Raw genomic sequence first — 72089 nt, forward strand, 5'->3', positions numbered from 1 at the left:
TGGCAGCTCAAGTTCCGCCTCTCGGCTTCAGTGTGTAAGCGCGTGGCCTGCCATCAGCAAACATCTTGTGAAGTGTGGCAAGGATCCTGCTGTCCGTCACATGTCTTGGTGAATATCCACCACTGAGCCCCTCACTCTGCTTCTTGTTCATAAGCCCCCGCTGTCTTTGCTGTATTCGGAGTCGAGCCCCGTTTCTCTCCCCTACTGTAATACCCCGATTGCAACAGTCTTGAATAAAGCTTTCCTTGTGTTTGCACAGCATGAGAATAATCTTTTCTTTAACAGTCTGACTCCTACACAACCCTCACTGTAGCGGCTGGCCCTGTTTGACATATGACCTGACTTCGAAGTGTCGAGTGACTGCAGGGCCTGACCACACTCCCTCTGCCCCAAAGCAGCCCAGGGAACTTGGGCCCACCCAGGGCCCCTCCGACACAGCTTCCGCAGAGGAGCGGACCACGTCGGGATCCCGCAGGGGGCGCTCCCTGTCCGTCGGGCGAGGTCCGGGTCGAATTCCTCCGCCTTTGGATCCCCACTGCCAGGAAGGACCCTAGGCCCTGAGCAGTTCGGGGCAGCGCGGGCGAGGACCTCCGAACACGCTGTGTGGGTCAGGCTGTGCCAACCCGCTACCCGACTCTCCACAAGAGACGCAGCTGGCTGTCCGCTGCCTGATCTCTAATTTCAGAGTCACATTTTGTTTATTCTGGGTCAAGTAAACCATCCCACAAACAAAAATGAGCAGTCACTTCGCCAAGCAGTTGCAGGCGGCGGCAGGCGGGGGAGGCCGGCGCCACCCGCGAGGAAGCCAGCAATACCGCCAACCGCCAGGAGAAGGGCGCACCGCTCCCACTGGCCCGGAAGGGGTTCAGGTGCTGGCTGCCCTTTGGGCTCGGGGCAGAGGCCAAGCGTCCTCGCGAGCGCGGGCAAACCGCAGCGCCTTGACCCCGCCGCCGCCTTGCGCCCCTGCGAGTTCCTGCCGCGCGCGCTTGCACTCGGCCATGGGCGCCGCAGGCTCGTCGGTGCTGGCCCGCTTCCGCCTCCCCGCGCAGTCCCGGCCCGGGTGGCTCGGGGTCGCCGCCCTGGGACTGGCCGCAGTGGCGCTGGGGGCCGTGGCCTGGCGCCGCGCGCGGCCCAGGCGGCGCCGGCGCCTGCAGCAGGTGGGCACCGTGGCGCAGCTCTGGATCTACCCGGTCAAGTCCTGCAAGGGGGTGCCGGTGAGCACGGCGGAGTGCACGGCCATGGGGCTGCGCAGCGGCCACCTGCGGGACAGGTACGGAAGGGCCCCGTTGCGGCACAGCGCTAACTCCGCTTGGGCAGCTTGGAAGACGTGCGGAGTCCGCCAACAGGTCTTCCTGCGGTTCAGAGAAACTGGGAGCAGAGTGGGACAAGGAAAAAGGGAAACGGTGGTCCTACCCCTTCCCCCCTCCCCGGCAGGCCCCGGGGGCTCTGGAGTGGCTCCGAGTGTTTCCAACTCTGGTTCTTTAGCGTCGTGCGCTCCTGAGAGGTGTGGAATTCGTGTCTGCCAGTCGGCACGCGAATTTATGATTCTCCGTGCACCTGGGTGGCGAGCTCCAAGGCCTCAGTTTATTTTATTTGCAGTGTTTTATTTGTAGTGCCTGTTCCTGGAGATCTTGAGGGAAAGTTGGAGCGGCAGAGCCCAGCCCTCCACGAGCGCGCAGAGGGGAGCACGTGTAACCAGCGCAGCTGAATCTCTCTCAGAGCCTGGAGCGCTATTGCTGATTTTTTTTTAATGTATTTTATTTAGGCTATACAAGTTTCATATATTTCCTTTATACCATCTAGTGAAGCCCTCTTTTGTGGATAAAGTAACTGAGGTCCCAGCTGGATGGGGGGGAGGGGGCTCTTCCTTTTTGTTTTTCGATTTTTTTTTTTTTTTTTTTTTTTTTTTAGCACACCGGGCCTTTGCAAATGGTGATTTCATTATTGCCCAGTCTGGGTGGTGAGAAGCTGTGTGTGGATTCCTGGGACTCAGACCCGGGAGCCAGCAGGTGGTTGTTCTGTTTGGGATCAGAGCTCAGGCCAGCTCGATTCTCTGTGTAAGGCTGCCTCCTCTCCAGAGCAGCCCCCTGTCTTCAGCGAGTAGCACAGCTCTGACCAGGCTCCCAGAGAGCAGTTCATGACTTAAGTGAAAGGTGAGCTATGCTCCTGTGCTTTGGGAAGGGAGCCAGGAATTGTAACTATCCATGGTTTGGACAAGAGACTCTCAAACTTGGTTGGTTGAGCTTGTTTCTGTAGCTCCTAGGGGACAAAGGCCTTGTGATTTTACAATGTTGATCCCAAAAGCATTTGTTGCATTCATTTGACAATTGCTGTCTCTAAGAGCTGGTGTTTGTACCAGGCCCTATGGTCAGTTTTTTATACTCTCAGAAAGTGTGACGAAGAGAAGTCGACATAGGCTTGGGGTCCTAGGTGGTAACTTACCCAGCAGAGGTTGTGACAAGAGCTGGAGAGCAGGCAGGAGCAGTGGAAGCTGGCAGGGACAACTAAGAGAGGAAGTAGCAGCTTGCACTGAAAATTGGACAATGAGCGTAAACTTTCCAGGCAAGAAATTTGGAAGAAGAACATTCTAGATAGAGGGAATAAACTGGGCACAGACACCCAGAGAGGACAGGGTGTGCTGGGGGAAAAGCTAGCATATGCTCAGGTGTTCAGTAAAAGGAGTTGTAAAGAAGGGTTTGCCTCGGATGTCCGTTGCAGCATCGTTCACGATTGTCAAAAGGTGGAAGCAACTCCAGTGGTCTTTGATGAGTGAGCCGAGAAACAAAATACACACGTGATGGAGTATTCAGCCATGAAAGGGGTACAGTTTGGATATGTGCTCTAATGTGAATGGCTCTTGAAACATAATATTGATTGAAATAAGCCATTTGCAAGAAGGCAAGTGTTGTATGATTCCATACAACAGGACAGGAAGTGTGTTAGAGGTTACCAGGGCCTGGAGGGTGACTGACTGGGGACATGGTGGTTCTTACTTAACAGGTTCAGAGTTTCTGATTGGAATGATGAAAAGGTCTTTGGAAATAGTGATGATGGTTGCAAAACCGTGTGTGTACACTCAGCGCCACTGAGTTGTGCCCCTCAAAATGGTTAATCATATTTAAAAATGAACATTCTTTGTTGATAGACATTTGTGTTGTTTCTGCTTTTTGCCATTGTAACACAGCAGTGAACATTGATAAAGCAGTAGCTCGTAGAATCCTGTTTTCAATTCTTTTGGATCTATACCTAGGAGTATACCAGATATTTTATGTTATACAAGGGTACTTCAAAAGGTTTGTGGAAAATCTGAATTAAAAAAATAAGTTATTAAAAGATATTTTGGTGATAAAAATGTTTTGAAACTCATGCATAGCTTGTTCATAATATGCATTTTCCATGAACTTTTTGAAGAGCCCATGGATGCCTATGTTTCAGATGTTTTGTGTGCGAAAGCACAAGGAGGTAAGAGTGCCTGGAAATGCAGCCGGATCATGAAAGGCCCCACCTGTCTAGCTTGAGTTACCATTTGGTGGCAAGTGTTGTGAAGCAGTCCTCACTGGGAAGCCTGAATCCTGTATCCGACTGCTGGTTCTTGTCCCAGCTACTCTGCTTCCAATCTAGCATTCCTGCTATTGCACCTTGGAGGCAGCACCTGATGGCCCAAGTACTTGGGTTCCTGCCACCCAAGTGGGAGACCCAAGCGGAGTTCCTGGTGGCTTCAGCCTTGCCCAGCATGCCTGTTGTGGACATGGGGGGAACTGAACCAGTGGAAGATCTCTGTCTCATTCCTCATCCCTCCCTCCCCCTCCATATTACTCTGACTTTCAAATACATACAAAAACACAAATAAGTAAAACTTCTAAAATGAGTTTTATCCTCAAGCAGGAACCATGCAGGGATTTTCGGATGAGGAGATCACAAGATCAGATTTGCATTTTACAAAGATCAGAGGGCCATTATTACCAGGAAGAATTACTAGAAAGAATACTCATTTTCTGGTACCAAAGATTTGGGATAGGGCAGGCAGGGCTCTGTCTGTAGAAGAAGAAGGGTTGATGAAAGGATAGTTAGGAAAAGAATTTATACCAGCATATTTTCTTGTGTAGCTGAATAGCTCAGCCAAGATAACCTGCTAGAAGTGATGCAGGAAATATCTTTAATGACCTAAAATATCCTCCAGATCTTTTCTTATGTATGGGAATCCCAAAAGCAAAAACTCAGTTGTATGCTTGTAATCATTCCATCAGTGTGCGCTGAAATGATCAAAATGCTAATAAATTTCCTCTCTTTGGTACTGAGAGGTAACCTTTATAACCATGTTCTTTTTCTAGAAATGGTTCTTTGTGTTTTTTTATTTCTCCATTCATCTTTTTTCTAGAAAGTACCTCTAGAACAGGAGTACTGGGTCAGAAAAGAAGATATTGTCCATAATAACAACAGATCTCTTAGCAAATTGCAGAATTCACAGCACTGGGTATTGAAGCATTGTTGTAAGTGTTGGGGGGGTGGAATTGATAAGGTGAAAGTGGCACCGTGTGCTGCCCAACTGAACTCTGTGTTCTGTGACAGTGCGAGCATTGGTGCTGCTATTTCCTTCTACAAGAGGCCACTGCCTGCTGGGTGACAGACACGGTGCTTCCTTGTGCCCCTAAACTCTCCCTGGGGTATGTTTAATGGAAATGGCCCAGCTTTCTGGCCATTGAGATGAAGATAGAATCAATGTCTTTGATTTTGGTGCCATCAACAAGCTCAAAATGTTCTGAAGGTATTATAGTCAGATGCTTGCATGGTTAAGAAACTTGGAGTTGATGGACTCAGCTGAGCTGATGTTTAGCACAGATGGGCATGACTGAGGCTCCCGCAAAACTGGCTGCCTGTCCTTACATATCCTGGGTTTTCAACATGGCAGGTTTTGGCTTGTGGTCAACGAAGAGGGCAACATGGTTACCGCTCGCCAGGAACCTCGCCTGGTTCTGATTTCCCTGACCTGTGACAGTGACACCCTGACTCTCAGCGCAGCGTACACAAAGGACCTGGTGCTGCCCATCAGAACACCCACCACCAATGCAGTGCGCCAGTGCAGGTAAGGCAAGGGCAGGTCTTACCCTTGCATCAATAAAGATTCATGCAACTTTGAAAAAAATGTGGCAAATATAGCATATGCAGGATCGAGTCTTTAGCATGGGAAAGAAACCAACAAGCAACTTCTGCAGCTTCTGCTGTGAAAGCCCTATGTAGAAAACCATGGGACAAAAGCATGTCTAACACGTCAGCAAGAGAACACCACCACCACCTAAGGGTGAAGGGCAAAGACTGAGTGGCCGTGCTGAGGAGCCCATCCTAGAACCAGGGAGATTAGATCTCTGTGTTATATACCTAAGACCCTCTAGGCTGTGTTTGGAAACTGGGTGCCTTCCAAATCGGAGTTAGGGGAGGCGTGGCTGTGTTGACTCTGATAGTGAGTTCTAAAGAGAGGAAGTTCAAATAAAGGAAAGAGCTGCAATCAGAAGAGTGCTCCTACTTGCACCTGCCCCTGGGGGTGGGGGCGGAGTTCAGAGTGGGGTGGAGGTTCAGCTGGGCAGGGCGCTGTTGCAGAAGTCAATATCAATATCAGAAGCTCAGTATCAGAGGGCTGTGAGGAAGCAGTCTAGGAAAACCACCTTTGCCCCTGGGAAACCTTGTGTAGGATTAATGTTTCATCCCACTGTGGGGACATTAAAGTTTGGTCCAATTTTGCTCTTGTTACATTTTCTGTATTTTGAATTAAAATGTGAATGCTACATGTAGTCCCTAGCTTATCATAGGAAGTAACATCATCACATCAGAGAACAGTGATCTGAAAGATGTCTGAAGACTCAGAAATGTTTATAAAATGTAATACTGATATGATTTCTATATCTTAGAGTTTTAAACATAAATGCTTTTATTTTAATTTGGTGGTTTTTCTGATTATAAAATTAATACATTGTTAAAAAATTTGAAAATGGTCCCCAAAAAGGAGGAAAGCAAAAACCATCTGTAATAACTATAATTAATATTTTGACACATGTGTATTTCTGTCTGTCTCTATGGCTACTATTTTGCTTGCTTCTGAAATTAATTTACTTGAAAAGCAGAGTGACAGACACACAGAGAGAGCAAGAGAGAGTGAGAGAGAGTACCCCCATCTTCCAGTTTACTCCCTACCTTGGCCTGCAACGGCCAAGCCTAAAGCTAGGAGCCCAGAACTGAACCTGGGTCTTCCACAGGGGCGGCAGGAACCCAAGTACTTGGGGCTTCATCTGCTGCTTCTCATAGTACTTTCTTATAGCTAAGGTTTTTTTAATTAATTTTTAATTCATTTGGAATTATGTGCAAACTTTTTGGCTTATCCTCCAAAGACTACACAAGGGAGTGTCTGAAATTGCCAAATGAGAAGGCCAAGACACACTGCAGTAGTGGGCACACTCTTAGTGCAAGGATCCCATGCAACATCTGGGCTTGGGTTTCCTTCCCCTGTGAAGGACTTGTAACCTCAGCTTGACGTTCCCTAAAGGTTTCTGATGAGTTGTTGGAGTCCTGGGATCACCTTCAAAAACTCATGTTTTCACGGTTCAGGTTGCTACTTGCCTGCCACTTAATAGGATGAGGGAGTAGGCTCTTCAGGTGGCTTAGTCAGTATCAGCATCAAAGCCTGCCTTGTGATCTTTATCACAGGTATTAGAAGCTAGAAGCCTCTGGATTTTTTTTTTTTTTTTCTGGGACTCTGTATAGTGTGCAGGTGGAATGCTGGGCCCAACACCACAGCTGAGGTTGCTGGGAACTCAGGGCAAATGTGGGTAGAGCAGGAATAAGAGAACAAATTTTGCTCACTGAATAGCCTCAACTTCTGAACCCAGGACCTACACATTGAGATGCATGGGAAATAAATGTCCGGTAATTGGAAATGTTAGCAATGGTAGTGATCGCCAATGGAAGCCCTGAGGAGTCTCAGCAACCTACTGTCTGCGTCCTCTGCCCTGCCCTCTGCCGTCTGTAAATGCGGCCAAGGAGAGCGCCGGGCTGCTGATGGATGGGACAGAGAGGGGCCTGTGGTGCGCTGAAAGGGCCAGTCTCTTAGCAAAGAGGGCTGACTTTTTTGCACAGTCACCCGCAAAGATGCATCTACTTAAGATGGCTTTTGAGGCCATCTGTAAACACAGATTTTGGTAATACTGCCTTTGGCCAAGATGCTTCTGAAATGAACATTTTAGATATTAAACTGTGCCTGTGCCTGCACGCGTGTGCACACACACATACACACACACACCATCCCACAGAGGCTAACCCTCTTACACATAGGCAGTTCTGGAAATCTTTTTTCCTCGTGCAGTGAATTTGATTTTTGGAAAAAGTAAGAAAGTATTTGGGACTTAGTGCAGTGAATAAGGAGGTGATCAAACTATGTTGAACTGTATTTTGTTTTTAAAAGGAGGCCAAGATGGGCATTTGCACAAAGGTTAAGATGCTGCTTAGGATGCCCTATCCTACAATGGAGTGCCTCATTTGAGTGCCACGTCTGATTCTGATTCCAGCTTCCTGCTAATGCACACCTTGGGAAGCAACAGGGGTTGCCTCGAGTACCTGGGTTTCTGATACCCATGTGGAAGACCCAGATTGAATTCCAGGCTCCTGACATGACTGTGTGTCCCCAAATCCTACATAGTTACTAACCAGCAACCAAATCCAATTGGATTATCATTTTCTATAACATTTTAGGGTTTATAGAATGTTTTCACATATGTTTCATATCTAGTTTTATTATTACACTGACAAAGTATAACCAGGCCTATTAATAATGATTTCTGACTGCTGTTCTGTGAACAGATTCACATTTTAAGGTAATTATGAGTTTGCTTTATCCTGATAGATTAGTTTTCTTCTGTAGAATTCAGTACATCTTCAAATATATTATCTTGTTGCATCTTCCCTGCATTCCTCTAGGTGGGGAGACATAGGCATTAATCAGTTTAAAAAATGGGGAAAGCAGAGCAGGTGTCTGGCGGAGCAGTGAAGACATGGCGTGTGACACTGACTCCCGCATTCCAGTGCCTGGGTTTGATTTCAGCCCTGCTTCCAATTCAGCTTCCTGCTAAGGCACATCCTGAGTGGCAGCAAGTGATGGCTCAAGTGACTGAGTCCCTGCCACATGTGTGGGAGACCTGGATTGAGTTCCTGGCTCCTTACTTCAGCCTGGCTGTTGATGGCATTCTGGGAGTAAACCAGCAGGTGGGAACACTCTCTGTCTCTGTCCTTCGAATAAATAAGTTTTTTTTTTTTTTTTTTAATGAGGAAAGCAAGGCTTCAAGTGGTGGTGCAGGGCTGGACGTGGATGATGTCTTCCGGTCATGAAGGGATGCCTGCAGCATCCCAGCCGGGTGCAGCTTTTCTAGGAAGTCTGGGATATGTTAGGTGGCCAGATGTTCAAAGCCACTGTCTCCCCCTGCAGAGTGCATGGCCTGGATGTCCCGGGCAGGGACTGTGGTGAAGCAGCGGCACAGTGGATCACCAGTTTCCTCAAGTCGCAGCCCTACCGCCTGGTGCACTCCGAGCCCCAGATGTGCCCAAGGAAGTCTCACCAGCTCAAGCATGTCTTCCGGCCCTCGGACGAGGTGAGAGACACTGCTTCCTCCCAGCCCACATCCCTGCCGAACCCGGTGCCCTCATCTTGCCCCTCTTGCTCAGGCAGCTGAGACCAAGGGCAGCAGCAGCAGCAAGCAAGCCCTTCCCTGGGGAGCAGTCATCCTGCTTCTTGACTTGGAAATGCTTGCGTTTCTGCCCATATGCATTTCCCCCCTGTGTGTAAGCAGCGTGGTGTCCGCAGGGATTCAGAGCTGTTCGACACGACTTTCACTCCACTCTGGAACTGCACGTGGAGTTCCAGATTTTCAGTTTGCTCTTTTGTGCCAGGTGACAGTTGTGTAATTTGGTGAGGCTGTGGAGTTCCACAGACTTCAGACGACCAGACTGGTTCTAAAAAGGGGTGAGGCTCTGATGATTCACCGTGAGAGTAACTTTTTTGGCCTACTCGGCTCGGTATGGATCTAGATTTCCCTTTCTCCTTTAGATAGAGTCCTCACTCTCCTATGCATTTCTCTCACTAAATAAAAAGCTTAATTTTTTTTTTTTTTAAATAGAGCCAACCTATGTTCTTGACATTAATTTGGCAGGGTTTATAAAATATAAGTGTCCCTGGGATTAGTGACCATTTTAATCAAACATAATGAGATCATTAAACCCAGCGTCCTTATTAAACATTGGAGAAGTTGGAGGCTTACCAAAGGATGTTCCCAAGGACACATCCTGGTAGCAACTCTCAGTCCCCGAGGCCATGCTCTCCTCATGCCACTGCACGACTGCTGTCATCTGCCAGTCTACTTAGGGCTTCTAAATCGCTGTGACTTTTCTGTATAAAAGGACATGAGAAACACCTAGGAGAACTGTGTGTGTGGAAGGAGGGTATGTCCAGGAGCTGGACATAGGTGACCTCTGAGCAGTTTCTGTCCTAGTTTTAACAGTTTCTGTTTCCTTGTCAGGTTGCGTACTCAGATGTCAGCCCGTTCCTGATCCTCTCCGAGGCATCCTTGGCAGATCTCAACTCCAGGCTACAGAACAGAGTTAAGGCAGCTAACTTCAGACCCAATATTGTCGTATCAGGATGTGGTGTGTATGCAGAGGTAGCACTTTCTTTGCCTCTTTTCTTGAACTTGACTTTTTTTTTTTTTAAGATAGGAGGGGAGTCTTTGACATTGGATTAGATTATTCTGAAGGGTGTGTTATGATTTATTGATTTTATACCTCATGACTCAACTCGTAGATTTGTTGAGCACATAGTAAGTGCAGAGTTCCCTGTGGGGCATGCAAATATGGGTGAGGCCGAGATGCTGACCCTCCAGGAGGCAGTTCAGAATCTGAGGCTTTTAGGTAAAACTTGAGAGGGGAGATTCATTTCTGAGACATATTTTCTCAGCATAGAATATGGGATCTGCATGGACTGTGGAACAAATCAACTGTGTGCTTATGTCTTGTGAAAACCAGGCTTCCTGGCTAGTAGGTGACTCCCTTGGGGAAGACCAGTATTACCAGCAGGGCTGCCCGGTGAGGGCTGCAGGGTGTTAGCGCTAAGCTTGATGGCACTGCCCTGAACCTTCAGTGCCACCTTCAGATGTCTGTATTGCAACTTGGCATGAAGAGTCTTGATGCCTGGTTGCCAGTGTTCCATGTGATTGGCTGCAGATCCCCTTTGTCCTTGGCTTTGGATGGTTAATGTGATTCTCTAGTCTACTGCAAAGTCAGTATTGGTAGAATAGAGGCTTGGTGAGTGGTCATCAGCTGTGGAGGTACAGCAGGGGCCCTAGCCCTCAGATGGGCATTCAGGAGTTCTGGTTGTGCCATACCCTGCTGCCCCTTTCCTTGGGACCCACAAAAAAGAAATCCAAGCAATTGAGTTCCAACACCTTTTACTCAGGGGAACCTATTCTGTTGTTCAGCTTTGTTGTGTGGAGGCAACAGGGTGTGCCGAAAGGGAAGCCATCTAGGAATTCCCACATTCTAACCAGAGAGGATCCTTTTTTAAAAAAAAAATATTTATTTATTTGAAAGACAGAATTACAGAGAGACAGGGAGGGAGAGAGGGAGGGAGGGAGGGAGGGAGAAAAAGAGAGAGAGAGAGAGAGAGAGAGAGAGAGAGAGAGAAGGAGGGAGAGAGGGAGATCCTCCATCTGCTGGTTGATTCCCCATGTGGCCTTAACAGCCAGGGCTGGGCCAGACCAAAGCCAGGAGCCCAGAGCTTCTTCCAGGTCTTACATGTGGGTGCAGGGGCCCAAGCACTTGGGCCATCTTCTGCTGCTTTCCCAGGCACATTAGCAGGGAGCTGGATTGGAAGTGGAGTAGCCAGGACAAGAACTAGCACCCATATGAGATGCTGTGTCACAGGTGGCAGTTTAACCCACTAAGCCACATTCGCCACCCCCATACCAGAGGATCTGAAGTCTGGTTTCAGCTTCCTCACTGACTTCTATGTGAGCTTGTGCAGTTCCCTCACTCTTCCTTATCTCATCTGGAAAATGGGTCACCTTATAGTGTGGACTCATCAGCTGGGGTAAGGAGGTTTATGAAATATGTAAATATAACACCAATTGAAGGATAATAAAAGAACCCCAAATACACCTATGATGCTTTATAGAAGAAACACAGGTGCTTCTCCCAGGGCATCAAAGAGAGACAACAGGGCCAGCCCAGTGAGACGAGACCAGGAAGATGGTGCCTGGCCAGCCACGGGACACTGTATACACAGACAGGGAGGTGTGAGCTCAAGTCAAGGCTGGAGCTCCCAGGGCTCAGCCTGGGTCCTTTTTCACCTGCCCACACATGTGCTTCTAATCTATGTTTTTCACAAAACCCTTTCTACACTGAGGACCCCCCGACTTACATCCCTACACCAGGACTCTCCCATGGCTCTCTCCACACCTGCACCAGGGTGGCTTCATTCACTCTCCCGGTGTTCAGGCTGGAAGGTGGTCTTTCTGCCCAGCTAACCATCACGATAGGTGGCAGCTCTGACTTTCAGTGGCTTGGACCCCAAACTTGGAGCTGCCCCTTGTTTTCCCCTTTCTTTCACAGCTCACATTCACACGATGGAAAAATCTTGGTGGCTGTGCCCTCTGCTCCTCCTCCCTCCCTGGGCCAAGGCTTGGCCACCTCTCTTCTCTTAGGTGCAACAGCCTCTGCTCAGTGGTCTCCTGCTTGTCTCCTTAACCCACCCCTACCCCAATATGTGCTTAGAAGCTCGGTCAAAATCATCCTGTAAATGTGAGTTGTATCATATTCTGCTCATAACCTTTCAGGGTTCTCCATCTTTCAAGTGAGAGTTGGCAGACTTATGACAATGGCCATCAAGGCCTCATATGATCCTGCCGGCTCCAGGGCCTCATCTCTGTCCCTTCAACGAGGCCTCTGCTGCCTGCATGCCCTGTCCGTACAGGGCTGCGTCCTCCTGCCCCATCACATCATGTTTGCTCATGTGTTTGGTTGTTGTCTGTTTCCTCCACACAAACCCTTAGAAGACAGGCCCTGCCATATCTCCAGCTACTAGAAGAGCCCCTAGCACATCATAAATGCCCCTAATTATATGTGTTAAATGAATGAATGAGTAGAGACTGGCCAGGAGGAGAAGAAAGAAGCAACAAAAGACAGAGAACACATCCAGGCCCAATATGCTGTCCTCTTGCAGCAGTGGGGTGCAGGAGAGGCAGGGAGATGGGAGGAAGGGTACCTGAAGCCAAATTTTGCTGGGAGGGGTCTAGAAAGAATTTTAGGCTGGGCTGTAACAGGATGTGATTTGCATTGGTACGCATTTGCTTAGGCAGAGGTCTAGAGAAGATTATAGAAGGTGGGGTCAGGGTGCGGCTGGGGAGAGCAGGGTAGCACAGCCAGCCAGGAGGGAGGCCAAACTGCACAGAAGCTTCTGGAAACTGAACTCTTGCATCATCTCGGAACCTACCCCACCCAGTAACTGCGGTCCTTCTCTGTATCTCTTTGTGTCTGTCACCTGCACTCTTTTTTTTTTTTCTTAAAAAAAAAAAGGATTTATTTTATTTATTTGAAAGAGTTACAAAGAGAGGTAGAGCCAGAGAGAGAGAGAGAGAGAAAGGTGTTTTATCCCCTGGTTCATTCCCCAAATGGCTGCAAGGGCCAGAGCTGAGCTGATCTGAAGCCAGGAGCCAGGAGCTTCTTCTGACTCTCCCACGTGGATGCAGGGGCCCAAGAACTTGGGCCATTTTCTGCTGCTTTCCCAGGCTATAGCAGAGAGCTGGATGGGAAGTAGAGCAGCTAGGACTTGAACCGGTGCCCATATGGGATGCTGGCGCTCTAAGCCAAGGCTTTAACCTGCTGTGCCACTGTGCTGGCCCCAACACCTGCTCTCTTGACCCTCACTCCTGAGTGCCACGGCAGGGAAATGCTGGCCACCCCTGGACCCTATTCTGTGACCTTTTCATCACCCTGCCTTTGAGCCTGTGGTGCCGCTTCCAGGAACTGTTGGCTGCACTGCCTGTGCTTCTGTGCTGTTTTCCTTTTACTCCTGGCTCAAGCCAGGGGCTTCCTAAAGGTCTGACCTTGACCCCTTTTCCTCTTCCTACTTTTCCTTGGTGCTCACCCCTTTGGCCTGCCACGTCACCATGCTGCCACCAATATGAGGGCTCCCTCCTGGACCTTGCCACGGCCAAGGTCCACAAAGTGCAGTGTCTTCTCTTCCGCTCTCCACTGCTGTGACAAGTCATCAGTGTTTTGCTTTGCTTAGAAGTCTTTGAAAGGCCTAGGCTTCGATTTTATCCTAACTTCCTCTACAATGTTGCCACTGTTTGCTTTCTCAGCCTTTATGTGCGATATAAGCTCCAACTCCAAGCTAGACCTAGAACTTAATATACATTCCCCTGTCTCTTGCCATCTAGAATCTTGCCCCCTGCTCCTTGACTTTCTTTTAAAACTACCTCCTGGAAGAGGTGTTTTGCCTAGAATGTAAGATGCCTGCATTATGAATAGGAGTGTCTAAGCTTTATTCTTGGCTCTGACTCCTGATTCCAGCTTCCTGCTAATGCAGAAACTGGGAGGCAACAGCGATGGTTCAAATAATTGGGTTCCTACCACCCACGCAAGAGACCTGATTTGAGCTCTCTCCATGTGTCTCTTCATCTGTCTGTTCTCTGCCACTGAAATCGAAAAATAAAGCAAATAACTACAAATCACCCTCCCTGTGAAGTCTGCTGTGATGGCCAGACTCAGGCCACTGTGCACGCCTGTGCCTCCCCCATTGCCCGGATTTGCCCTGTATAGACAGATTGCCTCCAGATGGCATGTCCTAATGGAAAGATTCTCTTGAGGTCTTCTGCAGGGTTCCGTGCAGTTCTGGGCTCACAGTGAGAGTCCAGAAGAGTTATTTTCATTTTTCCTTCCTCTTTGCCAAGTAGACTTTTCCTTATGGTGAAATGTTACCCTACTTGTCCATGAATCCATTCCCATGAGGTTTTCTTGCACTTAGAAGGGACTTTGGAAATATTTCTCTAATTAATAAATACATTCCCTAAACCCTCCTTTCTCTGCATTGAGTATCTTTTTTGGTGTTTTTATGACCACAGTGCCCCCTGGTGGAAAGATGCTCACAGGATAGGCTGTGACTCGCATCTGCTGGGCCCCGGGTTTTGAAAAACACAAGATTAAGAGACCTGTTTTATGATCTAAAACAAAATGAGACAGAACTGTGCGATGCATATCTCAAGAGTAATTCACACTATGGGAAGTAAAGTGCCGAGTTTGGAGCTCTGTCTTGGGGCAGAAACCCTTCATTCTCACGGCTCTGCCTTCTGCCTCACCTTGCTCGGCTGCCTCTTCCCCCCGAGGTCAGAAGTGAGGGCTGCACTCAGGGAGCCGTGGTGCCTGTTCTTCTCCATGCCGGCCCCTCTTCCTGGAGCCCCTCTGCCTTCTGCCCTTTTAGGCTTGGTTCTCATCGCCCTTGTGCCATAAAACTGCCCCCCACCAGGCCCTCCCACTGGTCCGTCCTGCAAGACACCCAGGCCGGTTACTGCCTGCACAGTTAAACACACACACACTGTGCTGCCTCAGAGTGCTGCATCTCGGATGTTCTGAAGTTTTTCAAAAGGACATTGATCTTTCCCGTTTCCTATGTGAGTGTCCTATCTCGGTTGCCAGGATGCAGGGGCTTGACTCACTAATTTGGTTTGTCCTGCAAAGCAGGATCCCCTGAAACAGCACATGGGAAGAGAACTGAGGCTGCCAGTCCTGCTGTTGATTTGTTCTGGCCTGCCTGGGTGGGGAGATGCCAGATACACGTGTGCAGTGCTCTGGGATTTTAATCCATACAACCTTAGGCAGGCACAAAGGATCTGGCATGACCCAGTGGGACAAGAAGCCCCCCTCTTCCTCTCTCCCACCATCCCCATCAGCAGGCACTCAGGGAGCTCCCCTGAAGAGGTGCGTGCTCACAGGCGAGAGAGAACATTCCCTGCAAGCGAATGCACTGACATCAGAGGCGTGGGGAGAGGGAACCGAGGCTGCGAGGCTATCAGGCGGCCACATGGGACCTAGGGGAACGGTGACCATCTTTGGTGCCAGCTCCCGTGGGGCCCCTACTCAGATGTGCTCACAAGGGATCTGTGCTTTGTCCCCTAGGATTCTTGGGATGAGCTGCTTATTGGCGACGTGGAACTGAAACGGGTGATGGCTTGTTCCAGGTAAGGCTTCTTCCAGATCCTCCAGGGATTGGTGGGGGCAGGAAGAGTGTCTTTGCCTTGTCCCCTATGTGACGCTCTGTGTGTGTGTCCAGGTGCATTTTAACCACTGTGGATCCAGACACCGGAATCATGAACAGGAAAGAGCCGCTGGAAACATTGAAGAGGTAGAACTGGGCAGATGGGGTCTCATCCTCTGGTTTAGGCGCCTGGGACAGAAGTAATATTCATAGCTTAATGTCTCTAAGAGGCATGTGGCCTACAGGTGGTGTCAGGTCCCATCTCTGCAGCCTTGGAGACCCTGGGCTTTGGTCCTGACTTGGTGTCCCGGGTGTCACTATAGAGGGTTGTTGGACAGGAGGCAGGGGACTGCTTTGGGCACAGCCCTGGGAGGCCTGGGGTATGGAGGGGACTTCAGCCAAGCTGTGGCCATCTTACATCAAACCTGTCAGGAAGGAGCACAAGTGGGCGAGGCTGTGCCTGGGGACTGAGGAGCAGGGCTCATCCCCTGGAATGTGAGTCCTCCAGCTTCTGCTTCCTCCCGCCTCCTCCCAGTTCTGCTGCCCTGGAAGCTACTGTCCAGACCCCCTGGGCAAGCTGAAGGCCCGGGCTGGAGGCTGTGATCCCAGCCAGCCCAGTATGCCTCCGTGTGAGGCTGCAGGCCTGTACTCTCTGCCAGCACCTGCTGTCTACAGGGATGTGTCCCAGTGTGATGGCCAGGAGACAGCAAGGTTGGCATGGCGACCATGTGCCTAAGCCGGCTGGCACAGCGAATGGTCAGGAGAGAAATCTAACAAGGGGGGTGGAGGGAGGGTAAGGAGAAGGGGCTTTTATGGGACTAGAGAAATCCCCAAGGTGAAGAGTCAGTGTCTGCTTCTGACCTGGGCCTCCAGGGTTGACTGTGAGGCTGCAGGGACATGTGGAGCCGGGGCCATGGACAGGTCCAAGGCAAATCCTGTTTTGAGGGATGTTGCATATATTTTAAAGCTCAAAACAGCATCGACCTTTCTGTAAAATGGAAAAACGATTCTCCCCGTAAAATATCAGTGCTATGAAACATTGAAGGCGCTATTTTTCTCTCTGTGTAAATTTTACCTAAAGTAAGGAAAATTGTAGCTCTATACAGTGACATTACAAACGGAACTCATTCGAGGTGAAGCATACGGAAGTCTGCAACTTTTTTGGAAATAGAAATAATAGAAATAGAAAATTATGGATTGAAGGGTGGACAACAGTGTGATAGAGCAAAAGCCATGAAGTGTTCAGTGTAGAATACAAGTAGGGGATCCATGGTACTTTCTAAAAACTTCTTCTGACTTATTGGCCTGCTTGAGATTGTCTGTCATAAAATATTGGGCGGAAATGTCACACGTGTGACAAAACGTGAATTTGGGAAGCCGCAAGGGTAGGTGACAGCTGATCTTCAAAACCTGCCCGCTCCTCATCAGAACACGCTGGAGTTCATTCTTGCTGTCTTCCGTGGCCACACAGGAGGTACGAGGCAGAGAAAGGCAGGGTGGGCCTGGGGAGGGGGACGGGGGTCAGGAGGCGGGGCCCTGTGATCACAGCTAGTCCTGCTCCTGCTTGTGCAGGCCCCGGGTGTGCTTCCAGTAAAATAAGGGAGACGGGGCAGCACTGGGTGGTTCTGCATGCAAGTCAGCCAAGGAATTGGGGAAACTGGCTGTCATTTTTCCCCCTAAATTTATTTTTATTATTTATTTATTTATTTTTGGAAAAGCAGAGAATCACAGTGAGGGAGAGAGAGGGAGGGACAGATTTTCCGTCTGCTGGTTCATTTCCCAAATGCCTCCCCCCCTTGCACCCCCAACAGCTGGGGCTGGACCAGGACAAAGCCAGGAGCCTGGAACTCCATCCAGGTCTCCCAGCGGGGTGGCAAGGAGCCAAGTACATGGGACACCACCTGCCGCCTCCCAGGGTGTACACCAGCAGGAAGCTGGACTTGACCCTAGGCACTCTGGCACTCCTTAGCTGCGGCTCCAGCGCCCGCCCGTCATCCCTTTCTGTATATCTTGTTCTCTGCTGCCCCCCCCCCCCCCCCCCAGCGTGCTGCCTGGTGTCAGAATGGATTCCAAAACTCCTGCGCTTGCCGAAAACGCCTATTCCCAGCACCCGTGTGTTTGGGCTGCGTCTCTGAGTCTCCAGCGCCCCCTCCCTCCCTGGGAGGCTGTGTTTTTAGGTAAAGGATAACTGACCCCAAACACAGAGGTAGGGCAGGAAAGTGGGGATCACAGAGAGCTGATTCCCCTTCCCCCTGCCTTCTGCAGGCTCCTTGCAGCCCCTCAATCCGACACTAATTGCGCCTAATACCCCAGGAGACTGCAGCCGGCCGAGGCGTCTTGTCCTATCTCTGACTGAGATTTAAACTGCCATGGAGGTAGTAAGTTATGTGCTCCCCAGGACAGGTGCTCATAAATCGGGAGGAGAAAGGCCCGGCAGCGTCCCATAAATCAGGAGAAGGGAAGCAAACAGTGGTGTCCACAGCAGCCTCTCGCTCTCGGGCAGGTCGCTGGGAGCCACACGGGTTTGTTGTCTGTGTGGGCTTGTGGTGCCGAAAAGGCTGGCATTGCCTCTGCAAGGCCAAGCAAGATGGGGAGCAGAGAGAAAACTCTCCTCTGCTCCTCCACAGGGAAGTGGCACAGGGGAGCCTCTGTCTGTAAGACACAGACAGGCCTGCCTGCTCAGGGGAAGTGACACTGTCCTTTCTCAAGGGACGGTGACACACACACACATGCAGACACACGTGCACACGTGCACACACATGCACACACATGCACGCATACACACACACATCCCAGTGGCTTAAGGAACAGCTGTTGTTGCTTCCATGTCACCTGGCTCCTGGTAAAAAGAATAGAGCACGTTTATTGCACAGGTGCTCAAAATGGTTTTGCTGATGCATGAACCCTGTGGCGACAAGGACATTTGCTGCTGGTGTTAGCTGTGCTGTTACACACACGGAGGACCTGGTGGTGACAGCTCCATGGGAGGAGACAGAAGCTCCACCCCCAGTCTGGCCCTGTCGCCTACTCATGGTGAACTGTGGGCAGGTCCTTCAGTTCTCGAAGTTCCAGTTTCTTTATTTGTAAATACTGGCCTTGTGGTTTTTCTTCTGGTAAGGCAGTACGTGGTTTGTAATAGATGGTGAAGTACTGCCTACCATGCCGTGTAAGCTGTGGTCACTGATGGTCTCAGTTACAGACTCAGCACCTTCTGGGAGAAGGAGGAGGTGAAAGATGCTTCTTTCCACTCTCTGAGGCTGCTTGAAATGACACCTGGGCCCCACCCGCTCAGTGGCCAGCCTCTGGGTAGCAGCGTAGACATGGCACCTCTCCGGGGACTCCCACAGTGCTGTTTAATTCTTAACGAGGACTTAGAGGCAGTGAGTTGTGGAACTTGCAGGACAGCCTGTGCCCCCAAGTGACTTGTGGTCACGTGGTCTGCTGAGATGGAGACTGAGCAGTGACCAGAGACCCAGCCTGCAGCCATGGCATGGACCTTGGGCAGCACATGGGTCAACCCAGCAGTGTGAAGGATGAGATGCCGTGCCAGGTGCACAGCACTTCCTGGTGGGCAGAGCATTTTCATTTACACCACACCCTGTAAGCGAGGAGACCTCTGTTCAAGCTAAATGCCATGTCATTAGTGTCACTGCACATTTTATTTGCATTGAAAGGGAAAATGCATGGCTGGCATTGTGGCGTAATGGGTTAAGCCACCACCTGTGATGCTGGGATCCCATGTGGACCAGCAGTTGGAGTTCCAGCTGCTCCAGTTCCAATCCAGCTCCCTGTTAATGTGCCTGGGAAAGCAATAGAGGATGGCCCAAAGTACTTGGGCCCCTGTACCTATGTGGGAGATCTGGATGAAGTTCCTGACTCCTGTATTTGGCCTGGCCCAGCTCTGGCTGTTGCAGCCATTTGGGGAATGAACCAGCAGATGGAAGATTCTCTTTCTATAAAAAAAAGGGAAAGAAAAAAAGGAAGGAAGGAAGGAAAGAAGAAAAGAAGGAAGGAAAGAGACATTTTAAGCATTTCTAATTTGTTAATCCCAACAAATATTATGAGCATATATATGCATATATATGTATGTGTATATATATGTATATCTATATATTTGTATATATGATCATGGAAGATCAATGTATGAGGTAATCCTGGGTTTACTAGTCTGTTGAATAGTAGATACTTGGCCACTTGCAGTACCTATTTATTGCCACAAGAGGTTGCTAATGACCTCATTTAGTCTTCCCACAACCCTGAGGGTGACTTGGAGGTAAGGCAGGAGGGTGGGCAGAGCTGACAGGGTGGCCCAGCAGCCAGACCACTGTGACCTGAGATGTCCTGGCAGGCTGCCCAGCCAGGAACCAATTCATTCCCATAGCGCTTCCCAAACCAGGTGACCACTTCCCCACCCCCTTTTAAAGATTTATTTATTTTGAAAGAGTTACAGAGAAACAGAGAGATAGAGAGAGAGAGAGAGAGAGAGAGAGAGAGAGAGAGAGAGATTGAGATTTCATTGGCTGGTTCATTCCTCAAATGACCGCCACGGCCAGTGCTGGGCCAGGCTGAAGCCAGGAGCCAAGAGCTTCATCCAGGTCTCCCATGTGGATGACAGAGGCCAAAACACTGACATCTGCTGCAGCTTTCCCAGGCACTTTAGGAGAGAGCTGGATTGGAAGTGGAGCAGCCAGGACACGAGCTGGCACCCATATGGATGCCAGCATTGCGGGTGACAGCTTTAACAGCTACACCACAGCGTCGACCCCATCACCTGCCTGTTTCGGCATTGACTCCTCAAAGCTTACAGAGTCTGGACTAAGAGGAGCAGCAGCTTTTGGGGGTCCCCTACTCTTCAGTTACTTGGTAAAGGTGGAGAAGTGAGTGTGTAGGTATTGGGTTGATGGGAAGCTTTCTGTAGATGGATATCTTCTTAGGCCTAGGGATGTTCTTAGGAGGTGGATAGATGATAGATAGATAGATAGATAGATAGATAGATAGATAACAAGGGATGGATTATATCCCAATAGGAAGAGTTTTCATTATGGAATCAGCCAGACCTGAGCTGTAGCCACAGATTTACCAAGGAGATCTGGATCTTGGGCACCTACCAGTAAAATGAGGATATTACAAATTCCATATAGGCTTGCTTTAAAGATTTAAAGAGGTAATAGGTGTGAAGTTTCTTATAAACTGTGAATGTGTGATGCACTGAACCCCAAGTCTCAATTCCCTCTCTGAGATCATCAGAGCTGGGGCTCTAGATCCCAGACCCTGGTGGCTGTAAGATGTCATAAGCCATGAAAGTGGCTGATCTGTTCCAGGCCTACAGAGGCCCCTCTGTGAGGCACACAGATCCTAGTTGACCCTGGCAATGCGTGTTGCAGGAGGGGAGAAGCCTGGGTTCCCGGGGTCCCAAGCCATTGCAGAAACCTCAGTATGGAGCCAGGGGATAGCTCTGGAAGGCAGGACATCCTGGACCAGCAGCTTGTTGTTATCATTCATTCTTTTATTCCTTCATTTGTTCAGTCAATGTTTTTTTAGTGACTACAGCATAGCAGCTATGCAGGTAGTGGGAATCCAGCAGCAGGCAAAGCATCTGCAGTGCCTACGGACTGGAGTTTATGGTTTGAGACACAGGCTGGGCATCTCCAGAGAAGTTTCTAGATTTGTGCTTCTCTCTTGTGTTCTCACTGGCTATTTCTGGAATGATGGACAAAATTAGAACCAAATTAATGCAACAGTTTTCTTTTTTTAAGCAAGACAGAATGAAATGGATGTTCTTTGTAACAACGTGTTAAACAGAAAAGTGGTGTAAAATGGTAGTTGGCTTAAATAAGAGACTGGAGGAGGACCAGGCCCTGATGGAGAAGTGTGGGGAATCTTGCCATGTCATTCCCACACATCTGCCCATGGTCATGTTTCCTGGGCTTCTTCAGTTTCCTGCCTGACCAAGATGTCCGTACTGACTCTAATGAGGGTCTCACTCCCCAACCCGTTCATGCGTTCAACAAACATTTGTGGTCATGGGTGACGTGGGAACCTGTGTGGGGTGTGAGCAGGACAAGGGAGTTGGACACAGTGCCTGTTCTCCAGGGGCTCCCTGTTTTGCAGAGCAGACAGACTTGTGCCCTGACACTATAGGACAAAACAGGAATGTTGGAGGGGCAGAGAAAGTTGAGGAGAGGGACGTGACTCCTGGCCTGGGGGATCCTGGACTTCCCTCGTGGGAGCTGAGGCATTTGAGCTGGGTCTTGAGGAAAATGTGGAATTCTAATGCCTAGGGAACTGGAGGAGAGGTGCTCCCGGGAATCCCCGAGGAACCACTGAGCTGGTGAAACAAAGCAAGGTGAAGGGACGTGGAGGAATCCAGTGCTGCATGGTTGGAGCCAAGGAGCAGAGCATGGCGGGTTTGAAAAAGCCGGCTGGGGCAAGTAGGGGGCTTGCACGCCAGGCTGAAGGGTTGGAATGTTATTCTTTAGGCACTGGGGAGCCATTGAAGGTTTCTGAGCCTAAGAATGCTAAGAAGAGAGCAAAATTGCGACAGTAATATAGTGTAGTGTCAACAGTGAGTTGAGGGGTGGGGAGGAAGAGGAAGAAAGGTTGGTTAAGAAGTTATTACATCACCTCTAATGGAGTCTGGCCACGTTGGAAGCAGGATTGTGACAGTGGGAATGAGAAAAAGGGAGCGGAGTCTGTTGAGGTTGTGCAGGAAGCAGTTCAGGACTGGGCAACTATGGACAGGCTGTGGAAAGGAGAAAGGTGTGGAGGGTGGCCGCGGGATCCAGGCCAGAGGGGCTGGCGGAGCAGAAGTTAGAGTGGCAGACCTAGAGCAGTGAGGAGGAGGGGTGCCTAGGGGAACAGAAGGTGATAAAGTGTGCTGGATGTGTTGAGTACCTAATCTCTTGATTCTGAAAAGGGGAACATTAATGTAGAAGAAAGGTCTGAGGATAGGCCACTGGCTGTGCTCCTCCAGACTGGCCCTGAGCAGGATGTTCACTGCCCAACTCCAGCAGCTGCTGTTTTGCTACTAATAGTGCTCTTTTTTTCTTTTTCTCCTTTTCTTTTAATGTGATTTGCAAGGGGGAAAACAACATGTCTTTTTTCAACAGTGCTCTCTTGAGCTGTGCAGCATTCAGCCCTGGGTCGGGTGGGTTCTGGCTCTGATGGAGGAGAAGCCACATGTATCTGAGCTCTTGCTTCTGTTTGGCTGCGACTCATCAAGCTCTTTCTCCTGTTGCAGGTACCGCCAGTGTGACCCTGCTGAACAAAAGTTATATGGAAAATCACCTCTCTTCGGGCAGTATTTTGTCCTGGAAAACCCAGGGACAGTCAAAGTGGGAGATCCTGTGTACCTGCTGGGCCAGTAAGGGGAACCTAAAGTATCAGATACCTTCAAAAAATGTCCTCAAAAACAGCAGCACTTGAAGCACAGTGTCAGAACTGACACTGCAGCCTTTTCGTGAGATCTGTGTTTCCTCTTTTGGACTTCCTTGCATCTCAACACTTCCTGGGCCCCTCCCACAAAGCAAGGAAACATAGCATTGGTGATTTGGTATGACTTTAGTAAGTCCTTTGAATGGCAAGACCAGATTCCTAAAACTCCCCACTTATCTTTGATTATGGAAGAATATGGAATTCTTTCTCCTGCTTCTTCATGCACCTACTGAAAATGCAGACCTTCAACATCTCACTGTGATTCTCCAGGGAAAGACAAAAGAAGAGAAAGAGGAAGAATTGAATGAGCAGATCTGGAATGCTCTGGGTTGTTTTATTGCCCCTGTGCATTGGGCATGTGATGGAAATTAAAGAGTTTCTTGAGTAAAGCTGGAATATCAGGAAGCTTTTCCCTCAGGTCCCCGGCTGACTTTTTTTTTTTTTTTTTTTTTTGACAGGCAGAGTGGACAGAGAGAGAGAGACAGAGAGAAAGGTCTTCCTTTTTGCCGTTGGTTCACCCTCCAATGGCCACCGCGGTTGGCGCACTGCGGCCGGCGCACCGCGCTGATCCGATGGCAGGAGCCAGGGGCTTCTCCTGGTCTCCCATGGGGTGCAGGACCTAAGCACTTGGGCCATCCTCCACTGCACTCCCTGGCCACAGCAGAGAGCTGGCCTGGAAGAGGGGCAACCGGGACAGGATTGGTGCCCCAACCGGGACTAGAACCCGGTGTGCCGGCGCCGCTAGGCGGAGGATTAGCCTAGTGAGCCGCGGCGCCGGCCCGGGATACCAATTTTCCATAGATGTTCTTGGATCTGCACTGTTGCCTCTCAGACGGTGGCCACGACTGGGCCAGGACTGGATGGATCCTTTATAGCATGCAGAAGTGGGACAGCCGAAGAAGTGTCAGGGAGAAAACGAATTCACAAGAGCTGCCAGACTCTGATCTGGATTCTGTGAAAAGTCAGGTAGCACCTTTGCCATGAAACACAAGGTCACATATATCCCTTGCAGCTTCAAAACCTCTCCTGAGATACAGGAGTGAACAGTGGCACCACATAGGGAAGGAGCTCCGGTTTGCTGTTTCCAAGATGTTGCCCAGGGAGATAAAAATGCATCTTCTTAAGGGCATAAAGAAATGGTCCTGAAAAGAGACAGTGCCACCTAGTGGGGGTGAATGGCAGCTCAGCCCACAGGGTAGGAAGGATTGGAAAAAACACAGATGGATAGCGCAGTTTTTGTCTTATATAAATTTTGATGTTCCTTGCACCTCTGCTGTAAGCACTTGACTTCCTAAAAACACTCAGGGGGTGGCTGTACCATCATGGACGCCTCCTGCATCCTGGCTGGTGCCCTCAACTTGTATATGGGTGCTCTTCCAATTGAGGATGGAGAAGTTCTGAAGTCCATGAAGAAGACATGTGATTGTCTGATTTTAAATAATCCATTGAAAACCTTTAAAAGGAGAAAAGGAAAACATTTGTCAGTTTGTTGAAACCCAGGGTCAAATTTTTCTATTGATCTCATGATCTAAAGATTGACCAAATCATGAAAAAAGGGTTTCAAAAACATGTGAATAATTGGGAGATGCTTTGACTGGTTTTAGATATCCTAATTTTTTGTCCCTGAGTCAGCCTTTGAAAGCTGATGGAGGTGACTTTGCAAACCAGGCGTCTTAACCTCAAGGTCAGATGCCCATCTTGAGCATTGTCTTCGAAGGACATGCTTTTTAGGAAGAGCTGTGCATTTGTCACTGTGGTTTTCAAAAAGAGGTCAGTAATGACTGGACTCTAGCTGGGCTCTGAAACAGTGACAAGAGGATGTGTGTAAATGTTTTCTGCTTGGTGAATTATTGCAATTTGTTTTCTACACACTTGGTGGGAAGTGGATAATTGACACAATTATGTAGGGGCTGACATTTGGCCTAGCAGTTACAATGTCTCATCCCAAGTGGGAGTAGCTGGATTTGACCCGGCTGGAGCTACTAACTCCAGCTTCCTGCTAATGCCTACCCTCAGAGACACCAAGGATGGATCAAGCAATTAGGTCCCCGCCACCCACATGTGAGACCTGGGTTGAGTTCCTGGTTGCTAGGTTCGGTCTGGTCCCATGCCTGGTGTTTTGGGAATTTGGAGAGTGAACCAACACTTGGGAACTCTAAGTGTCTCTCCAACCAATCAATCAGTTATCCAGGTAATCTGAGCCATCATCCTCCCCAGTAAATACACTTCATACTGAGTAGACTGAGGCATACAGATACACTGAGACCAAAAGATGAGCTCAGCAACAGCGTTGGTAACAGGACCTCAAGAACCACTGGTCGAACACTCAGCATTTGAATCTCCAGAAGCAGGCAGCAGTTAGGGACCAATCAGAAACCCAAGACTGGGCTTGGTGGCTATTCCTAGCAGTTTGATTCTTGGAAAACTGAATGCTTTAGGCTTGAACTTCTCTTTGTAAGAATTAACATCTACTTCTCCATATGCAGCCCTTTGTTAGAGGCCACACTTCAGATATACCCATGGTTCTCTACAAATAGGCAGCTGGCATTGGCAGGCAACCCTCATATGCAAGGGGGCACTGAGACTCCTTTCTCTCTTGGTGGGAGTCCCTGCTGCTCAGAGTGTCGGGAAGATTCCTGTTTGAAGATAGAAGTTCCAATGACCTCCAGAATCTCAGAGTAGTTGCCAAACATGCTGTCAGTGAGATTTAAAAGCCATTTGCTTGTGTTTATTTTATATTTAATGAGTTGGTTCATGCCAAAAGTGAAGCTGATGTCCCATTTATTTTGGATACTGAACGTTTGCACACAATTCTACTTGAAATATAGGATCAGGAATGCAGGCTATCACTGACCCTCTGAAGGATCTCCTTACACCGGTGGGTGGTGGACATTCGAGGTCAGGAGAAAACATCCAGCCTCGATGGGCATTCATTCTGTGTGGCAATTTGTGCTGTGATCACAGTGGGGAATTGCAAACCCAGAGCTGGAGAGTTGGAAAGGCGCACGTGGCAAAGCTCCAGCTGGACTACCTGGATGGCTGACTCTCCTGGCTCTTCCACAGAAGTTAGAGACCTGCTGCAGGACACCAAAGCAGCAGCTTAGGAACATAGTGGCAGGAAGGAATCAGGGTGGGCCTGATGGCAGTGAGGTAATCGTTGTACAATGAGAAACATTCCTTCTCATCTTCAACCCTTACTGATAATGGGGCGAGAAGAGGAGCTTGCGGGAGGGCTGTCAACTTGATCAGAGTGTATGGTCGTCGGGTGAGCTAGACTAGCCCAATTTGACTTTGGATGGCCAGCTTGGAGGCTGTCACCAACCATGATTGAAGGCTAGAGCTTCAGGCCAGTGTCCCCAGAACTCTAAGGGTGTGACAAGTTAAAACAATCAATGATGACAGGAAACAGATACATCAGAGTCCCTTGAAAGGGATAGAGCAAGTCCAGGTGTCTGTACCACACCCTAGTATTGCATTCCCCAAAGTTCTGTTGGTTTGTGGGATTCTGAAAGTTTGCCAGGAGAGATGATCCTAAACAAGAATTCTAAGCACCGTGTACATTTGGGAATCCTGCATGCCTCACTCCTCTTCCAAGGCAGAACAGCCTGCTTGAGGCTCTGGAGAGACCTGCATGAAGACATCTGTGCTTAATACAGCCCCTCCGGAGAGTTTGGTTTTGATTGCCTTCTGAGAAACATCACTGTGGTCTGCAGAGGGAGCACTGGCCAGGGGCAAGGAACTCCAGTCAGCAGGAGTAGGGCATGGATGAGAAGACATTGAAAGCGGCCCTGCCACGTGGAAGAGGCCTCTCTTGGGAAGCTTTCTTTTCTCCTTCGCCCCTCTGATTGGTACAAAGGATGGGAATAAGGCTTGAGAGGTTAAAGGAGGCACAGAGACCAGTTTTCCTGTTGTAGGCTTTAGGGAGGAGCATTCCCTTTCTTTGGGCTCCTTTTCTGAACCTGCACTCATGGAAGGTTAGCATGGATCAAAGTGAGGGGCGGGGAACCCTGGCTCTCTTTCTGTCTTGGCCTTACAACAATGCCAGGCAATCACAGTGCTCCAGGATGCTTCATGCACCAGAGAGGTCTGTCTGCTAGCTTTACCTTTCTGTTGCAACTCCTCTCAACTAGTTACCTCCCACCCTGGGAAGCAGAATTACCCTGGGTTTCTATTGCCCAACCACACATCTGCGCTCACTTTATACAATGCTCTCATCAAATCCAGAACAGATATTGCTTGCTTCTACCACCATCTTAGACATGGATGAGTAACTTACCATAGCATCTAAAGATACACAGTTTCAAACAAAGAGAAGAGTCTAGTTTGGCACTACAGATGTTCTTGGAATTGGGATAATAAAAATGTATCTGAGGTGTATACTTTGTCTGCTCTTACTGCACTGTCTTTAGAGGAAGAGGCCCAGGCCACAGCCTTGACTGTAATTCTCTCTCTAAACAGCTGATGGGGAACCAGGGGCTGGGGTGGGAGGAGCACCTGCCCTCTTGCTCTCTGATTTGGCTCAGAGAGAGGAGATGCTGTAATTATATTATTAGTCTTCCTGGACAGGCTGTAGGTTGTATTAAGTAACAGTAGGGGCCAAGAAGTGACTTCCCATTCGGCTTCTTCCAAGGCTGTTTTTGATGGGTGGGTCAAGTTCACTCACATTTGGCTATTGAGCAATCTAATGCACTCACCCTTGGTGGTCCTTGGTCATGCTGCCTTACCTTCATAGAACATTCTAGACTGTCCTTCCTCTTGCCTCCCTTGTGAGAGCCACAGTCAGAGTTCTTGGCTCTTCCCTTCCACTCACTTCTCGTGCTCTGGTACTCCTTGACCCATGTCTTCAGTAGTCCAGTGTGCAGCCTTGGTGCAGCCTTGTGGAATTAAGTCAAGTGTAACTTCTATGTCGCTCTCTAGAATTTGCTGGGAGTACATACTGTAAATAGAGGACTGTTGTCACAGTTGTTTCTGATTAATATTTTTTCACCCAAAAAAGTCTCAGAGACACTGAGTTTACTTGGTCTAGAGGAGGGGCACCTTCCAGATGACTTGCCCAGCAATTAGAGCGGCTTGTTAGTCAGAGGCCCAGGATGGCCGAGGACAGCTGGAGAGCTCTTCTTTGCAAGCAGCTCTGGTTAACATCAACCAGGAAAGCTCTTTGTAAACACATGAATAATTGATCGTCCGGCGCTCACATAGCTACCGAGGATCTGAGTCCGTATGACTCATTTGCGAGCCATCCCTGTCGTCTGGATGCCATAACATTGGAGGAATGATGATCGTTTCTTGGAGGTTCTTCTGTGGCCAGAGTTGCCAAGACCAAGGCTGTAATGGTTTGTTATGATGACCTTTGTTATTCCATTAGGCTCAATTGCTTTAAAAAATGATGTGTGCATACTTCAGGAACGTTTTTACCCTTTACGTTGACCTGACATCATAGTTTATATTACAAAATGTATTAATGACAGAGGAGTGTTTTCATGTCCCAAGGACAAGTTTTAACAACCATAATCTGCCCTTAGTCATCATAAATATAAATGTATTGGTCAAACAGATCTCGTTAATGTGGCCAAGATAAATGCAAGTCTATATTTTAAGGCAGTTGAAGTCCTAGAGAATATATTTGGAGCTTTTTGTGGGGCTAAGAGATCTTGTATATGTGCTATCAAAAGGCTGAGAAAATTAACATGTTTCCCCCTCTGGTTTTGCCTTGGACAGATATAAACGTCTCGGGGATGTCGAGTAAGATTGTTCACATAGTTTCTGGACACCATTAATGCCTGACGGGGTGAATCTTAGGTCTTAAAGCCATATTCTTCTCATTATGCTCACAGGCCCTTTGAAAAGCAAACAAAATAAAGATTTCAAGGCTTAGCAATGTGCTGCCCAACCAACATTTTTTGAATTACACTGTGTCTTAAATTTTTAATTTTATTATCCTCCCCGATCCCCAATCTCCTGCTTCCCGTGGGATGAGTCCCTTTTTTTGCAGATGTGTCTGTGACATTTTGCATCATTCCAGTTGGCAGTCCCCATGTCGGCAGAGTGTTCTGGGCATGATCCGTAGGACGGGATGAACTCTTTGTTTTCTTCCTTGTTACGCCACATTCAGAAGTGTTGGTCTCTGTCATCAGGGTCCATGTTTTAACGCAGAAAATAAACCTTTGTTTAAGGAACACTTTTTAATAGTGTTTTTATTTTGAAATGTGAAAATGCGTTCAAGGCAATAATGTCTCAAATGCTGCTCCGAGAGAACAGACTGTTTATAGGGCTGAGTTCATTACCAGATACGGTAAACATGGTGCCATCATTAACCTCTCCATGGATTATGGTTGCCCGGCAATGAGGGATGAGCGCATCAATTAAAACCATTTACCCTTTTTCCCACCGAAGAAATTTTGAAGAGGAGTCTCCTTTATCTACTACAGTTTTTGGCAGCACCAAGTGTTGGGCGTTAGGAATGTGGTTTTGCCTGGATAACTTCTCTGGGACTGGGAATTGGGTTATTTTTTAAAGTTTGTACTATGATAACATCCTGTGTTTAAATTTTTTGAGTGATTTAAAAAGTGAAGCAAGGGTGGGCGTTTGGTACAGTGTTTAAGTCATTACTTGGGACATCTTTCCCTCATTTTGGAGTGCCTAGTTCAAGTCCCAGCTCCTCCACTTCCAATCCAGCTTCCTGCTAATGTGCACTCTTGGAAGTGGCAGATGATGGCTAAAGTATTTGAGTCTCTACCAACCACATGGAAAACCTGGATTGAATTCTGGGATTCTGGCTTCAGCTTGGTCTAGCCTTGATTTTTTCAGGCATTTGGGAAGTAAACCAGAGGATGGAAGATCTCTTTGTCTCACTCTCTGTCTCTGTGCCTTCCAAACAAAATGACACTACATACATACAAATAATACTGACACACATACACCTATTATCATTCATAATAGCTGCAAGATAGAAACAACCCAAGTGCCAATTGACAGAAGAATGGTTCAACAAGGTGTGGTATATACATACAATGGAATATTATTCAGTCTTAAAAAGGAAGGAAATTCTGACAGGTGCTGCAACATGGGTGAACTTTGAGGAATTGTGCTAAGTAAAAATAAGCCAGTCACACAAGGACAGATACCACATGATTGCACTTATGCGAGGTATCTAGTATAGGCAAAGTCATGGAAAGAGAAAGTAAAGGGTAATTGCCAGGGGGTTGGGAGACTGGAGGACTGGAAGCTGTTGTTTAATGTAGACAGAACTTCAGTTTTGCAAAATGAAGAGTTCTGGAGATGGATGTTGGTGATGGTTGCACAACTATGTGAATGCACTTAATGCTACTAAACTGCACACTGAAAATGGTTACAGTAGTAAATTTTATCTTGTGTATTTTACCACAGTTAATAATAATGATAAAATTAAAAACAGGCACATCAGAGACTTGGAGTTGAATTAATCCAAACTCTAAGGCCCCTTCCTGGAAAGGCATCCTAGGGTATTGCCACTTAAAGAGCCCCAACCCCATGCAGACCATTGAGAAATCATTTTGCTGAAACTAAAAACAACAAGAAACTGAATTGGATTTGTTAGAACTGTACCTGATGGAGGTTGAGATAGTTTAACTGTGGTTTTTTTTTTTTTTTTTGACAGGCAGAGTGGACAGTGAGAGAGAGAGACAGAGAGAAAGGTCTTCCTTTTTGCCATTGGTTCACCCTCCAATGGCCGCCGCGGCCGGCGCACCACGCTGATCCGAAGCCAGGAGCCAGGTGCTTCTCCTGGTCTCCCATGCGGGTGCAGGGCCTAAGCACTTGGGCCATCCTCTACTGCCTTCCCGGGCCATAGCAGAGAGCTGGCCTGGAAGAGGGGAAACCAGGACAGAATCCGGCGCCCCGACTGGGACTAGAACCCGGTGTGCCGGCACCGCAAGGCGGAGGATTAGCCTATTGTGCCATGGCGCCGGCCAACTGTTGATTTTACTTTCTTCTTGTACCTTCTTTAGACCTAACTTGTAAAGACATTAATTTTGGACTTCAGATTCCATGGTAATTAGATGTTGAGAGGGGATTTATTTTCGTATCTAGGAAAACTGTTGACATTTTGTTGTTGGGGTGCCTTGTCAATATCACTTAATTTTGCTACATAGCTTCTGATTGATTATGATGGTCAATGGGGCTGGAAGTAATTTGAGATGGAAAATAGAAGAGGATGTATGTTTTCTGTCTTGACTACAGAAAGACCTTGAGGAACATAACATACTGTGTTGACCCACCCCAAGCCTTATGAAGCAAAACCCCACACTGCCTAAACAGGCAGGTCTACAAGAGATAAGTGGGTGGTGTTGGCTATGGGAGCTGACTCCTTTTCTGCAGTTGCTATCCCCACTTTTGGTCAGCTACAGGCATAATGGCTAAGCAATTGGATTCAAAGAACAGGAAATGGAGGCATTCTGGGGTAAAGGTGATATGCTCCCTATAAGCTGCTTTACTTTTATGATCACATTTGTCCCAAATGCATCCAAACAAAGGAACAACAACTTACTCTTGGCCCCTCTCTGCCTCCTCACATTCTACTCTTCAGGAGAGAGATTACTGGTTAATTTGGGAGTGGCAAATTGGAACTTTGCTGTTTCTCCTCCCTCTTTCTCCTTGCGTTCTCCTGCCTTCAAGGTGCTGAGACCTTTGTGCTTCTCATCCAAAGGGTGATCTCAGCAGAAAATACCCTACCCTGGTTGGGAGGGGCTTACAGTTGTCCAGTGCTGCTTAAGGCTAAGGGAATAAATTCCAAACCACATCTTTTAGCCTAGCTTTTTGTCAGTTATAGAGAAGATATCTAATCTCAACAGACAAAAAAACAAGCAAAAATCAACAGGATTGCATTCTAATTGCACATTGCATTTGTACAGTGTCCTGAAGTCTGCAGAGTATTTTCACCCACTGTCTGCCACTTGATCTTACTGACAATCCAGTGAGATATGATAGATTTGAGCATCTTTTATTATAATCATAGTTCTCCCTAATGCATACCTCATATCCATGAGGTTCAAGGAAGTTCATTACTTGCCCACGTGATAGGTGATGGGCTAGATTTGGAACTCAAGGCTTTTTACTTCCAGCATTGTGCTGCGAAAAAATAAGTTGACAAGAACCAGAAACTCTCATACGATATTGTTTTGAAACACTTGTTTATAATTTGATGAAAGAAACTGTAGACCCATGTGTGTAAGCTGTAGGCATATTTGAATCACCTGGGGGCCTTATGTGAGGTGACTATTCCTGTGTCTGACTCCTGTGTCTGCCCCCCAACATGGGAGACCCAGATGGAATTCCAGGTTCCTGGCTGTGGCCTGATCCAAATGACTGTTACGGTCATTTGGGTAGTGAACTAGTGACTGCATGATTCTCTTTTTCCCCTTTTCAAATAAGTAAAAACATTTTTTTTAAAGGAGCCTAAAATATATCATTAACTGTTTAAAAATATGGTAGTCAATGGTATGGTCTTTCTTTTTCAAAAAATACATGGTAAGGATTAGGAACAGTGGTGGATGACTGCCACATTCTCTAAGAGCTCAGGGAGTGTCTATGCTAACTGGTTTTTTTCTTTTTCTGCTGGCCTGCCAAGCTCCAGAGGAAACCCGTCCCATGTGAAATGGAAAAGATGAATTTCAAGCTTCATTGAGAGTTTTAAAACCTTAAATCCTTCTTGAAAATAACCTGCCTCTCAGGAATCTTAGGTTCTAAAGAATTAGAAAGCTTTTCTTGGGCTGTGCAATGACTGCATTATTAACTATGATTACTTAAGTCTCTGCATAGAAGGATGTAATAAATCTGAAAGTATTTGTCCTGGTTTGTGACTAAGCAAACCTGTATAATATTAAATCAGATGTGTTATAAACATATGAAATGGCACATTTTTTTCCCAACAAGGGGCACTGTGGCATGAAGCTTTTAAAAAATATTTTTACATTCTTGAATACCAAGTCTGGTTTCTGCAAGATTTTCTTCTTTCTGAATTTGAACTCCAGAGAAAAGTGCTTCTGTTCAGCTCTGGGTTATCTCCAGTGAGTTTGCAAGGCTGAACTTTGCATGTTTGGAGTAAGTAGAACTGGAGATCTGGGCAGCATGTGTGTGTGTCTGTGTGTGTCCATGTGTCCAGCAGGTGGCAGGATAAATGGTATCCTAGCACATTTGAATATTTGGCTTGGAAAAGATCTTACATGGGGCTTGCACTGTGGCATAGCAGAATAAGCTGCTACCTGCAGTGTTGGCATCCCATATGGGCGCTGGTTCAACTCCCAGCTGCTCCACTTCCCATCCAGCTCTCTGCTATGGCCTGAGAAAGCAGTGGAAGGTGGCCTAAGTACTTGGGCCCCTGCACCCACATGAGAGACCTGGAAGAAGCTCCTAGCTCCTAGCTTCGGACCGGCCCACTTTGGGCCGTTGTGGCCATTTCGGGAGTAAACCAGCAGATGGAAGATTCCTCTCTCTGACTCTTTGACTCTCTCTCTCTCTCTTTGTCTCTCTCTCTCTCTAATTTGCCTTTCAAATAAATAAGTAAAAATCTTAAAGGAAAAAAAAAGATCTTACAAACAAGGTTGTTAACCAGCCTGCTTGTTATTCAGGACAAGTATTCAAAGATATGTTCAACTGTGTATATGAGAGTGCTGTACAGGTCTGGTGGTGGCAAAGAGTTTTGAAAGGGCCCTGAACTCATCTATTGCCTCCCTTATTCTTCCTGAGTCCTCAAAAAAAAGGACATAAGGAGTGTTTTTCCTTCTTACTGTTTGTTGAACTCTTTACTTAGTGTAGGGTTCATCTTATGAGTATAAAGTAAACTGAAAGTGCATCATTGTAAAAATTGAGAGGGAATAAGAGAGGAAGGAGGAGGAAGGGTGGGAGCATGGATGGGAGGGAAGGTAGCGTGGAAAGCACCACCATTACTAAATCTGCTTATATGAAATACATGAAATTTGTTTACCTTAAAAAAAAGAAGTTAAAAAATGAGTGGCAAAAAGAAAGAAAAAAAAGATATCTCCCCTCATTATCAGACTCCCTGAGAAAGTTTTCCTGGACAACGCTGGTGAGCAGCAAGCAGCTCAAGGGGGAGATGCAGTGGCCATGTCACTCCTGTGACAACACAGGTGCAAGTGGCACAGGAACAAATATTCAGCCACTCTGGATTTGTTGTCAGCGAGGCCCAGGTTGCACTGGCTACAAAGGAAGGACTGATTATAGCACCTAAAACTCCCAGGGCAGCTCCCCACGATGTCAAGGTGTGAGTCTGACTTTGTCCATCAGGCTTGTGCAATTCCTGCTCTGCTGGAGAATTGCCAATGGGACAGCAGGGTTATGAGTCACAGGATAAACCTGCAGCTATCCTCAGGTCAGCCCAAGTGCCTTGTACACTCTCAGAAAATCGTGTCCATTTGGAAAGCTTCATACTTGCCTAGGTAAGTGGCCTTACTGGACTTCAGTTTTCTACCTCAAATGATAATATCACTGTCTGATGCACACGGTGATGAGAAAAGAACTATAAAGAAGTACTAACATGGCCGGCGCCTGGCTTAACAGGCTAATCCTCCGCCTTGCGGCGCCGGCACACCGGGTTCTAGTCCTGGGCACCAGATTCTATCCCGGTTGCCCCTCTTCCAGGCCAGCTCTCTGCTATGGCCCGGCTTGAAGGCAGTGGAGGATGGCCCAAGTCCTTGGGCCCTGCACCCGCATGGGAGACCAGGAGAAGCACCTGGCTCCTGGCTTCGAATCAGCGCGATGCACCGGGCGCAACGGCCATTGGAGGGTGAACCAACGGCAAAAAGGAAGACCTTTCTCTCTGTCTCTCCCTCTCACTGTCCACTCTGCCTGTCAAAAAAAAAAAAAAAAAAAAAAAAAGAAAGAAAAAAAAAAGAAGTACTAAATATCAACTGCTAAAACATGATTACAGTTTTTCTTGCAGTAGGATTTACACATAGTGTTTCCTTCTGTCATTTCCAAGTATTTTTATAATGAAGAGAGTAAATTTATATTAAGAATAAGACTACATTCCAGGTTTCAGCATGAAAGAAAAGAACACTATAATCTGAGAACCTTCTGTATTTAATAATCAATTTTTAAAAGATGAGTTAGGATGTTGGTAGCATTCTACAACTGATTAGAGCAGTACTTCCGAGCCCAGTAGCTATTAGCCAACTGTGATTCTGAAGAATTAGTACAAATGAAAGAATGTTAAGATATCTTGGTAATCATTTTTGTAATTACACATTGAAAAGACAATAACTTGGATATATTGGGTTAAATAAATAAGTTATCAGAATTAATTTCACCTGTCTCTGTGGTTAAACGGAAGTTTAAAATAACATATATGAGTATTGTACACAGGGCAGAAAGTACACATTCCTTGCAACAAGGATGAAAGAGAATCTTGGTCCCATTCGATGCCTATCTTGTTAGGACATTGACATCTGCTTCATAGCATCTAACCATGGTTTTAAGAATGGAAAATGGCTGCATAATGAGGATGGGGCTTCCTTTTGGCATGATGAAAATGTTCCAGGAATGGATAGTGGTGTTGCTTGCACAATACTGTGAGGGTATGAAATGTGACTAATGGTGAATTTATGTTGTATATATTTTACCACAATAAAAATTTCAGTATATGTGTCATATTGTATTTCTACTGTGCAATGCTTGTTGAAACTAAAGAGCTAGTGGGTGTGGACTTGCTTAAAATAGTGTCTCTAGAAATGGAGGGAAAGTGGAAAGAGAAACTCGTAATGATGGGCTGAAGACTGCTGGGAGAGGTTGGAACCCTTTCCTGTCTCCTTTTGGTAAAATATTAGCATGTGTTTAAATTCCTTGCCATCCTTGCAGGCCTTCCCTGGAGGCCTTGGCCTCTGGTACCTTCTGTCTCTTGACAATGCCTTCGTCTTGTTTATCTCATTCCACTTTTTTCTCCACACTTGGCATTTTGCCTACTTCTGTGTTTCTCAGTGAGATAATTCTTTCCCTAAAATTCCTCACAGTTTATGTGATGTTAAGAAGGTAGGGATCTTGACAGTTGAAAATGAAATGGAACACCCAGATCAGGTCAGCAAATCTCTCCCCATCCCACTCCAAGTACTATTGATTAAGAAAAATTAAAGTCTTATCTGGGCATCTCTAGAATCCAGCTTCCTGAAAGTAAACTCCGGTGCAGCAAAACTGATCTATGGTGTGGGAAGCCAAGACAGTGCTTACCCTGGGTGGGCAGGAGGTGGAGAGAAAGGCGGGGCCATAGGAAAGGGCTTCTGGTTGTGGGCAAGATTCTGCTACGCAGCTGGGTGCTGATCACTCACGTGTGTCCACTTTGGGAAAATGTATTGAGCTTATGAGTTGTATACTTCTCAAGTGTGAGTTATTCAACAGTAAGAAGCTAAGAATCAAAACAGATTGCCCAGCAAGGTATTTGCTTTTTTGAGGGCAAACCTAACAGCCCTGGAGTGGTGAATGCACTAGGGGTGAGAACCTGTTCAAAGAGAGCAGTGACTCGGAATTTAGTGTCTCCTCCTGGGGGAACCTGGGTTGACCAGAGGGGGCTGGGCACGATCATTTTTGGAGGTCCCCTCCCACAATCCTGAGACCAGAGATTTGTGAACAGTGATGCATCCTGGAAAATTCACCACAATACCTCTTACACAAGGGTGTGCTGAAAACTTCCTGGGAAAATGGAATTAAAAGATGATGTTCTGGGGCCAGCACTGTGGATGCAGTGCCGGCATCCCATATGGGCAGCGGTTCGAGTCCTGGCTGCTCTACTTTTGATGCAGCTCTCTGCTATGGCCTGGGAAAGCAGTGGAAGATGGCCCAAGTGCTTGGGCTCCTGCACCTGTGTGGGAGACCCGGAAGAAGCTCCTGGCTCCTGGCTTCGGATCGACCTAGCCCTGGCCTTCGTGGCCATTTGGGGAATGAATGAGGAGATGAAAGATCTCTCTTTCTCTCTCTGCCTCTGCCTCTCTGTAACCCTGCCTTTGAAATAAATAAATCTTTTTTAAGAAAAGAATCAGTTGCATAACTATTCTTGCATACTTCATAAAATCCATCAAAAATAAAGTTAAAAAAGATAATGTTCATTGTAATATATATATTTTTGCAATAATGTAAATGAGGGGTTTTTAGAAAGTTCATGGAAATCTGTATTATGAAGCAAATTGTGCTAGGATTTGCATTTTTTGGTACCACAATAAACTTGTCTCAATTCCATTTTTTTACATTTTGAGGTCCCTTCATATTTCTTGGCTCTCCATCTCTGGTACTCACAGACATAGAAACCAGGACACAAAACAGACTAGATTTTCATTTTTAAATTTCACTTTTTAATTTTAATTCATTTAAAACATTTTTGAACTTCCATTTTCTCAATTCACAGTGTTCAGAGAGGGAGAGATGTGCAGGAGAGGTGATGCTTACCGAGGCTTGCTCAGTGGTTGACTGTAGGGAGGACCTTAAGGCAAGTCATACTGTTGGGAGAATTTAGGATTCTTGCTTTGCTGGAAATACACACATGCAAGAAAAGGAGGGACAGCTCTTGAGTGACCAGCCCCTGCTGTTATCACCTACGGAAATCCTGTGTGGTGGTGAAGAGCAGTTCCCAGCAAAGCCTGGAGAAGAGATTACTGGGAGTGAAGGGCTGAGAATGCTCATGTGGGAGGTTATTGGCCTGATAGTGGTGGGGAAACCAGAGACAAGGGGAGAATTGGGTTGGAGGAGCATAAGTGGAAATAGGGGAGGAAAACTAAAATGAGATAAGCAACTTCATTTACTTCCTTTCTTATTACTCTTTAGTTTTCTGTCCAGGACTCTAGTTTCCCTGAAATCTCTTCTGGGGACAATAACCTGGACCCAGTTTTGAAAATCAGACCTAGGTCGTACCTCCTTGCTCTGCACTCACCTCATTTGGTGTATCCCACCCTTCCCCCGCCCACATGGCTACCGGATACGATTCTCAGAGCCAACCCCGAGGGAAGGACCTCTACAACCTCAGATCCCTGCCCTGACATCTCACAAGTGCAAAGGGCACATGGCTACATGTCCAGCTGCACTCTGCTCCACACATTGGAGAAACCAAATATTGGAGTCACTAAGAGGTAGGTTTTCAAAAGTGCTTAATAACAGTGTTGTTGATATGTGGGAAGTGTTTCCTTTCCTTGGATCACACACTAGCTTGCTAACATCTAGACTCACCTGCCTCCCAGAAGGCAATGCTCCAGGTTCCAACATCAGTGTTGACTGGTTCTTTTAGAAGAATTTTGGACTTCATGATGTGGGTGAGAAGGGGCTGGTAGGGTGCAGGGAGATCAGCCTGTCCATGCTCAGCTCTGTTCTGTGACTCTGAAACTGTGGGCAGGTTTTCTAAACTTTGTAGACCTGTATTTGCATAGTTATAAAGTAGTTGTGTTAATGATGATACCTACATATAATGTTGTGGAGATCTAATAGCACCATGTATGTAAAAGCACTTTGCAAACTGTAGAGTCCCTAAAGTTAGATTTTTTAGTTGAGGCTGTCAACTATATGTGCTATGAGGTGTGTGGAAAGTAAGTTGTTATCAGTAACTCAAAGCATTCCAATTTGCAAATGAACTTTAAGAGAGAATCATTGCTATTGTTAAATTAATTAACTCCACCATTGTCAAGAGTGCATGCTATAGAGTTAATTAAGAGAGAGAAACTACATAGCAGAAAATCAAATCATGTAATTGCAAGTACCTGTCCTTGGGATGGCACTTTGCACCCCTCCTCCCTGAAATCACTCTGTTTTGAGTCCATCCATGGGTCATTTGCAATGCTCAGTCATGAGTCCACACTAGTAAGGGGAATAGTGCACTGTCCTCACTTCTTCCAACCAATGAAGCCCTCAGAAGCTATGTAGTCCCTCTCTTCTAGCCTTTTTCCACACTGTTTCTCAGTCTGAAGAACAGTGTTCTACCGTTGGTTCAAGAGGAAGAAGAGGTCAAGAGTAGCTTTACTGAAGGCCTCTTAGTGGCTTAGCTGCCCTCTGAATGGTCCCCATAAAGAAGGTAAGGTACTAGAAGCAGGATGACATCTTAAAGCCACTCACTAAGTACCGTGGGGTACCTGACAGGCCAGGCACTTTACTAATCATGAACAAAACAGACACAGGCACAGCTGTCATTAATAAGAATGTAGCACGCACTAGAGAAGCCTGACAGGGAGCAGTGCATCACAAATGATTAATCACAAGTGTGATGAAGCAGAAGTGCAGGTGCACCCAGGATATAGCCTCAGCCTGGTGAAGGGTATGGCAGTGGTGAGGCTGGAGTGAGAAAAAGCATTCCAAGCCAAGGGAACAATGTGTGAATGTGTATGTGTATGTACACGCACATGTACATGTGTACATATATGATGTCCTTAGGAGGGAGCCTAATGCCATATGTGATCTTCCTAGCCCCAAACCAGTTCTACACTCCCAACACCTTCTTCTGGAATTCAGTAGATAATTTCTTAACCAGATCCACAGACATTGGTCTAAGCCCATTTACTAAATCATTATCATTTGTGTTTTCTTTTGATACTTGCAAAATTTGCATATTACATTTTTGCTTCCCCCTCTCCTAAACACACAGTCCTAGAGTTTGTTATAGTTATTATGACTCAGAAATACTTGAAGCTAGAATTTGACAGAGGTTTTTCTAAGGTTCCTTGGGGATTTGAAGGACTCTTTTCCCACCATCTGTAGAAATAGGATTTAAAAACACAGAAGGAAGCTTTTGATTCAAAATCTGATTGTTCTAAAAACAGAACATTTGTTCCATATTTTCATATTATTCTCTACACCTGCCATTTCTCCCTCATTCCCTTATGTTTCTCGGGTAATAATAGCAAAATAGAGAAGGGGTGGGTTTTAATCTTGGCTCTTGACCTTGCTGTGTGACCTGGGCCAAGGCACTTTCTCGAAACCTGTTTCTTCAAATGTAAAATGAGGGGTTGGATCACAGGGATCAGGCTTCCTTGCAGCCTAACATTTCATGATTCACATGGGAGAACCTTAATAAATAGGCTATTCAGTCAGCAACTCCAAGTCTGTGAAAAGCCAGAGTTATGGGAAATCCCCTTTTCTCAGGAAGAAAACCAGAGGCAAAGCCTGCCTCATCCTCAGAGACAACCTTGGCAGCAGCCAAGTTAGGTACCAGTAAGGGATTCTCATCTCTCTTGCTTGTTTCAATCCTGTATCTACCCACACTGCACGTCCATAGACCCTTAGAACTCCAGGGATCATTCCCTGATATTCAAATATATGCCTGCTATCCCATGTCAATTTTCTTTGAAGGTCCAGACTGAGAATTGAATTACCCCAGGATCCATAGAAAAAAATGAGAGCAGAGGTCCAGGTGAGGTGCACCAGCCCATGGATTGTGACAGGAAGGACCATGGCCAACTCAGGGCTTGTGCTTGATCAAAAGATGTCTATTAGTTGTTATTCTTCAAAGAAACAGACCAATAGGCTCTCTCTCGCAATATATTTCTATATATATTGAGATATATTATCAATATATTATATATTATCATCAATTATGTATATCTACATATCTATATCTATATATTACCATCTGCACTCTGTAGGTTGGACACCCAGGACACCCAGTGGTATAATTCAGCCTGAATCTGAAGGCCTGAGGACCAAGTGAGTCAAAAACCAAGTGAGTAAAAGAACTGGTGTTCAAAGCCCTGGGAGCCAGGCTAATATCAGAGGGCAAGCAAAGATGGATATTCTAGCTCAAAAGAGAGAGGATTCACCTGTCTTCTGTTTTTTGGTTTTTTGTTTGTTTTGTTTTGTTTTACTCCGGCCCTCAATGGATTAGATGATACCCACATACATTGATAAGGGTAGGTGTTTCTTACTCAGTCTGATTCAGGTGCTAATCTTTTTCAGAAACACCCTCCTAAACACACCCAGAAATGATGTTTTACTAGCTAAATGGGCGTCCATTAGCCCAATCAAGTCAGCATATAAGATTGATTAATCATCATGGGATCCAAATATCACTTGGCTCCAACCAGTCAGTCATTCTGGAATAAGTGCACAGTGTTGTCAGATATTCTGATCTTATAATAGAAGCTGGAAAACAGCATTTTAAAGTAAAAGGTCTTGATTTTTAAAAGTTTGACAGAAGTCAAAGACCAGATTTAGCTTGTGGCTGAGTTTAGCTACCTATGGGTATAAGCAGAGTATTAGGTTCTTTATCCAGTCTCCAAAACCTGCAGTGCTCAGCTGTGCATCCAGTCATTTGATAATTGCTTGTCACTCACCATGAGCTGGTATCACATGAGGTGCTGGAGAGAATAGGTGACTAAGACCCAACATGCTTGTAAGTAAGGCATGCCAGTCGGACCTGATAGACATTTGCTAGGTTAGGTGTCTCTCTTCTCTGCTTCCACAGCACCTGAACATCCCTCCATCATGACAGGTAACACAGAAATCCATGAATTCTTACACCATGTCTTCTCAGCTACCTGATGACTAGTGACATATACTTGAGTTCTGTATGTCAGCATCTTATGCAGTGAAGATCACAGTGGCTCTGGAGAAACACACTGACAACTGGGTGAACAACTCTTATCCTGTGTCATTCAGGGCTCTGGAAGCAAAGGAGAATCTTCCTGTGCACTATCTGTGGCTCTTGTTCAATTCTGGACTTATAAACCCCTTTTTTTAAAAAAAAGCTAATTCTATTTTTTTTTTCAAATTTAAAGAAGCACACCATAGAAATAAATGGGAATAAAAGCGTATCTCCGAAAGCTAAGGCCATTCATTTATTCAAAAAATGACAAGATGGGTAGCATGCTCTCATTTAACAGATGAAAGCATTAAAGGACAGAATTTAAAAATTAGTATTAATGTGAGGTTTCACTGTAGTGGAAAACCCATTGGAAAAGAAATCGGATCAACTGGTTTCTAGTCCACCTCTGTGGCTGTGAGATCTTTGAGTGAACTGCTGACTCCATCTGGGCCTCAGTGTCTCCCACTGTAAAATGAGAGATGATGAAAGGAGCCCCATGGTTCCTTTTGGCTTTCATGATCTATGCTTCTGGGCAACTGGCTGCCTCTTCTGAGCCCACCTTGCCTGGCAGGAAGAAAAACACACACAAAATATGTGAGCAAACCTAAGTATGCTTTCTTCTGAGAGTGGTCAGAACTCTGCTCCCCATGGGACAAATGTATGAGTGGTGTGTAGTGGAAATCTCAACTCCTTCCCTCTGTATAACAGCTAAGAGATCCGTCCAAATTATTGAAATGTGAAATAAAAAACAAAAAGTCCATACCAGAGTGCCACTCCAGGTTTTAGCAGCACTTTGATGCTTGGATTTATCAGATTTCAGTTATTTTAGGCTGCAACTCTGCATTTCCCCACTCCCCGGCAACGTTCTCTAACTCGGACCTTGGAGATCTCCATTAGGGAAAGGAGCAGAGGGGAGGGCCAGGGGAGGCTTGGACAAAGTGCTGGGAAATGCTCCCTCAGGAGAAAGGAAATCTGGCACCATCAGTAATGTTGAGTCTATAAAATTATTTTCCTCTGGGATTCAAAGCTTGCTTGAAGTACTATATTTATTACTCAGTGAATCTCATTTTCTAATTGTCTTATTCAAAATTTCCACTTCCTACAGTTGAATTCTTTTGGCCCATGACCTGTCATATTTCTTACAAGGCTAGTACACAGAATTTCAACTATTAGCACTTATTTATTAGAACAAAACACACCTGCACAAAATAATCAAACAATCCATTAAATAGCAAGCTTGTGTTTTCCTCTTGAATTCCCTTAAGATCAGAGAAATGTTAAGAAAATTGCTAGGGCTGGTGCCGTGGCTCACTTGGCTAATCCTCTGCCTGTGGTGCTGGTATCCCATATGGGCACCGGGTTCTAGCCCCGTTTACTCCTCTTCCAGTCCAGCTCTCTGCTTGGCCCAGGAAGGCAGTGGAGGATGGCCCAAGTGCTTGGGCGCCTGCACCCGCATGGGAGACCAGGAGGAAACACCTGGCTCCTGGCTTCAGATCGGTGCAGTACGGGCCGTAGCTGCCATTTGAGGAGTGAACCAATGGAAGGAAAACCTTTCTCTCTGTCTCTCTCTCTCACTGTCTATAACTCTACCTGTCAAATAAGTAAAAAAAAAAAAAATTTCTAATGCTTCCACATGTTTTCTAGAAATGTCTAGGAGCTACCCCACAATTAGGGGGTTTCCTAAGTAAGATGCTTTGAAAGTTCCCAGCTCCACAAAATGTGTGCAGTAGTACACATTGTTGGTTTCCTCTCAGAGCCCAATCTTGGAGAAGTGAGAGGGCATTGAAAGCTCCTGGAAACAGGAGGAATTGAGCTGAGGAAGGAAAACAGCAACATAGAATAGAAGAGGGCAAAGTGTCACAGTTAGGGTGGGATGTCAGCTTGACTGGGCCCTGGAGTGCCAGATACCTGGTTAAACACTGTTTTGGGTGTGTCTGTGAGGGTGACTCTGGATGTAGTGAACAGCTGAACTGGTAGATTTGGGTAAAGCAGAGTGCTTTCAGCACTGCGGGTGGCCCTCATCCAATCAATTCAAAGCCTGAATAATAGAGAAAGGCTGAGTAAGAGGGAACTCCTTCTGCTTGACCACCTGAGCTGGGAAGTTGGGTCTTTTCCTGTGTTTGGAACTGACCCGTTGGCTCTTCTTCGGTCTTGAATCTGCTGGCTTGCCTGCTGGAGCTTACATTATCCTCTTCATGGGTACATGGCATTCTGAGGCTCTTGGACTCAGATTGGAACTACACATCTGCTCTCCTGCGTCTCCAGCTTGCCAAATGAAGGTCTACAATCCTGTGAACCAGTTCCTTGTGTGTGTGTGTGTGTGTAAGTATATACACATACATATATATGTATTCTATATATACATATATATAATTCATATATATATAGGTTCTGTGTCTGAACCTATCAATCATGTTTGTCTGGAAAGCCCTAATAGGTGAGGGCCATGCCTGGAAAGAATTTTCCAGTTGGGTTCTTTTTCTTCATATTTATTTGGGTGGATTACTGTCCACTGTATGGACTTTACTGGGTAGGAAAATAATTGTGCGTCTTAGAGGCAGCAGAGTAAGATCCTAGATCCTGACTGGGTGGCAAGTGGAGGCTGACTGAACAGCCCTCTCCAAGTATTCTCCAAAACACCCCTGCCAGTGCTTGTTCTTGGCAATTACTACAGAGAAAGACAGCCTCTGAAAAGAGCACCACCTCGGTGGAAGTTTGGGGCATTTCCTTGCAGAATTGGTTTGCATAAGTAGTGGTTAGAGAAGAATTGCAACATCACTTGGAAGTGCCTTTAGGCCCTTTTCCAACTCACTCGGAGGCCATAAAATCTAGAATATAGGCTTTTGACCTTCCTCCAAGTCATGTACAGCTAGTAAAGGTAGCTAATAGTCTCCAGTGGATATGAATTCAGAAGAAAAAAAAATGAGAACTCCAAGCAACACAAGCAGCATGAAAGAAATGCCAAAAACCAGAGGAAGCAGGATTAATGGACTGAGAAGGACAGGAATGTAAAATAAACTTAATAAATATCTTCAAAGTCTGAATAAAGGATATTATAAACATGAAGCAGGAATAACATGAATATGAGCCAAATGGAAATACTGGATATGGAAAATATAATTGTTGAAATAAAGAACTCAGTGATTGGGATTGAAAGTACTCTTTTCTTAACTTCTTTAAAATATTTGACTATTGAGCAAAAATTAGATTATTCTCTTTGGGGTTTATAATATATAGAGGTATAATATGTGTGTAACAATAGTACAAAGACTAGGGGGTGGATAATGGAACTACACTGTTGCAATTTTGTTTTTTTAAGATTTTTTTATTTATTTGAAAGAGTTACACAGGAGAGAGGGAGAGGAAGAGGGAGAGGGAGGGAGGGAGGAAAAGAGGCAGAGAGAGAGAGAGAGAGAGAGAAAGAGAGAGAGAAAGAAAGAAAGAAAGAAAAAGATGAAGAGAAAGAGAAAGAAAAATCTTCCATCTACTGGTACACTCCCCAGATGACAGCAATGGCTGGGGCTTGGCCAGGCCAAAGATAGGAACCAAGAGCTTCTTCCGGTCTTTCATGTGAGTGGCAGGGGTGTAAGTACTTGGGCCATCTGCTACTGATTTTCCCAGGCCATTAGCAGGGAGCTGGATCAGAAGTGTTGCAGTCAGGACACAAACTGGCACTCATGTGGGATGCCAGCATTGCAGGTGGTAAGCTTAACCCATTATACCACAACAAGGGCTGCAAAAAGATGTGCAATGCTCTTACATTTCATGTACTATCTATTCTAAGTGATAAGGATGAACTAAGCAATCCCTAAAACAGCCAGTGAACAACAACAACAACAAATGCAAAGAAATGAAACTAAAAGGCCAGTAGTAGAGGTACAATGGAACACTAAAAATATCAAGAAAAAGAAGATCCCAAGAAATTAAAAACAGAATGGTTTTTAATGGTGAACTGAATTTAACATCAATAATTACATTGAATGTCAATGGATCAATTTAATAGGCAGAGTTTGTGAGACTGCATAAACAAGCAAATCTAAACTATCTGCTGACTACAAGATAGGTACTTTAAATATAAGGACAAAGACTGAAAGCAAATTATAGGTGTAGATGTTTGGTGCAGTAGTTAAGATATGGCTTGAGATGCCTGTGTCCCATATTGGAGTGCTTGAGTTCAAGTCCTGCTTCTGCTTCTGCTTCTGGCTTCCTGCTAATATGCACCCTGGGAGGCAGCAGATTACGGCTCAAGTACTTGGGTCCCTGTAATCCACATAAGAGACCTGGATTGAGTTCCTAGCTTCTGGGTTCATCCTGGCCCTGCCCCAGATGTTGTAAGAATTTGGGGAGTGAACCAGTAGATTAGACAGAGCTTTCTCTTCCTCTGTGTCTTTCTCCCCTTTCCAAATAAATGAAGAATAAATAAATAAAAGGTAAATTATGGACAATGATATGCAATGCAAACAATAAGCATAAAAAAGCAAATTGAATTACACAATAAGTAATATATTAATGTCAGGCAACATATATTGTGAAGAAAGACATGATGCCATAGATAAAAGATATATTTCGTAATAAATATTGAATTCATCAGGAAAATATAACAATCCTAAACATGTACACATGTAATAACAGCTACAAAATACATGAAACAAAATTCACAGAACTAAACAGAAAAATAAACAATTCTACAATGATAATTAGAGATATTTTAACCTCTCTCTCAGAAAATAATAGAACAGGCCGGCGCCGCAGGTCAATAGGCTAATCCTCCACCTGCAGCGCTGGCACACCGGGTTCTAGTCCCAGTCGGGGCACCGGATTCTGTCTTGGTTGCCCCTCTTCCAGGCCAGCTCTCTGCTGTGGCCAGGGAGTGCAGTGGAGGATGGCCCAAGTGCTTGGGCCCTGCACCCCATGGGAGACCAGGATAAGCACCTGGCTCCTGCCTTTGGATCGGCATGGTGCGCTGCCCGCAGCACGCTGGCTGCGGCGGCCATTGGAGGGTGAACCAACTGCAAAAGGAAAACCTTTCTTTCTCTCTCTCTCTCTCTCACTGTCTACTCTGCCTGTCCAAAAAAAAAAAAAAAAAAAAAAAAAAAGGAAAAAAAGAAGAACAACTAGGCTTTTTAAAACAGAGAAAGTGCGGAGTAACCGGTTAAACTGCCGCCTGCAGGCAGGTATCTCTTATGGGCACCAGTTGGTGTCCCGGCAGCTCTACTTCCAATCCAGCTCCCTGCTAATGCACCTGGGAAAGCAGTGGAAGATGACCCAAGTATCTGGGTACTCGCACCCATGTGGGAGACCTGGATGAAGCTCCTGGCTTCTGGCCTTGGCCTGGCCCAGTCCTGGCCATTGTGTCCATTTTTGGAGTGAACCAGCAGATGGAACACTTCATTCTTTCTGCCTCTGCTTCTCTTTCTCTGAAACTACTCATCAAATAAATTAATAAATTTTTAAACAAACAAAAACAAAATAAAATAAGAAAAAAAGGAAAAAATTTGATTATGGAAATTCAGAAGTGGGTGTTTGGCCTATCAGTTAAGCCAATTGTTAAGATGCCCATGTCTGTATTCAGGTGTCAAGGTTTGCTGCCTTCCTCCGGTTCCCAGCTTTGGCTTCCTACTAATGTAGATCCTGGGAGGGAGCAGTGATGACTCAAGTTATTGGGTTTCTGCCATCCATGTGCGAGACCCAGACTGAATTCCTGGCTCCTGGCTTGGATTTTGTTCAGCTCCAGATATTATGATCATTTGGGGAAGTAAACTACTAGATGAGAGTCCTTTCTCTCTGTCTCTCAAAAGAGTAAATAAAAGTAAAATAAATAAAATGCAGAAGATGATAATAATGGTATCAACCCACTTGATCTAAATGACATTTATGAGCATTACAAACAATGTCTACACATTACACATTTTTTAAAGTGCATATGGAGCACTTACTAAGATAAACTCTATGGGCTTGACTGTATAAAAAGTCTGAATAAATTTCAAAAGATTGAAATTTGTCCACTATAATAGAATTATATTAGAAATCATTAATAATAAAATGATAAAATATATATCCATATATTACATACATTGAAAGATACACAGATGTAAGATTTTAATTCTTATTTTGAGATAAAACCTAATATAAAGTAAGCTATCATTTTAGGAAACTGGATGAAGAGCAGTTAAATTAATAGTAAAATAAAGAGAGAAGTAATAGTGATAAGAGAAGAAATTAATGGCATAGAAAATAGAAAAACAATAGAGACAGTAACAAAACAAAAAATTGATTCTTTTAAAAGATTAATGAAAGGAAACATATGTCCACAAAAACACTTTTACAAGAATGTTTATAGCAGCTTTATTCATAATATCCAAGAAAAGGAAACAACTCAAATGTCTATGAATAGAATAGATAAATCAACCGTAGTATAGTCATACAATGGTATACTGTGAACAATAAAAAGGGAGGAACTGTTAACACGTGCAACAACATGGAGCAATCTCTGAAACATGCAGATCAAGAACAGCCAAACAATGGGGTAAATACTCTGTGATGACACATACATGAGATCAAGAGCAGGCAAACAAACAGAAACTCATGGGGGAGAAATTAAAAATGCTTGCCAGGGGTGGGAAGGTGGTTGATGAAGGAACTTTCTGTGATGAAATATTTTATATCTTTATGGTTGTGTGGTTTAGATGGGTCCGTTCATTTGCCACTACTCATCAAATTGTATTCTTAAGATCTGTACATTTCACTTCTGAAAATTTGATCTAAAAAAGAACTGTAAACAAACATCAGGCTAAGTTAGCAAGTTTGCTCACTGAAGTGGTGTAGGTTAGCTAATGGGTAAATATATTGAGAATAATGGGAGCCAGACTTCCTGTTGTTGACGTTACAAATACAGCAAACAGGAATTATAGAGTGTACCTGAGTTGTTGAATTAGAGTTAAAGGTATCATGAACATTCGTTTGATAAAATACATTATGTATTTATTCCTGAGCCCCTACTCTGAGAGACCTAGAAACCATGACTTATAAGTAGCAATGATTCTATCTGTTGCCCAGAGTTTGGTTTTAAACACCATTTTACATGAAAACAAATCAAGGCTCCTTAGAAAAAAGGTTGATTCCAGTCCTGGTCTAAAAGTCAAAGAGTCAAGAACATAGTATTGTGCCAGAAAGTCAGGAAATATTTAACAAAGAATAGAAATATGTCAAAACTACAATGGAGCAAGTTGAAGTGCCTGTCACTGGCCAAGTCTGTGGCAATTTTATAATCAAATAGTAGCAATAATGGATTAAATTCATTAAATGAAATGAGGATCTATCAAGCCATATAAGTATGACTAATAAATAAATGACTAAATAAATAAATGTGGGTAAAGATCAAGCTCTCTCCTATAATAGAATGAACAATGGAATTGGAAAACAATAGATGCTAAAACTGAAGAGTGAAATTTGGGGGAGGAACAGAATATTTACATAGTTTCAAAGTGCCATCCAATAAATAACTTATTATTTGCAAAGAAAAGGGACCCACCTTGTAGTGCAGTGTGTTAAGCCATAGTCAGCGACAATTTCATCCCATATGAGTACCAGGTCAAGTCCTGGCTGCCGCACTTCCAATCCAGCTTCCTACTAATATGTTTGGAAAACAGGTAGAAGATATCCCAATGGTTGGGCCTATGTTACCCATGTTGGAGACTTGATGGAGTTCCAGTCTTGTGGCTTTGGCATGGCTGAGCCCTGGTTGTTCTCATCATTTGGGGAGTGAACCAGTGAATAGAAGACCTCTCTCTCTCTCTCTCTCTCTGTGTGTGTGTGTATGTGTGTGTATGTGACTCAGAAGTTCAAATAAATAAATTTTAAAAAGTATATTTGCAATAAAAAATACTACCATTACAATGGAGAAGTATAGTGGACACTATCTCACATCAAGAAACATTAGATAGACCCAAATTGAAGAATAGTCTACAAAATAACTGGCCTCTACTCTTCAAAAGTGTCAAGGTTGAGAATAAAAGGCTGAGGACTGTTGCAAATTAAGGAGATTTAAAAGACCATGCTAAAATATCACAGAGAGTGCTCCTGGCTTCATATTAGCTGGGAGAGCAAACTAGCCCTATGTCCATTATCAGGACAAATGATAAAACTTAAATATGTACTCTGGAGTATTATATCAATGTTAACTATCCTAGTTTTGATAATTGAACTGGGATGTCTAAGAGAATGTTCTTGTTCTTAAGAAAATAAACACTAAAAAATTTACAGATAAAAAGACAATGATATTTCAGCTTATTCTCAAATAATTAAAAATACACACATATAACTAGAGATAATGTGATGAAATAAATGGGATAAAATGTAAATATTGTTCTTTCAATTTTTCTGCAAGTCTGAAATTATACCAAAATTATATTACCAACAAAACCAATGGGGGGGAAATTGATTATTTAGTAAAAGAAATTGAAAGAATGAGTGAAAGGCAACTGTATGTGCATTCCTAAGGGAACTAACTGTTAAGTATAAGATGACATACACAAATAATGGAATGCAAAGCAGTAGTCAGAATTTATGGATATATGTTTATGGATATATGCAAATGTAATAATGAAAACATTACTAGATCTTTAAGATATACTATTTCATAATAAAAAGAATAGAGTGAGACCCAAATTTAAATACTATTTATGTAAACTAAACACCTATGGACAGTGCTATGGTTTGGATAGGATATGGCTCCTGGACTCATGCAGAGTCTCAAAGTCACAGAGTGATGATACTAAGACATTGGAGGCTTGATTCAATTATGGCATCTTGGAGGTAGGCCTAGTGGGAGTTCCTGTGCCTTCAGAAGATAGCTCTTGCAAGAGAATTGGTTAAAAAGACTGACTTGGACCTAGGCACTCTCTACTTCCTGGGTCACCATTGAATCTTCCTCCTTTTTCCCTCTGCCATTGTAATCCCTCCAGCCTCACGGGACAGCTGAATCAATTGTGCCCACCTAATCTGGAACTGGGATCCTCCAAAACCGTGAGTCAAGATAAATATGTAACTTCTGAGTGTTTGTTATGGTGCTGAAAATCTGACTAATACACACAGCAATACTATGATATTTACAAATACAGCCCTAACTGAGTACATAAGTTAGGAACTCTGGAGTGACACGTATGGGAAAGAGAGTTTCTTCTGTTTAAAAAAAAAAGTCATACTGAAAGAAAGAGGGGAAGAACCAGAGAAACGATCAAGATCAACAAAGCAAAGAGGCAACCAACAAAATGGGAGAAAACATTTGCAAACTATGCATTCCAAAAGGATTAATATCCAGAATATAGAAAGAGCTCAAGGAACTCAACAACAATAAAACAACCCAGTTAAGAAATGGGCAAAATATATGAAAAGGCAGTTTTCAAAGGGGATAATACAAATGGCCAACATAGGATCACTAGTCAACAGGGAAATGCAAACAAAGACCATAAGGAAGGATTACCTCATCATCTAAAAATGAAAAAATGCTGGTGAGGATGCAGAGAAAAAGGTACCCTAACACACTGTGGTGGGAATGTAAACTAGTACAAATATTATTGAAGACAGTATGGAGATTCCTAAGAAAACTAAAAATAGTTCTAGCATATGACCCAGCTGTCCCACTCCTAGAAATATATCCAAAGGAAATAAAAACAGCATATAAAAGAATTACCTGCAGTCCTGTGTTTATAGCAGTTCAATTCACAATAACCAAGATATGGAATGAGCCTAGATGTTTATCAATTGATAACTGAATAAATATTATATATAATGGAATATTATTTAGCCATAAAAAGAATGAAATCATGACATTGGCAACAAAATGGATGCAACTAGAGATTGCTATGCTAAGTGAAATAAGCCAGACCTAAAAGAAAGACATGTTTTCTCTTTTTTTAAAAAAAAAGACTTGTTTATTTATTTGAAAGGCAGAGTTACAAAGAGGCAGAGGCAGAGAGAGACATCTTCCATCTGCTGATTCACTCCTCAGATGGCTGCAACAGCTGGAGCTGGACCAATCCGGAGCCAGGAGCCAGGAGCTTCTTCCGGGTCTCCCACAGGTTGGGGGTTACAGGGGCCTAAGCACTTAAGACATCTTCTACTGCTTTCCTAGGCCATAGCAGAGAGCTGGATCAGAAGTAGAGCAGCTGGGTCTCAAACGGGCACTACATGTGGTGGCTTTACCGGCTATGCCAAAGTGCCAGCCTCTTATGTTTTCTCTTATTTGTGGTAGTTGATATATATATAGATAGATAGATATACTACTATAGTTTTAATGATCTGTGATTATTTTTAAATTTACTGTATATGAGTGAAATGGACTTCCTCTGATTTTTGTTTGATTTTGTTTGTAGCCCTCCCCTATATTCCTAATGAACTATGGTCTTTTTACTTGTTGAACTCTTTATTAATAGAATAGCTTTAAGCTTTTGATTCTACTGTAAGTTAAAAATATTCTATCTCAAAAATTATAAAAGAGGGGCCGGCGCTGTGGTGCAAGCCTGGCCTGGCCTGAAGCGCCAGCATCCCATATGGGCGCTGGTTCTAGTCCCGGCTGCTCTCCAGCAGCTCAATCCAGCAGCTCAATCCAGCTCTCTGCTACATCCTGGGAAAGCAGTAGAATAAGGCCCAAGTCCTTGGGCCCCTGCACCCATGTGGGAGACCTGGAGGAAGCTCCTGGCTCCTGGCTTCGGATCAGCGCAGCTCCAGCCGTTGCAGCCATCTGGGTAGTGAACCAGCGAATGGAAGCCCCTCTCTCTGTCTCTACCTCTCTCTGTAACTCTGTCTTTCAAATAAAATAAAATAAATCTTAAAAAACAAAAAACAAAAAAACAGGGGACTATGCTGTGGCGCAGCGGGTTAACGCCTGAAGCACCGGCATCCCATATGGGTGCCGGCTCTTGTCCTGGCTGCTCCACTTCCAATCCAGCTCTCTACTATGCCCTGGGAAAGCAGTAGAAGATGGCCAAGTCCTTGGGCCCCTACACCCGCGTGGGAGACCTAGAAGAAGCTCCTGGCTCCTGGCTTCGGATCATGCAGCTCCGGCCATTGTGGCCATCTGGGGAGTGAACCATCGGATGGAAGACCTCTCTCTCTCTCCTTTCTCAAGTGTAACTCTGACTTTCAAATAGATAAATAAATCTTTAAAAAAATTAAAAAGAAAGAAAGTAAGGTTTAAAAGAAAGAGGGAGGGGGAGAGAAGAAAGGAATTATCATTATAGTCTTAGAATTTTGTCCATGAGGCCGGCGCTGTGGCTCACTAGGCTAATCCTCAGCCTGCATCTCACATGGATGCAGGGGCCCAAGGACTTGGGCCATCTTCTGCTTTCCCAGGCCATAGCAGAGAGCTGGATTGGAAGAGGAGCAGCTGGGACTTGAACCGGCGCCCATATGGGATGCCAGCACTGCAGGCGGCAGTTTTACCCACTACACCACAGCACCAACCCTGATATATCCCTTTCAAGTTGCATCTTATGCTCATGTTTTTATTCATCAACTTATTCATAAAACACATGCCTAATTGTATACAAGGCATCTTGCTAGATTGCAGGTGGACAGTTTGAATGAGATAGGAACATTCCTTGTCCTCACTTTATAATCCAGGAAACTAACCCAGCTGAATGAACGTTAATATGTCATTGAGGGAGGCCATGGATGGAGTTTTAGAAGAGGAAAGTCCAGAGTGCCCACTTTCTTGTCTTTTTTTTTTTTTTGCTCAATTTTCATTATTCTCCTATGAATAAATCACAAAAAGCTACTTTGCTAGTTCCTCATCAGTTTCTAGTTTCTTGCCATTTGCGGTAGTCCCTTTAATTCCAGATCTGTCTAATGTGGTATCAGTTTTGTTTTGATCAACTTGTTCTGTTAAACTAAAGCGAGGTAATATTAATAAGAATCCTTAGAAATGCAAGACCCATGTTGGTAGAGTCTAAAGTCCCCTTGAATTTGACACTTGCTGTCCTTACTCTTCACTGGTACCATGTTACTGTCCTTGGCACTTCTATCAGGCCCTTTTCATAATGATGTAGGCTCTTTCCACATTTCTCAAGACTACTGTAATACCTTGCATGAGTTAAGCTCTCAACTATATTGAATTAATAGCTAAAGAAAGAGACATTATGATTAAGTCTGGAGTAATTCAGCTGCGATTGAGCCTTGCTTTCTACTGATGCCTAGGAGAAGACTAATCAGAGCTATTGTACTCTGTTTAGAAGAGAAAAGAATTTGAAGCATTTTTACAAATCTTAGCATGAATTACTCGATCTTTTCTTTAGCCATCAGCAACTCAGGAACCAACTAATGAGGAATATATTTTCCCACAGACAGTCTAGGATGCAAACCACATTGTTCATACTTTTGAAAAAAAAGAAAGAAACAATAAAAATAAGATGTTGTGAGAGCTTTGAAGTGCCTGGTGCACAATGGCAGGTTCCTTTGTGGAACAGCGGATTTTCCTAATGCCATTCAGCTAGATTCTTATCCAAGATTTCTGAGCAGGAGACAATGAAAATGACCTGGTATGAATAAAAGAATAGATGAGAAATGTGCTGCGATAAAGGCTAAAAATGAGGCAGGCAAGTGCCTGGGTCCTCACTGAAAACAAATAGCCCGAGGTAGGGAAAGAGGCACACTCTATCTACAGCATTCTTTTTATAGCTCTGATCCGGAATTGTTTTCTCTTGAAAATGAATGGAGTGCCAGGGAAAGTTGCATGGCCTTGTTCTCTGGCCTTTTCATTGCACTGTGCAGCCATTTTAATGAGTTATTTCTCACAGTCGCCCTGCCAGGCAGGTCATCATCAATATCCTTGCTTTCGAGGCAGAGTGAGAGTGAGGCAATGGCCAAGGGGTGACTCTGTAATGGGCCTTCACTATGGGAGGGTCATGTGGCTGGGGATGGCAAGCAGCTGTCCTCAGGAGTCTCTCCTGAGTTTAGAGGAGAAGATGTGAGCACAGCTAAAGCAGGGAGGGAAAAGAAGGTCCAGGTCTATGAGGAATGTTCCTTGCCATATCATGAAGCTTTGTGAGGGCAAGACTCTGTCTCTGCCCCTTGTTTTGCGCCAGCATAACATCTACTAGATGTGTGTGTTCCCAGAAAATAAAAGCTCAGTTGACTGATGAGTGTTAGGGACAATGCCCTAAGTAGAGAGATGTTAAGAAAGGCTAGAGACATACTGATTTGGGCTGATTTGATCTACTAAGAAGAAAGGACCGAACAATCCCACAAGGTCATTACCATTTCTTGAGTTGCATAGGTTGTGCCTATCTGATCTTGGCTGTGTTCAATTTAATTCAAAATTCATCCAGTCAATCCTTATTGATCATTTACTGTGCAGAAGGTAATGGATGAGGCTTTGGGTGCATTGAAAAAAATGAATCAGTCATAGCTCCTGCCTTCATAAAGCAAAGGTGGAATCAGAAGGAAAGATATGCATGGGACATCCTACAGTGCAGAGGTATAAAGCTAGAGAATGCTAGCATAGAAATCCAATAAAAATTCTTGAGACTGTGAAGGAGGAAATGATGAGTTCTAGTTTGGGAGTCGGGAGCAAGGGAATGATAACAAATACCACAAACATGACTGTGTCTATGCAGATGATCAGTGCTTTCCTTGGATTATTTTACTTAATACTTACAATAACCATATACAATAAATACTGATGCTATTTTTATTTTATTCATGAAAATATAGAAGTAGAGAGAGGCTATGTGACTTACCAGTCAAAAGCAGAGGCAGAAATGAGTCCAGACAGTCCAAACAATTTCCACTAAGTCTTAAAGAAAACTCATGTGTTTAGCTCATGCTATATTCTAGTCTCTGAGCCAGTTTATATTGATTATTCACCTACTCCTCAAGATAACTCTAGAAATTATATCATTATCCCTAGTTTTCAAATCTGAGGCTCAAAAGGCTTAAATGACTTTACTAATTTCCATGGTGAATGAAAAATCCAAAGGAGCAGGCAAACCTAGGCTGGTGCAGTCTCAAAATGTATCATTTCCTCCATCTACAAGATGAAAATGGCCAGGGGCTCAGGAACCCCAGGCAGTCAATCACATCCAGCTGGTGGTGATTGGGAGGTTGTAGGCATGGACCCTGCACAGGCTGCAGGCCCATAGATGAACTGTCTAACCTGTAGACCTGCAGCAGAGGCAGACTTTAGACAGAGTTTCTAGTGTTTCAGAACTGGTCAAGTTGTCTACAGGGTGTTTATATTAGTTGTCTAATGCTGCATAACATATCACCACCAATTTAACAGCCTAAAATAACACACATTACTATCTCACAGTTTCTGTTGATCAGGAAATTATCAGGGTTCTACGCTCAGGGTCTCATAAAACTCAAAGTGTTGGCTGGTTGCATTCTCATCAGGAACTCAGCTCCACACCCAAATTATTCAGTTTGTTGGCAGGATTTTGTTCCTCAAAACTGTAGGAGTGGACTCCTCAATTCCTAGATACTGCCCCTCTCATGGACAGTTGACAACATGGCTGTGTGTTTTTTCATGGTCAGCAAGAGAGTGTGTATTTTGAACAGAATATTTGTGCTGCTCCAAAATGTGTATGTTGAAACCCTATCCCCAAGATCATGGTATTAGGAGGTGGGGCTTTGGGGAACTTAGGTCATGAAGATAGTGCCCTTATGAATAAAATGAGTGCCCCTGTAAGAAGAACTCCAGAGAGCTCTCTAGCTTTCTTTGGGACACATAAGGAAACATGAGGAAGGCAGCCAAAGCAAGAAGAGAGCTCTCACCAGAGCCTGGCAATGCTGGCATCCTGGCCTTGAACTACCTGTTTCCAGAACTGTCAAGAATAGAGTTCTGTTGTTTATCAGCCACTTAGTCTGTGGCGCTTTGTCAGAGCAGTCCAAATGGACTGGGACAGTGTCTCTTTCCTGAGGAAGCATCCAGGAGCCCTTAAAGAACTTTGATTTGATTGAGTCAAATTCACACATGATAACCTTTATTTTGGTGCAAAATTCACTGATTTGGGACCTCAGTTCATTTTGACTATGTGACGTCACCTGTTCTCAGGATGTGCCCACACCAGGGAATAGGGAGTTAGGGCTCTTCCCAGTGTTCTTCCAGCTTTGTAGAGCTCATTCCTCATATGCTCTTCTTCAGGTTAGAACAGAGTCCCATTATCTAGGCAGGGCCAGAGCAGAGCCTGCACGTGAGCCACACGCAGTTAGGAATTCCATGTCTGCATTTCCTCTTGTGCAGGGCTCACATGCCACCCAGTAGTCAGTTCAGGCCAAGGGTCAGCATTTCTGTTGAAGATTTCATGGGAAAAAGGTGACATTTATGTCTAAGGTTGATTTGGTGGCTAGCTTTGGTGATTATCTTTTAATTATCTCTGCTTCCCTTCTCTCCTATTGTTGTTGACAGTCTAGACTAAGTTGTACATATTATTTATTGAAAGAGCTAAAGAGGAAAAGGCCAAGGCTAACGTCTAGTAATTGAAAGAAAGCAACAAGTCTGAAGACATCTAAATGTCAGTTGATGGAATTGGCTTCTAGACTTGAAGATTGTATCTTTAAACAGTCCTGGGAAACAGTGTTTAATTCATCCAAGGAACTCTTATAAATGGAATTTGGTGCTTTTTCAAGGATTGTTGCTGAGGCCCTTCCTTATGCTTTTCTGTTGTGTTTACTATTTTCTCTCATAGGCACTGAGCCCCAAAGGAGTTGAGCAATAAAAGAACTTCAAGCCTGTGACTCTAAGTAAATTTATAAAGGATTTATAAAGTAAATTTATTAAGGATTTCAATCTCATTAAATAACATTCAACATTTCAATATCCTTAGATAGTACTTATAATAATAATGCCAAATAGAACAAGGTTAGCCTCAAGGTGAACTCTGATGGTAAGCCAGCTTTTACTGAGAACAAAAAATAAATAAATAAATACCCCACAAAAAAAATAAAAAACAAAAGAAACAAGAACGAAACAAAAACCCAACATACCACCACCACCTTGACCAGCCTTTGGGCTGATCCTTAGAATATCCTCAGAACTGGAGGAATTTTATTGCCACCATTCTCCATGGTTTCAAGGATTCATTCTGCTTAGAATACAATTAGCCCACAAAGGCTTAGCCCCTGGGTGAGAAAGGTTTTGAGGTAGAGAGAAAGTAGGCAGAGGGATTTTTGTGGACTTGACATCTGGGGCCCAGATTAGGACAAGTGTGAGCCTAGAATATTCTTTTACTCCTCCCCTCCTTATCACCCACCCATTCCAAACAGTCTCAATCTTGAAGGCCCTTATGACTTTAAATATCTTCCTGGGTCTGTAATGAAGATGCTTATAAATATTACAAGAGATTTATCACTTTAGTGTGAAATTCTCTGATACCAGCAGGAGTTTTTAAACACAACTGGCAACAAGAAGCATATGAACAAGATTTCAAGTGACTGCTTTTCTCTTTCTTTCTTTTTTTTTTTTTAATTGTTGTCTGCCAAGGACAATATATTTTTTTCCCTTCTTCAAAATAAACATTGTGCAGGAATGTGCCTCAGCAAATGGCTGGGGCTCTATTATATTTCATGCAGCTTTCTAAACAATTTCCAACCCTGGGCTGGCCTGGTGTCAAACAGAAGGCAACCAACAATAGCAAAATCCCATTAAAGCCAAGAAGGTTCCTTCCTGAGGTGAGCCTGGCCAGAAATAGTCATCTTGGCTCATTCTCCAGTTTGGCACCAGGGACTAATAATGCACGGTCTCCTAATGGAAATTATCTAATTTCATCCAAGAGCTCCTCCAGAGAGAGCCGGGCTGACGCACTAGCAGTCAATATAACAACATTCTTCTTGAAGTGCTGAACAATGGGCCTTTGGAGAGACTGTGATAAACCACGTCAGACTCCGGACAAACACGAGTGTAAAAATAGGCATCAGAGACTTGACACAGCCGCCTAATTTCTCAGGAGGGAGGCTTAGGGTGAAAGGTTTGTTCAGAGTGCTTTTTGGGAATCCTCCATCAGATGTAGGGGGTAAAGCAAAGAGACAAAGTAAAGAAAGGGAGAGGGAGAGAAAGAAAAGGCAGAACAGGATAAAGATAAAGAGAGGGAATTAAGAAAATGATAAATGAGAGAGAGAGAGATAAGTAATGTGCTGTATATGGTCAGTTAAAATAGACCACACTTTGGGTGTGATTCTCATTAACATCACGGGGCTGTTTTTCAGATGTTCTATGCAAGGAATAGCTAGCAAGAAATTATGCTTCTGTTTTTTTTTTTAAAAGATTTTATTTATTTATTTGAGAGGTAGAGTTACAGACAGTGAGAGGGAAAAACAGAGAGAAAGGTTTTTCGTCTGCTGGTTCACTCTCCAAATGGCCGCAACAGCTGGAGTTGCGCTGATGTGAAGCTAGGAGCCAGACGCTTCTTCAGGATCTTCCATGTGGGTCCAGGGGCCCAAGCACATGGGCCATCTTCTACTGCTTTCCCAGGCCATAGCAGAGAGCTGGATTGGAAGAGGAGCAGCCAGGACTAGAACCGGTGGCCATATGGGATGCCAGCACTACAGGTAGAGGATTAACCAAGTGAGCCACGGCGCTGACCCCAGAGATTATGCTTCTTTTAGGGAGAGATTCTGTATATCATCATACATGAGAGTTCTGTGAATTATTACAACAGCACTTTCTAAAAACCAACAAGATCACTCTGATGCATGCACGAGGTTTTGTTTCCTCATGTTATTACCTGTTTCGTAGATATTTTAGTCCTATTTAAATTTTAAACTCCCTTATAATAGGGACTGGCTTGTGTCTATAATGGTTAGCCACATGAAGACACATGCTTCAGTCAAAATTGTTGATTGAATGGTTGATTGATTGATGGAGACCAATAATCTTGAAATGTCACAAAGTATCTCATGGACAGCTATTTTAAGAAATAAAACTGGAAAATTTCTTCAACATGAATTCTCAAGGCACAAACTTATGTCAACGCTTCTCTGATTCCACACTTAATACCCTTTCTTACTTCCTTTCTCTACCAATAAACTGGAAGACAGTCTAAGTTCTGGAATATGGAATGACTTCCCTAGACCACAGGCCCTGAGATAGATAGACCACAGGAAATTTGCTGTGACAGGGGATAGGTGATAGGCACAGTGGTAAAGATGCTGCTTATGACACCTGCATCCCATAGCAGAGTGCTGGGTTCAAGTTCTGACTCTGCTCCCAATGCCAGATTCCATGTGCTAAGTATGTAGGATACAGAATAAATGAGAGTCTCTGCCTGTATACAGGTAGGGGCACCTACAACATAGTGTACCTGGGGCTGTGACCAAGATAAATGCAGATTGCTCTGGGACTCCAGAGGAAAGTGCCTTGTATAAATTGAATGAAGAGTGAGAATAAGGTTAGAGAAAGCTTACAGGAAGACACATCACAAGGAATAAACTCTGAAAGATCAAAAGGAGCTTTCCAGGAACATGGAATGTGGGATGACATGAAGGATGTTCTAAACAGAGAAAACAGTATATGCAAATACAACAAAATGAGGGGAAATATCATGCTTTCAGCTATTTCAAGGAGTTGGCTCACTGTGATTTTGACTTGAATTTCCTTAATGACTAATATGTTGAACGTGCTTTCATGTATTTATTGGTTGTATGTATATCTTTGAAAAATTTCTATTTGAATCCTTTGCCCATTTTACATTGGATTGCTTGTCTTTTTATTGTTGAGTTGTAGGAATTTTTTATATTTTCTTTATAAAGTTCTTTATCTGACACATGGTTTGAAAACATCTCTTCCCATTCCATGGATTACCTCTTGCTTTAATGGCATTCTTTGAAACAATTTTATGTTTGATGAAGACCAAGTTGCTATTTTTATTGTATTTTGATATCATAGCTAAAATAACCATTGTCAAATACAAGATTACATAAGTTTATTCTGATATTTTCTTCTGAGAGTTCTATAGTTCTATCTCTTATATTTAGGTCAGTGATCCATTTTCAGTCAATTTATATAAATAGCGTGAGGTAGGGCAACAGCTTCATACTTTTTCATGTGAATATCCAGTTATCACACACCATTTTTCAATGTAAAAGGACTAGTCTTTCCTCATTGAATTGACCTGTCACTACTGTCAAAAATTTGTTGAGCAATGTATTTATTTCTATATTCTCAATTCTATTCTGTTGGTCTATACGTTTGTTTTTGTATCAGTACCACTTATACTGTCTTGACTACTGTAGCTTTGTGGTAAGGTTTACAATCAATCACAAAGTGTGAGGCCTTTTTTTGTTTTCAAATCTGCTCTAACCATTGAGATGATCATATTTTTTTCTCTTTATTTTGTAATGGGATGTATTACCTTGTTTGAATTTAGTATTTTGTTTCAACCTTGACTTCCTGGGATAAATCCCACTTGACCACAGTGTATAAACATATGTATATGTTGCTAGATTAAGTTTGCTAATGTTTTATTGAGGATTTTTGTATCTATATTCATAAGGGATATTGTTTTATAGTTTTCTTATGATATCTTTGATCTGAAACAAGGCAATATTGGCCTTGTAGAATAAATTGAGAAATTATCTTTCCTCTTATATTTTGGAAGCATTTATAAAATACTAACGTTAATGCTTCTTTAAATATTTGGACCAATCACCAGTGAAGCCAAGTAAGCCTTAACTTTGTGACAATATATTTTTAAAATTTATTTTCATTTTATTTGAAAGGTAGGCAGTAAGTTATTTCCATTTGCCAGTTTACTCCTCAAATGCCCACAACCACCAGGTCCATCCAGGAGCCAGGAACTAAATCCAGGTGGCAGGGACCCAAGTACTTGAGCCATTGTCTACTGCCTTCCAGGAGTGTGTTGGCAGGGAGCTGGACTGGAGGTAGAGGAAGGATCTGATTCTAGGCATGCTGATATAGGATGTGGGTAACCCAAGCAGTGGCTTAACCCACTGTGTCACAATGCCTGCCCTTCCTTTAGTTCTTTAGTCATGCTTTCTTTTATAATTTGAACATAGTTATAGCAGCTGATTTTAAGTCTTTGTATAGTAAGTCCAAAATATGAACTTCCTCTAGAACAGTTACTGTTGACTACTTCTTTGGTTTGAGTAAAGGGCATGTTTGACTGCTTCTTTGTATGTCATGTAGTATTTTTTAACTCAATACTTTAGACAATATAATATGGCAACACTGGAAATTGCATCCCACCTCACAACAGGACCATTTTTGTGTTTTCTGATTGCTGTTTGTAACTTTCCTGAGCTAATTATATAAAGACTCCATTCTTCATAGTCCTATGTAGCCACAGAAGGTTCTTCTTGGTTAGCTTAGTGTTTAACTGGTTATTGAGTCAACATTTCCTCTGCCAGCTCTGCCAAAGTGCTCTGTGTATGTATTGGGGTGGTGCATCTGTAAAGCTCTTGCAGGCAGTATCCTATTATACAGTAGCTTTCATTTCCTGCTTTTGCAAAGCTTCAAGTTCAGCCAGAGTTGTGTGATTAGGGCTTCCTCAGGTTTTCCTGGGCATTTACACAGCTCTGCACACTCACGTAACCTTCTAAATTCCAAGAAATAAGTTCAGAGTTTTACAAAGTTTCCAGTGGACAATATATTCCCCAACTTTTCCTTTGAACCATTTTGATTGGTTTCTTATTTGATACCACCTATTACTGCAGCTTCAGGCAGTTGCAATGTCAAAAGCTGTTGCTGATTGTTTTGCCCAGTGTCCCTGGGGAAAGGCTGTTCACACAGAGTGAGTCCTGAAGTAATTATCAGTCTCACTAGTGGGGATTCCTAGAGAACTGCCCAAGAAGTTAAATGGTGACAGTTCTCTGGGGATAGGACAACTGGGGAGCCCCAAAACTATTCTGCCCACTCTGGTGACTGTTGGCTACTGGTTTTCATGACCCCAGGATGGGGAAACTGTTGGTTTTCAAAGCTATCCTGTGGCCAGTGCCGCAGCTCACTAGGCTAATCCTCTGCCTGAGGCACCCGCACCCCAGGTTCTACTCCTGGTCCAGGCGCCAGTTCTGTTCTGGTTGTTCCTCTTCCAGGCCAGCTCTCTGCTGTGGCCCGGGAGTGCAGTGGAGGATGGCCCAAGTCCCTGGGCCCTGCACCCGCATGGGAGACCAGGAGAAGCACCTGGCTCCTGGCTTCGGATCAGCGTGCTTTGGTGGGTGAACGAACGGAAAAGGAAGACCTTTCTCTCTGTCTCTCTCTCACTAACTCTGCCTGTCAAAAAGAAAAAAAAAAAAAGCTATCCTGTAACTGAGGAGGAAGATTAGAATTTGGGCAAGCTAAAATGCCCAAAACTCACTAGTTTTACCAAATTTAGCTTTTTTCCTGGAAAAATACTTTTAAAATTGTTGCAAATATTTGATTAATTCCTAGAGTTCTGAAAAAGTTGATTTTGACCATATTTTTCTGGTGTTCTTTTTAAAATATTTATTTATATATTTTAATTTTTTTTCACAGAGAGAGAGAGAATTTGCCATCCACAAGCTCACTCCTCAAATACCTGCAGGAGCCAGGGCTGGCCCAGGCCAAAGCCAGGATTTCAGAACTCAGTCCAGGTCTCCCATATGGGTGGCAGGAATCCAGGTAATTGAGCCATCACTTCTGCCTCCCGGGATGTACATTAGCAGGAAATAGGAATTGGAACCAGGATTAGAACCCAGGCACTTCAATATGGGATGTGGGTATCTCAAGCAGTGTTTTAACTGCTATGCCAAAAATCTGTGTTCCTAGCCCCAAGTGTTCTTTTATAGAAGAGTGGGTTTTCAGAGGTCCTTAACACCATCAATTTGCCCTTTTTGGTTTTATCTGCTGCTTTTCTCCCATGATTTTCCTAGCTCTGTTGCACTGCATATTTGGTATGATGCATTCTACATATCCATCTACATCATAGGTGTAGAAAACAATCTGAGTAATCTTCCTGAACCAACGCCTCTAGGTCTATGTTTATTACTGAATATCAGGGCTGAAGAATTCAATCAATTTGCATCACATCATTAGTCTAAGTTATATGCTCTTGCCGTAAAGTGTATTAGCAGTCATTGTTAAATGTTTTGCTTCTATAAAAATGCAGTTTTCATGGTTATTTCTCTGAATTTTCTTTGCTTTTACTTTCTCTCCCCTTATCTGACTTTATTTTTCTCCACAGCCTTTGTCATCATTAACACCTGATATACCAAGTCACGTTTTACCTGCTTCACCATCAGAATGCATGCTTCTTGAGAGCAAGAAGTTTTGTTTGGTTTTGTTCTGATAGGTTGCCAGTGTCTAGAAGAGTTTCTGTCATATAGTCTATGGTTCAATAAATTACTTGCATATGTAATGAATTAATTATTGATTGGTTTGATAATCTTTTTGAAAAAATGAATGTTATTAATTTTACATAACTTGTTCCTTTAAAATATCCATATTGTTTCAGTAGAAGCTGATAAGCTTTTTAAAAATCAGACAAATTACCTACTTGATACTCGACTTCAGGATTTCCAGGGAATAATATCATATTTACTAGTCTGAAGTTTGAAACCACTTTCTTTGGCTTCATTTTTGCCTCTAGGTTTTGGCATCTTTCCCATCCTCCACAAATTCCCCAAGATATAGTTAACGAATCGAGGATCCTATTAGGATGCTTTTTTTTTTTTCAGTTCCTATATAGGTGAATTTTATTTTTGCTTCATGGCTATACAGTTCATAGGATGCTTTTTTTACTGTGGGATAAAAAGTCATGAATCTGGGGCTGGTGGTGGGTTAAAGCCCTGGCCTGCAGTACCAGCATCCAATATGGGTGCTGGTTCAAGTCCTGGCTGCTCTACTTCCAATCCAATTCCCAGCCAATGCACCTGGGAGAGCAGCAGAGGATGTTCCAAGTTCCTGGGCCCCTGTACCCATGTGGGAGACTCAAAAGAGACTCCAGGCTCCTGGCTTTGTTCTGGCCCAGCCCCAGTTCTTGCTGCCATTTGGGGAGTGAGCCAGTGGATGGAAACCTCTCTGTCTCTACCTCTCTCTGTAACTCTGCCTTTCAAATAAATTTTTAAAAAGTCATAAATCTGAGCTCAAGGATAAAACTAATCTATTTTTAAAATTTTTTTAATAAAAGAGGGCAGATTTCACATATTTTACAGGTACAGTTTTTTTTTTTTTTTTTTTTGGACAGGCAGAGTGGACAGTAGAGGGAGACAGAGAGAAAGGTCTTCCTTTGCCGTTGGTTCACCCTCCAATGGCCACCGCGGTTGGCACGCTGTGGCCGGCACACCGCGCTGTTCCGATGGCAGGAGCCAGGTGCTTATCCTGGTCTCCCATGGGGTGCAGGGCCCAAGAACTTGGGCCATCCTCCACTGCACTCCCTGGCCACAGCAGAGAGCTGGCCTGGAAGAGGGGCAACCGGGACAGGATCGGTGCCCCGACCGGGACTAGAACCCTTTGTGCCGGCGCCGCAAGGCAGAGGATTAGCCTAGTGAGCCGCGGCGCCGGCTCACAGGTACAGTTCTAAGACAATAATCATACTTCCTTTCTACCCCCTCTCCCTCCCTCAAATCCCCTCCTTCCTTCCTTCCTTCCTTTTTAATTTTTCCCAAGACATAATCTCAATCTACTCTATAATCACAGGCTTAACTATTTCATGGGCTGATTTCATTTCATTTGGGTTAATACCTGGGAGTGGGTTTAGGTCATATGGTAGGTATATTTTTGATTTCTGAGTAATCTCAATACTGTCTTCCACAATGGCTGTACTAGTTTATATTCCAACCAACAGTAGATTAGGGTACCTTTTTCTCCACAAGTCTGCCAGCACTTATTGTTTTTGATTTTTAGATGATGACCATTCTAACTGCAGTGAGGTAAAACCTCATTGTGGTTTTGATTTGCATTTCCCTGATGGCTAGTGACCCTGAGCATTTCTTCATGTGTTTGTTGACCATTTGAATTTCAAGGACAAAACTAATTTAAAGCAACTGCTTAAAAAAAAAAGTATCTTTAAGGAAGATGAAATAGTATAAGAGTGTCCAGAATCAGAACATTAAGTTTACTTTAATTATGTAAATTATGGGAATCCTGCATTCTGTATCAGAGTGCCAGTCGGAGTTATGGCTGTTCTGCTTCCAATCCAGTTCTGTGTGGAGACCTGGATGAATTTCCTGGCTCTTAGCTTCCTCTTGTCCTAGCCCCAGCTGTTGCGACCATTTGGGGAGTGAACCAGTAGAAGGAAGCTACCCAGCCAGGAGTGAAGGGGTGCTGGCAGGTGCAGGAAGCATAACAGTGACTCTTCTGCGGACACGGAAACTTGGATTTCCAGACCTGTGCTTCAAGGCTGAAGCTCTCATGGAACTTTGGGGAGAAAGCAAAGCCAGCCAAGGCAAACCACGACTGGGCAAAAGCAAATATGACAAAGTATCATAGTATACTTTTACCATAGAAAAAGTCATAGCTACTAACGAAGGAAACATTAAAATCTCACCAGAAAGAAATGAAAGAAAACAGAGAAAAATCAATCTAGACAAAGGAAATTAGAAACAAGTTAAAATCATGTGAAATGACAATTTTATGACAAATGAAGGAATTGATTTAAACAGTGGTATTGAGAAACATCTCGATCTGTTGTTTTCAATCACAAGCTGTAGTAATTTGTATAGAAAATAGTACAGAAAACTAATATACTACAGGTGTAAGACAAATCTCAAGTAGATTATGGGTACCTAGGGGGAGAAAACTGGATCTAGTTTTTACTAATTAATGTTCAGGATCTAATAGACAATCCCAACAAAATGAGAAACACACCGGTAAATCCTCTGTTACCACTAAATCTGAATTAACCTCTGTGCAACCATTTACTCTTTATTCCCAGTTCTATGGACTATGTTTAAATTTCTCTTCAGGAAATACTGAGAGTTCATTTAACTATTGAATATTTATTAGTAAAATAATGCAAGGCAGAGGAAGGGCCCTTAATTAGGAATCACCTGATACTGATTTTGGGTTTCATGTAGAACTAATGACACTGGAACCTTCGTGTTTCCTAAGCATCTGATAGCAAGGATGGAGAATCATACACTTAGTAAGACATAGGGTTACAAAAGGGCCTTTGAGGCCAACTAATTTCCTATTGCTTTAGTTTTTCAAGTGAAGGACTGAAACTTAAAATATTTCTCAGAATTTGGACAAACTTCTTTGGCAGCTACATCTACATCTTCCCTTTAGACTACCTAGTGTGTATCATCTTCTTGGAATACAAAAGTAACAAATAAGATTGTTTTAAAGTGCCAGTGTGGAATGGAATCAGAAAAGTGAGGTGTGACAAAAATGATGAGCACAGAATGGGAGTTTCTATAGATTTTTAGAAATGGGATGTGGACTGGCTGGTGCTGTGGTGTAGTGGGTTAAGCTGCTGCCCACAGTGCCAGCATCCCATATGGGTGCTGGTTTGAGTCCCGGCTGCTCCACTTCTGATCAAGCTCTCTACTAATGTGCCTGGGAAAGCAGCAAAGGATGGCCCAAGTCCTTGGGCACCTGCACTCATGTGGAAGACCTGGAAGAAGTTCCTGGCTCCTGGCTTCAGCCTTGCCTGGTCCCAGCTATTGCAGCCATTTAGGGAGTGAACCAGTGGATGGAAGATCTCTTTCTCTGTCTTCCCCTCTTTCTCTCTGTAACTCTGCCTTTCAAATTAATATAATAAATATTTTAAAAATAATAATAAAACCTCCTTTAAAAAAAAGGAAAAGGGACCTGGAACAGATATAAGGAGTAGAACAAATAAGATGATCTTCACAGAGAAAGTTCAGATTGTGAAACCGATGACTGGACAAAGAAAATACTATGGAATACTATTCAACCATAAAAAATAATGAAATACTGTATTTTGCTACAAAATGGATATAACTGGAAACCAGTATGCTTAGTGAAATAAGCCAGTCCCAGAAAGACAAATATCATGTTTTCTCTGATATGTGGCAGTTAATATAGAATACAAAAAGTATATAGGAATGAAACAGACATCTTGTGATATGATTGTTGTTTTTAGTCCTTATTTATACTCCTATGGAGCTGTGGTCTTCCTACCTTTTACTTGCTGAATATTATGGTTAATAGTGAATTAAGTCATTGATTATAGAGTGGATTGAAATTATGTCTTTGTAAAAATTTTAAAAAAAGGAAGGAAAGATGAGGGAGAAAGTGAGGGAGAGAGGGAAGAATGGTTATCTTCCTAGAACTTTACCTATGAAATACAAGAAATCTCTCTTTATATTAATAAACATTTTAAAAATAGTGGGTATAGATTTGGGTTGATGAAGATATTTCATAGGGAAGAAACAGTGAACAAGACACATTCTGGTTGGCAGTCAGCCAACAAATATTCCCTGAACACTTTCTATGTGCCTGGTGCTGTTTATAAGAGATACAGTGGTAAGCCTGCAGAAGCTGTTCTCATGGAGTTTGTAACAAATAAATAAGAGAATTTCAAGTATTACTAAATATACTGAGAAAAATAAAAGAGGGCAATGTTATGGAGATTGAGGAGTGGGTTTCAGTGTTGTCTCTTTCACTGGATAACAGTGAAGTTGAGCTCTGAGTGACACATTGGAGATAATCATGCAAAACCCCAGGGAAGAGTATTCTGAGCAGATGGATCTGCAACCATAAGATCTCTGAGTTTAACATGTTGTAGGGACAAGAAGAAGGCCAGTGAGGTCAAGGCAATGAGAGAGAGTGCAGGGAGATGAAGTCAGAAGGCCAGCTCATGCTGGGCCCTGTATGCCAACATATTCTCCCCATTCTCAGCCCTGTGGCTTGCAAAGAGACAGAATAGTACATACAGAACTGATTTGATTGATAGAGGGGAGGCTGAGTCAGGGGAAATGGAAGATTTCAGATACAAAGGGCTAGAAAGAGTCTGGGTACTACAGTGGGGCAGTAGTGTCTGCCAGAAAAAAAAATTTAGCCCATGAATGAAGAGAAACTGGAGAATATGAGTATATTAGTCATGACTCTGCAAAGATGAATTCCCATAAAATACACTATCTGCAAGCTAGAGAGCCGATAGAGTGTTTCCAGTTTGAGACTGAAGGCCTGAGATTCAATAGAACTGATGGTTCCAGTCTGAGTTCAGATGACTGACAGCCCAGTTTGAAAACAATCCAGCAGAGAGAGCAAATTCTCCCCAACCTCACTTTTTGTTCTCCTTAGGCCTCCATTGGTTGTATTAATCCCATCCTGATTAGAGAAGACAGTCTACTTTATTCAGGCTGCAGGTTCAAGTGTTATTCTCATCCAGAAACAGCTTCACAAACACACCCAGAATAGTGTTTAGCCAAATATCTTGGCATCCCATGGCCCAGGCCAAGTTGACACATAAAATTAGCCATCAACAATGAGAGCAGTCTAATGGCTGACAACATGGATCGAAGTCCAATGAACACTATTCGTTGGCTGTGACCTCAGGCAAGTTACCTAACCATTCCAAGCCTCTATCCTCAAGTAGCATGGAAGTAATAACAATAGCTTATTTTTAGAATCCAATTTTAAAAAAATAAAATGGTTTTAGAATCAAAATCCTGAGTTTGTTTTTTGAATCAAATGGTTAATATCTGTAGCATAGATGGCAGAGGCTTAGCCCTAGTACTCACCATTTCTATGCAAAACCCATCTAGGCATTAAGTAATGATACTCTAAACAAAGGAGACTCCAAAATAATAGTTCGAGGAATTCTACGAAAAAGTCAGAAGATTCTACATGACCTTGATGAGTAAAATTGTGTTTGACATGGGAGATAGGAAAGAAACAAAGGAAGGGAGAGTAACTGGAGACAACTGAAGCCCTTTTACCTCCCAGCAGACAGTGCTGAGGTCCCTGATGTCAAGGTTGCCTGCTTCTGGGTGTCTACACAGAAGCCCCCTAAAACCCACTCACAGGCCACTTAGGCCCCTTCTCTTGAGCACCACTGTGGCTGTGTGGATAGAAGCGTAGGGTGAGGAGAGTTGGGGTGAGTACTACAGAGACAAAACATTTGAAGCTGAGAGGTATTCTCAGAGCCAAAGGATCACAGAGCTGGAATTGGGGCTTTGCTGGCAACCAAAATAGACTGTACTCTCCAGATGCAATGGAAAAAGGTGTCTGGGCTGTTCTGACTGAGGGCGAGGGCAGGGGGTGAACTGGTTTGGATAAATGCCTTCCTAGGCCTGTTTTCCAAATCATACCTAGTTGGTTGAATATGTTCAGTATTCAGGATGACTCACTGTTGGTAACATCAAGACAACTGAATATAAATGGAGGGATTTCTCTTCATTTGCAGATATAAATTAGACATAGTTTTATGCCATTCATCAAATCCTAGTTATGAGCAGCTTGCTATCAAAGGTAGGAGGCAGAGAAGTCTGCACTTTTAAAACATTTTGGGATGGTGTCGAGGCTCATGGGCTTTATTTCCTCCAGACAAAATCATGTTGGAAGCAGGAGACACTTGAAGAGTTACTGTGTGTAGGCCAGCTCTCTGCTGTGGCCAGGGAGTGCAGTGGAGGATGGCCCAAGTGCTTGGGCCCTGCACCCCATGGGAGACCAGGAGAAGCACCTGGCTCCTGCCATCGGATCAGCACGGTGCGCCGGCCGCAGCGTGCCAACCGCGGTGGCCATTGGAGGGTGAACCAACAGCAAGGGAAGACCTTTCTCTCTGTCTCTCTCTCTCTCACTGTCCACTCTGCCTGTCCAAAAAAAAAAAAAAAAAAAAAAAAGAGTTACTGTGTGTTTACAAACTATAGTGGCTAACAGAACGCAAACACTTACTATGAGAAAGTATCACAATCTGGCATTCTCAGGGACCAGCATTGTGGCATTATTGGGTTAAGCCTCTGCCTGAAACTCCAGCATCCCAGATGGGTCCCCATTTGAGTCTTTGCTGCTCCTCTTCCAATCAGCTCCCTGCTAATACACTTGGGAAAGCACCGGAGGATGGCCCAATTACTTTGGCCCTTACTACCACATGGGAGACCTGTGTGATACTCCTGGCTCCTGGCTTTGGTTTGGCCCAACCCTGGACATTGTAGCCATTTTGGGAGTGAACCAGCAGATGGTAGATCTGTCTCTCTTTGTCTCTCTTTCTCCATGTGTGTCTCTGCCTTTCAAATAAACAAATAAATCTTTAAAATACCCACCCCCGCCACACACAACAGAATTAGAATCAGGCATTCTGACCAGAAGTCAAACAAATTCAAACTGAAATAAAAAGAAGGTAACAATTTACATCTAATAGATTGGCAAAGCTTTAGAAGACTGACAAATGGAAATGTGATTTGTTATAACCTCTTTGGAAAGCAATTTGGCAATGTCTACTTAAAATACATAATATCTATTTATGTATACAAACTTACAGAAATATACATCAGTTTATGTAAGTAAATATAAATTTTTATAACCAAATACATAAAAAGCCAAATGTAATTTTTCGTAATACACATCTTTCCATGAACTTCTAAAGCACCCTCCTATTTATCTGTATGTGTGTGTGTGTGTGTAATCCCCTTTAACTCAGCAGCCTTACTTTTGAGAATCTATTTCACAGAAATAGTCACTAGTTGATAAGGATTTGCATAGAGGGGTGCTTGCTGTGGAATAGATCATAGTAGGAAAAGCACCCAGAAACCTAGTAAGTAGGGGAAGATACATCATGCTACATTCACAATGTGGAATGTTATGCAAATAAAAATCAATGAACAGTAAAGGACAAATTAGATTAAAGCCCATGATTATCACCAGCAACCATGCAACCCTGGAAATAAATAGTAGAATAATAATGAAGTTTGCCTCAACAGCACACAGGATGTCAGTGTTGACATCAGCACTTCTTCACTCTCAGTTCTTCTTGGCTTCACTAGCAGATAGACTTTTTCCTTTTTTTTTTTTTTTTTTTTTTTTGTGGCAATGTGAACCTTCAAGCATACATTTCTCCCAGAGCTGATGATTTCAGGGGAATGAAAGATCTCCTTCTCACACTGCCTATGTCAGTCCCAGAAAGGAAGTCTGCTTGGTCTTCCTCAAGTCCCAAGCCAACCTGCCTCATGTCTGCTCCTGTGACACACTTGTCCTGTGCAGAGCCACATGATCTCTCATCAGCAGCTCTTAGGATGAAGGCAGGTAGTTCCCCAAAGGAAAGGTATTAGGGAGGCCAAAAAGGTAACAGATGCCTCCTACAATTTTCATCTGATTTATGCATATGTATGTACAAATGCAGTTCAGATTATATTGTCAATGAAAAGATTTAACATTTAAAAATTTTCCTGTACTATCGAAGACTTTCTTTCTCTTTTTAAAAATTTTATTTAAGTTATACAAATTTCATGTATTTCATATATGCAGATTTAGGGACATAGTGACACTCCCCTCCACCCCACTCCATCCCTTCCTCCTCCTCCCTCTCGCATTCCCACTCTTAATTTTTATAAAAATCTATTTTCAGTTTACTTAATGATCATATATTTAACTTTACACTTAGTAAAAGAGTTCAACAAATAGTATGAAGAAAAAAAAGAAAACAAGACAAAAACAAAAAATACTGTTCCTCAATGGAAGAGACAAGGGCAGTAAACAATCATTGAATCTTGAAATGTCCATTTCACTACAATACATTACATTGTAGGTACTCTATTAGTTATCACAGATCAGGGAAAACATGAGATCTGTCTTTTTGGGACTGGCTTATTTCACTAAGTATATTGGTTTCCAGCTGCATCCATCTTGTTGCAAAAGACAAGATTTACAGCTGAGTAGTACTCCTTAGTATGCGAAGAGAAATCAAAAAGAGAGAAGGAGACACTACCTTTTGTCTTCTATTTTTCTGCTTTGTAATAATA

General features: G+C 44.0%; 1 protein-coding gene and 1 non-coding gene across 2 annotated transcripts; both read left to right on the forward strand.

Moving 5' to 3' along the window:
- Positions 1 to 923: 923 nt before the first annotated feature.
- Positions 924 to 23984, forward strand: MTARC1 (mitochondrial amidoxime reducing component 1). Its single transcript, XM_062210380.1, has 7 exons — positions 924 to 1270; positions 4910 to 5083; positions 8468 to 8630; positions 9555 to 9695; positions 15205 to 15266; positions 15359 to 15430; positions 22524 to 23984. The coding sequence occupies exons 1-7, from the start codon at positions 999 to 1001 to the stop codon at positions 22648 to 22650; spliced, it is 1011 nt and encodes a 336-aa protein (XP_062066364.1). The 5' UTR covers positions 924 to 998; the 3' UTR covers positions 22651 to 23984.
- An 11077-nt stretch (positions 23985 to 35061) lies between these two features.
- Positions 35062 to 35187, forward strand: LOC133774055 (U6atac minor spliceosomal RNA). The gene has a single exon (XR_009868032.1). It is a non-coding gene; the product is annotated as a U6atac minor spliceosomal RNA (small nuclear RNA).
- The last annotated feature ends 36902 nt before the right edge of the window (positions 35188 to 72089 follow it).

Source organism: Lepus europaeus, chromosome 14 (genome assembly GCF_033115175.1).
Source record: "Lepus europaeus isolate LE1 chromosome 14, mLepTim1.pri, whole genome shotgun sequence".
NCBI lineage: Eukaryota > Metazoa > Chordata > Mammalia > Lagomorpha > Leporidae > Lepus > Lepus europaeus.

What these genes read in the sequence shown, in the direction of transcription:
- MTARC1 (XM_062210380.1), top strand. Translation starts at nt 999, where the DNA reads ATGGGCGCCGCAGGCTCGTCGGTGCTGGCCCGCTTCCGCCTCCCCGCG. An exon ending in CGGGTGATGGCTTGTTCCAG is followed by an intron (nt 15,267 to 15,358) that starts GTAAGGCTTCTT and finishes GTGTGTGTCCAG; the next exon opens with GTGCATTTTAACCACTGTGG. An exon ending in CCGCTGGAAACATTGAAGAG is followed by an intron (nt 15,431 to 22,523) that starts GTAGAACTGGGC and finishes CTCCTGTTGCAG; the next exon opens with GTACCGCCAGTGTGACCCTG.